Genomic DNA, 50,629 nt, shown 5'->3' on the forward strand with positions numbered 1-50,629 from the left:
CAGCACTTTCAGGTTTTAACCGAGCATAGTGTCTATATGTTCCTCTTCTGATTCTACACGAGTATATCGACATGTGGCCACTTGTCCATCAATTGAACTAGACTGTATATATCTGGACTGTGTAAGTTAGGTGTAAACAGAGTGCTCTATAGCACCCACAACGTCATGCCTTGTCAAAAGTGCAAAAGATTCTAATCCTTCATCGACAATGAAGCCCATCTTTGCATGGTGCACGGCTTGGATTACTAAACATCACCCACCACGGTGCAACTCGCTATACCTCTAGCAGACCTCCTCTTCTACACGACTGCATCAAGCCGTGAACCAATGGCCAAGACTCACCCACATTAGATGGGCCGCACACTCGGCTATGGAACGAATATGAAATCAGTACCCTACCATCATCCTGCAAGGGTTACACGCCTAATGAACATGTCGCGAGCGCGGCACGTGCACACGTAAGCCACAAATCCCGTATCCAGAGTCCAACATCGGCAATTATTTTTACGATTGACCCTAGCGTCTCTAGCAGGAGACGGCCAGGGACGGTATTGATGTCATGACAAAGAGGAGAATAAGGGAGAAGAAAGGAGAAAGGGATGCGAAGGAAAATGGAGTGTGCGGCGAGCTCAAAGCATCTGTGCGGGTTCCCCAGAAAGCTGGTATTCATGGCAGCAGGAGCATTCGCCAAGGCCATCACCTGTCACCTCAACTCCACTTCCGTTCACAACCCCGAAACCCTAATCCGTCTCGTCCGATGCCGTCCCCCTTCGACTCCCCTCATCACCGTCAGCAATCACATGTCCACGTCTGTTCTTTTTCTTTTTCTTATTTCTTATTATTATTTTTCGATCATGTTTATCATTTTTCCTTTGAAACTCTCTCAATAATATAATTAATGACGGAAACTTTGATATTCTGCCAGAGTGTGATCGATGATACGCGGGCACTTAGAAATCACTGCATACCTTTTCTTTTCTTTCAAAAGCAACAAAATCATTTCCATCTGATATTGCCCACCTCCAATCTATCCACAAATAGACAGCCCCCTGACTTCCTTTGGCTGATTCTCAATTCTCTAAAGGGGAGGGAACTTTTTGGAAGCAGACAGAAACTATAACAGTTCATCCAATTTCCAACTGAATATGATCTGCTATATGCTGACATTTTTGGACATTGCCTATCCAATTCTGCATCCAAAAGCCCAAAAGCGATTTCGAATTTTTGAACAAGAAGTGGGAGTTTACGGTTGATAACAAAGATCCATTGGTAGGCATTCTGCCTGCAGTCATAAACGATCTAGCTACGTACGTCACATTTATAAACCTGGCCCACAACATTATTATTATTATTATTTACACACACACACACACACACACACACATTCACACCGTTGTGGGATTTCACCACCAATGGGTACCCAAACCCTTGACCTGGTGTTGAAACTCTTGTGAGACTACCACTGGGGCAAGAGTAAGGACCCACTACCGCATGTGGGGTCTGTGGTAAAAAAAAAAAAGTGGCCACCACATTTTCATTCAGAAGCTCCTCATCACATCTGCCATCCTAAACTCTTACGCTACCTCCTGCTCGAGAGAAAAAAAAAATCTGCTTCCAGCTAACCCAATGAAATCTGGTTTTGCACTCAAATTCTCCCCAAAACAACTTCGATGAGATAACATTTCTATACTTTGCCGGATACCCGTTGTTGAGAATAGACGAACCGGAATGCCATCCAGGAAATGTTTCAGCAGAATCAGCCTCCCTGCTGGAGACGAGCCAAGTCTTCCTACCTGCAATTTTGTTTGCAATGCGCTGGAACCAAATAGTGTCTGGATGCTTATCGGATAGGGGAACTCCCAAGTATGATAGAGGAAGCTTAGCTTCTCTTTCTTTAATACCATAATTCTTTGGATCACTTTAGCCATGAAGCTGCACTCCATTGTGTTACCTATTGACCTCAACCCGTCCGTAGTCCTGCAGAAAATCTTTACCTACTGACCTCAGCCTGTCTGTAGTCCTGCAGAAAATCTTTCTTTGACTGAGAGGCACTAATTCTGCGATGCTTGTTTTTCCAACTAGGAAGCATGGCTAAGCAATTCTGATCACATTTGATGCAGGTGCACGACGCACCTAGGCCCATCTAGGGCCACTGTATGGCCCAACAAAACGTAGGCTTGTAGCCCACCGTAGGGCCAACATGTGCTGATTTCCAGATTTGAGGGCCTAAATCAAGGATTACCATATGGTATTTTTGGAAGATGGAGAGTTGATTTGAAGATGTAATCGATATGATTAAAGATATGAGCTAGATTTAGAGATTTGATCGCTTTCCATGTTTTCTTTTCATTAGACTTTTCCCACATGAAGAAAAATTAGATTCGGGTGCAATAAATTGTGAGTAATTCTCTTAATTGTAAGGATTTCAATTAAGGATTCTTTTAGGATCTTATAAAAGAGGTAGTGGTGTAGGAGTTGGTAGATTCGAATATTTTGTAAGTGTGGTTTTTCTTTACTTTTGTAAGAAGAAAGGTTGATATCAATAAAAGCTCTTTCCCTCTCCACTCCATTATTCTTGTGAGTCTTCTTATTTGAATTTCTTTGCAATTTGGATATCGAGATCTCATTGACTCGATAACCGAGTTGCACCATTTTGGTCTTAGAGCGGGTCATCTTTGGAAAATTTCAACTCTACGTCATTTCCTAATGCCATCGGAAGAGGTAATACAGGAAGATTTCACACAACTAGCTCAATTGATTTGCACACTCGCAAAACGGGTAGATCAACTCACGCACGAGATAGGCAATCTCACTAATCGAGTGGGAGAACTTTGGCGTAGAGGGAATCCAGAGACCGAAGTTGGAGCATGTGGACACGTAGGGGAAGTTCCCCACCAAGGTCCTAACCAGCAACGAGCGAACCTGGCTTAGACGACACCAATGATTGAATCCTTCGATTGTTAGAATGTGACAAAGAACCCAAAATTAAAGTAGAAATTTCAGATACAGTGAAGCAATCCATAGAGTCAAAGGAAAAGTTGACATTTGAAGTGCTTGATGCATTAACGTTAACCTATGCTTGAATTCATCAATGGATCAATTGATGGATCCAATGATGGTGACAATCACAAACATGCAAGTAGGTCTCAATACTCAAATTGAAACATCTTTGCAAAAGATAACCATGGCAAAAAAACAGGGCAAATGTTTTAGGATCCGCAAAGAACTTTAAATTTACAACTAACAAGTTGACACTCACAAAAGTGCAGGTGAAAAAGACATCACATACAGTGGACTCCAACAAAGGTCATGCCAAGTTGGTGCTTAGGGTTGCATCATCAACTTCCACCAAAGAAGAACATGATTTGTTGTAGTACAAAGGTTGAGATTGGTTTCCAACTCGAGGATGAGTTCTTTCAAGCCAAGAAGAATTGAGGCAGGCGCACGATGCACCTAGGCCCATCTAGGGCCACTGTATGGCCCAACAAAATGTAGGCCCAACATGTGCTAATTATTTATAGATTTGAGGGTCTAAATCAAGGATTACAATATACTATTTTTGGAAGATGGAGAGCTGATTTGAAGAAGTAATTGATATGATTAAAGATATGAGCTGGATTTAGAGATTTGATTGCTTTCCATGTTTTCTTTTCATTAGACTTTTGCAATATGAAGAAAAATTAGATTAGGGTGCAATAGATTGTAATTGATTCTCTTAGTTGGAGAGATTTCAATTAAGGATTCCTTTACAATCTATAAAAGGGGGTAGTGGTGTAGGAGTTTGGTAGATTTGAATATTTTCTAAGTGTGATTTAAATTTAAAAAAAACTTGTGTAAGAAGAAAGGTTGATATCAATAAAAGTTCTCTCCCTCTCTACCCCATTATTCTTGTGAGTCTTCTTATTTGAATTTCTTCGCAATTTGGGTATTGAGATCTCATTGACTCGATAATTGGGTTGCACCAACATTGAAGCCAAGCCTCATGTCGTTCGCTAGTTTATTTGTTACTTTAGATTTATATACAAAGCAAAGAAAGGACATAGTAGGAAAGAAGGCCAGCAGGGGCAGCTCCTTCTGCTATCGCTATTTACCCTTCATCTATAAGATCCAACTTCTAATTATTAGAAGTTTATATTATTAGGAATTGCTTTCTTTTTATTTCAAATTTTCTTTTGAATTAAAAATGCAAAATGACACATATGAAATAACTGTAATTGATTTACATATCTACATTAGTTATAACAGATTATATTAATTATATTAGAGATTTATATTGCCCATTGAATCTGTCAAAATAACATATATTATCTACAGCATCAGCTGGATGGGATACCCAAGCACTCACCCTTTATGACACCCAGCCACAGACTAAAATTAAAGTCCACTCTATGTTGTTCCCGATTATCCTGTCTTTATCTCATTCATAGAGAATGTATCAAATCCTGAATCCATTTGCAGTTACAATAATCGTGGAACATTTGGTTCTTAGGTTAGAATCTTGACAGTTGCAGCAAGTAAACTGGACAGGCATGGCATAGTATTTATTTATGTTTTCTCTGGGCCATGGTGTACATGATTACATTCAAGTTGAGCTTTTAGGTATATGAAATAGGGTGAGTATTAGAGAAAGTTCCCTGTGCAACCCTCGAGATCAAAGGATGACTTTGTAACCATGCAAAGTGGATTTGAATGGGAGTGTCTTTCTTAGTTGGGAAGAGTTTGTATATTCATCAAATCAAATTTAAACTTGTGCAGTTTGGCATCATGGCATTATTCAAATGATTCAGAATTATATGTCTAATGTAGAGATCTTCACATATGTAATCCATGCAAGATATGTTAGTAAGTTTGTTCTTGTCATAAAAGGGAATTGAGTTGATTGCATGCATGCCAATCTAGTTATGTGTCATAGAAGAGTTTTTTGAACATGAGAACAACTTCTTCTAAGCTGGCCTTGTTAACATGGAGGCTTATGAGTAGCCCATTTAGATATCCATGTATCCCAGGGTCACTTTTTGAAATTATGTGACTATTCTAAACTCGTGCAAACCCCAACCCTTTTGAAAATCAGTAGTTTTTTTTTCTTTTTTCTTTTTGCGAGTGCTCTTGCTGAAAGAAGGATACTTGTAACAGGTTGGATGATCCACTCATGTGGGGATTCAGGGGTTTCCCATCAGCAGATGCAAGACTAGCACGGTGGGTTCTAGCAGCAGATGACATATGCTTCAAAAATACAGTTTTGTCATACTTCTTTCGACTCGGTAAGAACATATCTGCTCCTTATTACGTCTTTCTCAATGAACTTGTATTTTCATCACGAGTATGTGTTTTGTGTCCTCTGAATATAGGTGTTAATGTCTTTATAATTTGATTCCTCACTTCATTTTGCTGGGAGCCTGGGATAAGGATATGATGATGATCTTGCTAATATGGTGTTCAGAGAAGTCTATCACTTAATGCTCAGTTTCTTTTGAGATTAGTTTTCATTTTCTTTATAGATTTATAGCTACTTGTTACCTTTATATGTTCAGTTAGACTTTTTGTACAAGTTGCCCTGAACTGCCATTGGTTTTCGAGAAACTAACATTTTTGCTATTTTTAGAAGTCGAATTTTAGATGTTCCGTAAGGGCCTTTTTGCATGGGCAACATTGTTTTGATTCCTATGAAAGACAGCTTCTGACAGAGGTGCCACATCAGCAGCTACCCCTAATTTTGTGGAAATGCTTCCACAGTGATGATAGGTTTTGTTCTTACTCCACAAAAACGAAACCCATCATCTTTGTTTTTATTGAAGGATAACGGAATTAGTTTTCATTTTCTTTATAGATTTATAGCTACTTGTTACCTTTATACGTTCAGTTAGACTTTTTGTACAAGTTGCCCTGAACTGCCATTGGTTTTCGAGAAACTAACATTTTTGCTATTTTTAGAAGTCGAATTTTAGATGTTCCGTAAGGGCCTTTTTGCATGGGCAACATTGTTTTGATTCCTATGAAAGACAGCATCTGACGGAGGCGCCACATCAGCAGCTACCCCTAATTTTGTGGAAATGCTCCCACAGTGATGATAGGTTTTGTTCTTACTACACAAAAACGAAGCCCATCATCTTTGTTTTTATTGAAGGATAACGGAATTTTTTTTTTTTTTAAAGCACTGAGATGGTGCAAAGGTTTCAAATTACATCAGAGTGAAAGAGGAAAAATTACAATCCTTAAGGGTGGAGATACATGAAGCTCCATCAACCATGAGAATAGAGACTGTAGAGGAGACAAAATCAGCCTTTGTGGAAATGTTCCGAAAAACATCTGCTGTTCCTTTCCACCCTAGATAGCCTATCGGATGGCAAGGAGAGGTAATCGCCAAAGGTTCCTTTTTTCCTTAACAAGGGAAGCCCCATGCCAAACAGAGAGAAGGGCACCCATTGAGGTCGGCATAGCCCAAGAGATGTCAAAGATCCTAAAAAGACGACACCATATCTGATTGGCAAAGGGACATTGGTTGAAGAGGTAATACATCCATCATCTTTTTGGGAAGATGTTTCCGAAAACTAATGGGGAGCCGATGATGTGGCTCTCTGTCAAATGTTGTTTCTCACAATCCACAAGGATGTTACCTTGAAATTGATGAGAAAATAGAGGCCCCAAACCATTTACGCTTGAGCTCATGGGGCTTGAGGTGGAGGGCTTCCCTCATATGGTTAAAAGACTGGTGACGCTCTTTTGCAGTAGAGGGGTTTGTGGAATTCAAATTGTGTAGGAAACTTAAAATGTTGAAAGATAAGATTAAAGCTTGGAAAAAAGAAGAGCTTGGTAAAAGGGAGGCCGGGATGACTTTCATTCTCGAAGAGATACAGGCTTTAGATGTTAAGGTCGAGGAAGGTGATCTTTCTCTCAAAGAAAAAGCCAAGAGAATCAAGTTGACCTAAGATTATTCTAATCGGGTTAAGGAAGATGAAATTAAATGGAGGCAATGGGCAAGAATTATATGGATTTAGGAAGGCGTCAAAAATACAAAGGTTTTTCATAGTATTTCTAGTACGCGCGCAAGTATCAACAAAATAAAATTACTAGCATTGTGGTTGATGGAATCCATATTGAAGATAAAGACTGCCTGATTGAAGAAGTGATCCAGTATTATAAGGAGTTGCTTTATGAGGAAGATTAGAGAAGACTAAGTTGGATAACTTGCATTTTAGTAGTCTTCCGGCCAAAGATGGTGACTCGCTCAAAAAAACATTTTCAGATGAGCTGAAGAAAGCTGTTGATTCGCTGGGAAGGGACAAAGCCTCGGTTTCGGATGGCTTTCCAATGGCCTTTTTTCCAAGTGTTTGGGAGGTGGTGAGGAAAAGATGTTATGGTTTTTATGGGTGAACTTTTTGATAGGGGTCAATCTTCAGTTGACCCTGGTGCATTTTTCGTAGCGATCATTCCTAAGGTTTTAGGTGTGGAAAGGTTCAGTGATTTCAGGCCGATTAGTCTGATTGGAGGACCTTACAAGATTCTGGCTAAAGTATTGGCCTTGAGGATTTGTGCAATGTTAAGAAGTGTCATATCTAAAAATCAAAGTGTGTTCGTTCCGAGTTGGCAAATTTTAGATAGCGCCTTAATAGCTCATGTATGCCTTGACTCGAGATACAAAGGATGAGCTAAGGGAGTTGTGTGTAAGTTGGACATAAAAAAGGCCTACGATCACATTGATTGGCGGTTTCTTGATTATATGTTGCAGCGGATTGGGTATGGGAAGAGATGGAGAAAATGGATTTGAGGATGTGTGGGGCCAGCGCACTTCTCGTTGTTGTTAAATGGTTCTCTCGAAGGTTTTTCCCAAGACTTCTAAGTGGTTCTGTTAGGGTGATGTCACCTTTTCTCTGTCATTGTGACCGAGGCTTTAGGAAAGATGATATCTAAAGGGCAAGTGGAGGGTCTTGTCTGCAAGTTCAAAGTTGAGTGGGATGCTTGCTCCTATATCTCATCTTCAGTTTACGGTGCAAAGTTGAGGCCATCATGGTAGACTAGTTGAGGATGATTACCAATGCTTCGAGGTGGTGTTAGGTTTAAAAGTCGAAGGAAGTGGAGCTTATGGCCGGTATCTTTGGGTGTGTGGCTGGTTCACTTCCGTCTATGTTTGTTGGTCTCTCTCTGTGTAGGAAAACTAGCTAAACACTTATGGGGGAGAGTGGTGGAAAGATTCGAGAGGAAGCGTGCTAGATGGAAAAGTCGTTACCATTGTGTGGGTGTATCGCCCTCATCAAAGTGGCTTTATCTAAAATTTTCTCTTTACTTTATGTTGCTTTTCAAATGCCTGGCTTCAGTGCTTTCCAGGCTTGAGTGGTTAAGGCAGACTTTCTATGGTGAGGGGCAGAGGAGAAGAAGTTCCACTTGATGTGGTGGAAAGAGGTGTGTAAGTCCTATGATGAGGGAGGAGTAGGTATAAGAGATCTTTAGTCCATGAATGTGGCCTTGCTTGGGAAGTGGCTTTGGAGATTGGGTGAGGAGGGCAACATGCTTTGGAAGGAGGATGCAGGACAATTAACCACTTGCTCTAAAAGCTTGAATTGATAGAGCATGGCGAATTAATCCCTTTATCTTATAGCTCAGGCCTCAAATCCATGGGTTAGGTCATCGGCCGAACCCTCCTCGTGAGACCCTAATCCATCGATTAGGTCCTTGGCCGAACCCTACTTGTGAACCCCAAATCCATGTGTTCCGCCTCCTCATGGGCCCCAAATCCATGGGTTCTGCAGGCCACCCACCCCGAGTGTGCCCCTGCATCCCACAGGCCACCCCACTCGAGCTCGGTGTGAAAATGCCCCCCTCCATTAATCACCCCTGGTAAGGAGTCTTAAACATGAGACCTCCCGCTCTGATACCAATTTGATGCAGGACAATTAACCACTTGCTCTAAAAGCTCAAATTGATAGAGCATGGCAAATTAATCCCTTTATCTCATAACCCAAGCCCCAAATCCAGGGGTTAGGTCCTCAGTCGAACCCTCCTCGTGAGCCCTAAATCCATAGGTTCCGCTCCTTCGTGGGCCCCAAATCCATGGGTTCCGCCTCATACGAGCCACCCGCCTCACACCAAGGTGTTCGGTATCGATATCGGTAGGTGTAACGGTGCCCACCGTTACCTATACAGATACGGCCTGTATCGGGCGATACGGGGGCGTAACGATGCAAAATTTTAATTTTAATTTTTAGCCAAAAAAATATAAAAAAATATGGATTAAATCTGGAGTATTCTAAGTATTCCAAATATGCATTCATTTATAATTTAGAACATGTTTATGGTGGTGAAATGGTCTACTCTTTGGTGAGAATGCTATGTCGGGCTATCTGATGGATTTATGAACCTGACAACCTGGAATTAACTGCAAACCTTTTATATTTAGTTTTCTAACCAACTAACTAACTAACTAACTAACTAACTATATATATATATATATTGAAATTTATTGTAATGAATGTAATACTAAAACATCTTATATTTTCAAGTTTTCCTTTTATTTATAATGCTAATGCATTGTATACTTCATGACTCACATACATTTCATTTCAATATATAGAGTTTAGGGACTTTTGTATCCTATTATGTAATTCAGATACCTAACAATTTGATATCATTTTCCCCCATAGATCTTTAAAAAAAATAAAAATAAATTGAGGTAAATAGTGTTGTCGATTCGGGGCTGATTTGGGGACCATTTGATGCCCCAAACTAGCCTCAAATTAATGCAATCTATTGGCATTTATCCCACTAATGGATTGGTGGACATTTATTGGAGAGGGAAAAATGAAAAATATCAAATGGTCCTATTTCAAAAAACAAGTGTCTGCAAATTAACAGTGAAAATTGTAGGAGTTATTTAATTTTGGGATTGTGACTTAGCAACAATGGTCCCAAAATTTAATTGGTTAATTTTGAGTTGATATATACCTCATGTATAAATTTTTAGGGCCATGTACTGGGGTCCACTCGATTATGAATTATATATCCATGTTATCCATCCGTTTTAGCAACTCATTCAAGGGCATTGGAAAAAAATAAGGTATATCCAAATATCAGGTGGACCACTAGTGGGCTAGGCGGGCCACCTCGATGTATTTGTATATCCATGCCATCAATCTGTTTTGCCAACTCATTTTAAAGCATGGTTCAAACATTCAGGTAAACCTAAATCTTCGGTGGACCACTAATGAGTATTCCTTTAAAAGTGGGGCCCACCTCAATGCATTTGTTGTATATCCATATGGTCCATCCTTTTTGCCAACTTATTTTAGGGCATAGTCCAAAAAATGAGGCTGATCCAAATCTTAGGTGGACCACAAAATAAGGATTTAATTTCCACAATTACAAATTTCATAATACTTTTTTTTTTTTTGTGATCAAGCTGTTATATGTATTCTCCGTGTAAGACCCGTATCCTAGTCTGTACCGTTTCGTAGGCTTCTGCGGTCCTCCCGGTCGAATTCCGGCAACCTTTGACCTGTATCCGACGTTTGCGTGCGATCCTAAGCTGAGTCCCGCATATCAGAGTCGACACGACTCGAAACTTGTACCCTAGCGATCGTGCCGTCGCCGTGGTTCCAACGCCGCGACTCGCGCACCGAACCGATACCCAGGCCAGGAGATGTGGGCCCGCGTTTATTTTGAAGAAACGCCGCGTGTTGCGAATTTCGAGAGAATCTCTACAACATGTCCCATCAATCAATCAATCAATCAATGTCAAGTACAAGCCATACCCCAAGTACAACACCCATCCCTCCTTTTCCATAAGTCAACTCTCTCTCCCCTAACCATCCCTCTTTTTACAAAAAAATCAAACTCACCCATACCTCCCATCACCTTTCCTTACAACAATCCCATCATCCCATCCCTTTTCACCCATCATTTCCCTCTCTCTCCTCTCTTCACTCCTAAGCAACCCAAAATTTCCATACGTCCAAGCTTTTCCAAACTATCCCAAAGCAACAAGTGTAGCCCACCCTCTCATCTCTTACCCCACCATCAAAACTCCATCAACCACCATCAAAAGTTAAGCATGGGTGCATACAAGCCCAAGGGAGCAAGAAGGAGGCCAATAGGTGGGTGATCCACCGTTAATTCTTATTTTAGGGCCCACTTGTTGGTGAGACCCATTTTGATGTATGTGATGTAACCGTGGGGGGCCCGATAGTGGCGGGGTCCCTCCGCTTCACATGTATTTCTCTCTCTCTCTCTCTCTCTCTCTCTCTCAGAATGAAGTGGGCCCCAACGATATGTTAAATCTACTCCATCCATCATATGGTGTGGCCCACCACATTTCAGGGAGATCCATACCGTCCACTCTAGGGATGGTGGGAAGTTCCACACACCGGACTAAATGATATATAATATATTATATTTATATGTTAATATATATATATATATATATATATATATGTATATATATATGTGTGTGTGTGTGTGTGTGTGTGGTGGGCCACGTACAGGAGGGACCCACCACGATGCTTGTGTTATATCCATGCCGTCCAGTGTCCCTGGACGCTGGACGTGATGGAGGCTAACATGGAGTGCGTGTACTGCCATGGGTGTGTACTAACAGTTAACAATATATATATATATATATATATATAAAATAAAATATATATTATATTTAAGCTTTTGGGTGGACCACTCATGTAGGCCCCACCTTGATGTATGTACTTAATCCAACCCGTCCATCTTTTCCTTAGATCATTTTAGGCGTTGAGCCGAAAAATGAACCCAATCTGATTTCCTGGCGGGCCATAACATAAAAAATATTGACTTTACTGTTAAAATTGACTAGGACCTACCTTGAGCCAAAACATACTGAATATTGGGCTTGTTTGGTCAGTCTTGACCCATGAAATGCAATGGCTGGAGTGGATTCACCTGATGCGGGCCCCACATGGGAAAAACTCCAAGATTTCTATTTTTTTTTTTATAAAAAAAACAACAACGTAGGCAGCAGCGCCTGCTGCTGCCGTTGACACCAGAGGACGCAACAACGTCCTGGGCGTTGGAGGCAAGGACCCACGGTCCCAGCTGTGATGTGTAGGACATTGTGCATTTTGTGGGCCCTTCTTCTAGCTGTGGGCCGTCATAAAAATCAGCTGTGTTATGTAACTCAGGTGGCCCACTTCACAGGAAACAATGGGATTGAACGTCTGCCATTGAAACCTTTTTAAGCGTCACAGAAGTTTTGGATCATTATGAAATTTGTTTTTCCTTTTCATCAGGGTCCGTGTGACCTTGTCAATGGCTTGGATGGTAGATAAACATTATGGTGGGCCCCATGTGGGACCCACTGATGTATGTATTGTATCCCATACCGTCCCAGGGTGGGACGACTGGTGTACCTCACTCCAGCTAAGTAGCTACTGGAGTGGCGTCACCAAGTTCTGTGGGTCCCGCCTGTGTCATCCACGCCGTCCATCTATGGGACCCACCATGATGCATGTGTTGCATCCAAGCCATCCAACCATTTTGAAAGCTTATTTTATGGCATGAGCTAAAGACTGAGACAGATCTAGGATCAAGCGGACCACCTAGCAAAAAGGCATTGGGGATTGAGCTTCTGCCATTGAAACTCCTTTGTTGTCACAAGAGTTTGGATCATTAAGAAATTTGTTTTCCTCTTAATCCAAGTCTGTGTGACCTCATGACCAGATTGAATAGAAAATAAATGTTATGGTTAGAGGCGGGCATCGAGCCGAGTCGAGTCGAGGTGGGCCAAGCTTGGCTTGGCTTGTCCATGATGTACTTGAGTTCGAGCTCGAGCTTGGCCTCGAGCTCAACATTGAAGCTTGGCTTGTTTGCCAAAGCTATCGAGTCGAGTTAGAGTCGAGTTGAGTTTACCTGGAGTTGAGCTCGAGCTTGTTAGGTGAGAGAGTAATGGATTCTGTTCTTGATCCTCCTCCATTGATGAAAATTTCAAAAATCTTAAGAGAATTAAAGCAAAACCCGATGAAAAAACCAAACAAAGCTTTGAATCGGATGAGGAAACCTGTAAGAACCGATCTGTTCTTGATCTTCTTCCCCAGCAGAAATCCAAGTACTAGAAAAGAAACAGAGCAGAACACAGATTAGAAATCCAAGTAAAGAGCTCTAGCCAATTAGATCATTGGATTTCCTTGAAGCTCTAACAAATCTGAGAAGAACCCATCTCGAATTTCTTGGGTTTCTCGCCTAAGAAGTAGATCTCAAGAGATTGAAATCATACTATTGTGGAGCTGAAATGAAAACTGGTGGTGGTGGTTGGGGCGGGCGTGCGGCTGGCAGTGGGCAGAGAAAGAGAAGAAAGGGAAAGGGAAGGGGGTGCGTGCGGTCAGGTAGAGACTCTAGGGTTTGTTTTTTATTTTTTTATTTTTAAGTTTAAACTTAAAACTTATATTAATATAATATATATATAATATATAATATTTAATATATTTATTAATCGAGCCGAGCAGAGTCGAGCTTGAGTTCGAGCTTTGAGTCGAGTCGAGTTGAAATGCCCCCTGGTCGAACTTGGCTTGAACTCAACTCGAGCTTCAAATAATTAGCTTGGCTCGGCTCGAATCGGCCATTCAAGCCGAGTCAATCCGAGTTGACTCGAGCCGAGTCGAGCGAGCTTTTCGAGCTAGCTTGACTCGTGAACAGCCCTAGTTATGGTGGGCCTTAAGAATTTTAATGGTGGAAATCATTGTCACCACTGTTATTTGGAGTGTGGTCCAGTTGATCTTTTGATATGATTCATATATATATATATACACACACACACACACATACAAGGCCCATGCGATTGGCCCATCTTGATGTATTTGTGGCCCGTTGTTGAGGCCCACTTTGATATATACGAGGCCCATGTGATTGGCCTATCTTGATGTGTTTGTGGCCCGTTGTTGGGGCCCACCTTGATATATATATATATATATATATATATACACACACACACACACACATATACACACACACGAGACCCATGTTATGAGGCCTATTTGATGTATTGAAGGCCTATGGGTCGAGGCTCAATGGGTTGTACATAAGGCCCATTGTAATGTGATTCCACCATGGTTTATGTGTTGACCTTTATAGCGGGCTATGCCTTGGGAGCAATGATGGTTTGACGCCCACATTGTAAGTACAATGTTGGTTAAATGTCCGCATTGTGACTCTCCCTGGGGCCCAATGACAGGCCCATACTTGTAGTGTGTAGGCCGTCTAGGCCCATCTTTGTTATGAATAGAGCCCATCACCACATAACATGTTTATTATAGATCCATGATTCATGATCATACGCATCATTTGTATGCCTGATACGAGGAGTGACTGATCATAGCATATGCCTTCGGGCAGATTGTTTATGGGCTCCCTGATAGGCAGAGTTGCCCTACATGAGCGCCCGGTACGTGCAAGATTGTTGCATGTCTAGTAGAGTGATTCATGCACTTGCATGTGTGTGATTATGATTATTGTATGCCCCAGCGACATCAGGGTCATAGCCTTTACGGACACATCGTGGATGGCTGTATTGGATACCGGAAATACTGTTTCTAGCATCGGGGCGCCATAGATGTCCCTGTGTGAAAATCGCTAAACGTCAAGACCGAGTAAATATATGAGCGCACGAGGGCCGAATACCAGGAGGCCGCGTCTCCCACTGTGTCGTGGTCGGTTGGAAAGGGGTGTGGCCTTACTCGCCCGAGGGTAGGGGGCATTACTAGGCTGAGTTTGACAGCTCGTAAATGGGTCCACTATCGACGTGCCAGATAGGTATTGGCAGATTATTGGCCAGGCGGATAGTGAGGTTTCTTACGCTCACTTGGACTGTGCGGTTGGGAGGGGCAGTGCCATTTGGAGTGTACTAAACTCCGGTGATTATTCAGAATGAGAACTGTATTGATATTGATGAGGATTGGTATACTTGAGCTGTGCATCATGCATCGCATGGTCTTGATATGGCCGATAACATTCATATCTTGCACCTCATAGCCTTGGTACCGCTGCTTGCATTCATGTACTCATTAGCATGATTCCGCATTACTCTGACTTTGCATTCTGACCACGCTCATATTCTGCACACACACCATCTTCTAAGCTTTCTATAAGCTTATGCACGATTGATGCGTGCAGGTGACACCAGGACGCAGCGATAGCCTCGTCGCAGTTGGAGTGTGCAGCTGAGTTTCTGGAGTTTCTGTTACTTTCATTATATTGTATTTCTCTTTCATACGCATTGTACTTAAAGTTTTTTATTATAGTGGATTTTGTTATGGTGTTCTTGTGGTTATTGTTCGTGGTTTATGCTTATGGTTATGCTTATACTGAATCAAAATCATGTTTGAAATCCACCTTGTAGGATCCCAGGATCGGAACCTAGTGTATAGGTGCCGGGAGCCGAGAATGGGGTACTACGGAGGCTGTCAGCGCCGGATTCGGCGATTGAGAATTTTGTGAGCCCGGTTTCCGAGTTTGGGGTGTGACACTCTCTTCATCAAGATCTGACCTTATCAACAGGTTCGATGGAAAATAAACATTATAGTGGGCCTTAGGAAGATTTTAACAATGGGCATTCAATCCCAACTGTGTGGTCCAATTGAGATTTGGATCCCTTTGCTCAAAAGATCTGCCCTAAAATAAACTTGAAAAATAGATGGACGACATGGATATACTACACATAAATCAAAGTGGGCCCCATGTAACAAAACAGTGCTGCGTGCACCACATAGCATTTAAAGTGCACGCAGTCCATTTAGTTTTCCAATGCACGCAGTCCGTTTGTTTTTCCAAGACAAATTGAAAAGGAGAGAGGGAAACCGAAAAGAGGAAGGAAAGAAGAGAGGGAACTAGAGAGAGAGAGAGAGAGGAACGCAGAAAAAGAAGAAGAAGAAGGGCTGTTGCCGTGGTCGCAGTAGCCCAGCACCAAGAAGAAGAATAAGAAGAAAATAAAGAAAAAAGCTATGTTTTTTTTTTTTTTTTTTTTCATTTTTTACTATTTTCTTTAGGGTTATGGCCCATAACGGCCGTTACAAACCCAAAAATGGAGGTGCCCCATTTTGGGGCCGTATCGCGTAACGGTATCAACCGTTACTGGTACGTATTGGCCGTAACGGCCGATACGTAACCGATTTTGAATACCTTGCCTCACACGGGCCCCAAATCCATGGGTTTTGTGGGCCACCCACCTCGAGTGTGGCCCTGCATCCCACAAGCCACCCCACTCGAGCCCGGTGTGAAAATGCGACCGCATTAAAGGAAGTCATAAGGAACAAATATGGGTGTTCGGATGGCGGATGGTGGATAAGGGAGTCTTCCGGTTACCGAGTGTCGGCTATGTGGAAAGGGTAATATTTTCTAAGCCTGTTTTATGAAGATGAGCTTCTCTTTGGGGAATGGAAGAGGATTCAGTTTTGGGAGGATTTTTGTGTGGGAGATTCTCCTTTGAAAAATATATTTCCAAGGATCTATCGGTTGGCCCTAAATCCTTCTATCTTGGTTGCCGATTACTTCTCAAATAATGGGGAGGAAGTAGTGTGGGAGCCCTTGTGTAGGAGGTTCCTTCGTGATGATGAGATTAAAGAATTTGTGTCGCTTCTAGATCGTATTCATCTATGCCATCCGACAAGATCCGACTTGAATAAGATGGTGTGGAGGATTGACAAAATGGGCTTTTTCTTGGTTCGATCTCTATACAATCTTTCTTGTGATAAATGATAATCGAACACTTGGGGAGTTGGGGCAAACTTAGTTTATGTGGCATTATGAAGAGAAGTGCTAACCATTGATAATCTCTAGAAACGATCAATGGTGCTTCCCAATATATGCCTTAGGTGTATGAAGAATGAGGAGGTAGTAGATCTATTTATGCATTGCCCCTTGGTGGGGACAGTTTGGGCTGATATCCTTATTCGTTTCAAGGTTGCTTGGTCTTTCTTGGCGTCGGTGCGTGACCTCTTGTTAGCTCAGCATTGTGTGGATTTAAGGAAAGATGAGAAGTCGATGTCGAGAATGGCCATGCTTGTTGTGTGGTGGGTTGTTTGGGAAGAAAGAGATGTGAGATGCTTCAAGAATGAAAATAAGGCGGTCGATGGTTTCCCAAGGGTTAGGTCATGTAGGACGGGGTCTATCCTAGAATGAAGCAATGAAATCATCAATGGATTAACTGGAACAATTTAAAGCACAGAATGATGCTAATTAATCACATGCTTAATGAATTCAAGTATGTAACCATGCTTAGATTCGATACTAAATCACAATCCGTCAGTTAGATCTTATAAAACATGATTAGATATGACCTATGGAAGGTAGGACTTCCATCTAGCATAAGAATTGATCTAATTCTAAAGGGAATCTTTTGGTTTGTTGAAGGGTTTAAGAACTAGAGTTTTGGGATTTGGGGATTTTGGATTTTGGATTTGGGAATTAGGTTTTGAGGTTTTAGTGATTTAGGGTTAGGATTTTAGGAAACTAGGTTTGGGATTTTGGGACCTGTGGAAGGTAGGACTTCATCTAGCATAGGAATTGATCTAATTCTAAAGGGAATCTCTTGGTTTGTTAAAGGGTTTAAGAACTAGGGTTTTGGGATTTGGAATTAGGGTTTGAGGTTTTAGGGATTTAGGGTTAGGATTTTAAGATTTGAGGTTTTAGGAAGATTTAGGGTTAGGGCTTAAGATTAGGGTTTTGGGAAATCTAGGTTCTCGGATTGGACTTGCGGGTTTTAGGCTTAGGATTACAAAATTTAGAGACGAATGAGCAAGGATTAAAGAAGGAAATAAGGAGGAGATGGGTTGGCCATACGGATGGTCATAGAGTCTTGTCTATACGGTCGTACGGTCAAGTGTGGAGGTCCGTACGGTAGTACAGTGTACGTAGGCCTAGGTTTAGATGGATTTTGGAGGAGATTGGGGATGAGTTTTAGGGAAAACAAAGAAAATAAAGGAGTAGAGAAGGATTGAGAGAGAGAGAGAGAGAGAGAGAGAGAGAGAGAGAGAGAGGAAAAGAAAAGTGTAGATATTACCTTGAAAGAAGTAGATAAGAGCGATAAAATGGAATCACTCCATGGCTTCACACCAGTCCAATCACAGGAAGTTTTACTTCATCACAAAGCAAAGAGAGTTTTTTCTTTTTCAGATGCAATAATGGGCTAGGGTGTGAATGTTCAAGATGTCCAATGATGATTATCCAATGGTCGGAATGGTCCAACTCCAACTAAGTAGCCTACATATCAGGTGGAAGTTCTACAACATACGCATTAGAGTCCAATTTTTTCGATATCTTATAAGGACCGGCACTACATGCTTATAATTTCGTAACAACCCCTCGAGGAAACCGTTCTAGTGTTATACGAACCATCACATAGTCACTTATGTGAAATTCTTTAAACTTGTGATGAGAGTCAACAAATATCTTGTACTTTTTCGTTTCTCATATTAATCTGTTTTCTAATCTCATTGTGCAAATCATGGATATGGTGTGTGAATGCATTTGCAGACCTTGAAGGTTTATGAATATGAATGTCCACGCACATGCGCCAAGTGCCATCTTTCTTAGGTGTGAGGAGGGTTGGTATGACACATGGGCTCAAACTTTTCTGAATGAAATATTTTCTAAGTAGTTCATCAACTTACCTCTTCAACTCTGCATGCTTCGTGGGGTTCATTTGATAGTGAGGAAGTTTTGGTAGAGTCGACTCAATAACAAAATAATGGTATGCTAAATGTCCCGCATGGGTGGAAACTCATCCAGTGGGTCCTCATGGAAAACATTTCTAAACTCCTCCAACACCAGACTCACTTCAAGTGGCAACTCTACGCTAACCTCGGGTGTGACCTCTCTTGCCATGAGGTCAGACACCATCAAATCAGCTTTAGTCTCCCTTTCAAACTCTTTGGCGTTTATTATGTGGAGAGGCTTAGGCTAGGACTTCCTCATGTCTTTAGGATCACCTTTCTTGAGGTCATCTTTCTTCTCCGGGATGCTTTTGGGCGAAAGAGGTTTTAACTTTATCCTCTTACCTTTATTCATAAATGAACACGTATTCGAGCAGCCGAACAGTGCCGTATTACGATTGTACAACTAAGATCTGCCCAAAATGATATGGCCTACATCCATAGGCAAGACAACACACCAAAACTTGTCTTTGTAGAAAGAAAACTATACGGGAATGAGACACCGCTGAGAAATCGGTATTGAGGATGCATCAATCCAAGAAACTTGAGAGGGTTGAGGGTGAGGGACGGGTTTTAAACCCAAATGAGATATAGTGCTAATGGAGACCACGTTGGTGCAACATATACTATCAATTATCACCTTACAGTTTTTCGTCACCACACTTGATGTAAGTATGGAAAATTGAATACCTGCACTAATTATCACTCTCTTTGACATGAGCTAAGGTGCATCTGACAATTGCGAGTGGCACAGTCTCAATTCCTTCAACTTTTTCATCACTAGCACCAATTTCAGGCCAATATTCCTCATCTTCGCAATCGCCTTGATCATTCGCATTCTCATTAAGCTCACCAATTATGAGGGCCTTACCTCGCTCTTTTGTAGGGCATTGGTGTGCTAAATGACCATATCCTTAGCAATTGTAACACCACGTATGCTCACCTCCCCTCGAACTAGTACTAGCCATGCCTTTGTCCCTCACATCCCTATTGTTGGGTTGAGTACCAGTTGGGACTTTGGATGGACTCCCATGACTAGGCTTAGCTCCCCGGGGAGTGGCCATGACGTTGGATTCACGAGAGTCGAATCACCTCATGAATTGCGGTTTTAGATACCGTTAAAGTTCTTGCACCACTTGATAGGCATGCTCTAGGGTGTTGACGTCATGAGGAATGAGCTCACGTTGAAGCTTGAGTCAGACGTCCATCCTGAAATGGGAAATTGTCATTAACGGGTCCTCCTCTGTGTTACAATGCATCATGTATTCATCAAACTTGGTAATCTAATCAGCCACGGGCATTGATCCTTGACGAAAGGATTATCATTGATCCAAAACCTTCTGGCGATAAGAGAGAGGAATGTACTTTTCCTTTAAATCTCTTTCATCTCAGCCCACAGTGAGACCGAGTGATCTCCATACACCTCCATCTTCCGCTCGACATTTGTCTAAAACTTGGCTCGGCTTACCAACTTCATCTGGGTGAATCTTACTCAATGACGATTGGACATATTGTACCACTCGAAATAATAATCAATGTTCGCAAGCCAATCGAGAAAGGCCTTGGGGTCCAAGCAACCATCATAATTCAGGGCCTCAATTGATGGGGACATCACGCGCACGCACGCCGCCCCTCTACGCACGTACGCACGAAGGAGGGCCCCACCGTCGATCTGGATCGATGACGACGTCCAGGGAGGGCCTCCTAGTTAGAAGACGGAGTTTTAGTTCAAGAGAGTGGGCTTGATGGCCAAGAAAAGCCCATCTTGAGATCTCATGATCATGGTCCAGTAGTCGGATTGATTTCATATTTTAGGTTTTGCTTATTTATATTATTTAAAGCATCATGAACGCTTTAGATTTCTTTGATTGATTTTTATTTTAGTTTACTTCATTGCTAAGTAATAGGTTGCGCGCATGGTGCGAGTTCTGGGGTATAGGGTTTTCCCTATAAATAGGCACCCCTTGTAGTTCTTTTGATTCATTGAAGTTGAATAAACATTCCTGCGTGTTTTTCTGCTCTCTGAGTTTCTGAGTTGTGGAAAAATTCAAGTGGGTGCGAAGCCTTCCCTTTTCGAATGGCTAAATTCAAGTGGGTGCGAAGCCCTCCATTTTCGAAGGGCTAACTACTATGGTGCGAAGCTACATTTATCTCAATCCGCCCCTCCATCTTAGTTCATCCATCCCACGATCATCTTCGCTTCAAATCCGCTTGTTTTGCAGCCATTCATCTCTCTATAGCCAGTTTCTAAAATCTGGCCCTGTAGGAGGGTCGAAACTTCGACGGAGCACTGCGCTTTGACCGTATGTCGGATCACCCCCAAACTTGGAGGTTTTGGAGACCTCCCTTGGACGACCAAGGCCAAGGAGTCCGTTTTGGGATTCAGGCCCCCACCACACGTGCGGCCGGCCTCCTGCGCACGTGTGCCCAACTCAGGCCCGTTGTCCGCACACGGGAGTTGTTCCAGGTTCAGGTTTTCTTCCTTTTTTTCTTTTTTTCTTACCTATTTTCATAACCCTAGTCCTAGATTGCATTATTCCTAATTTATTTGCTCCCTTTTTCGCCCTAGGGTTCCCTGAATTGAAATTAGGGAATCCCTCAGATTAAGGGTTGATTGCTATGCATGTGTGGATGATTACTATTTCCCTTTGAGCATCGTTTGGTCCTTAATTTTACTGATCCAGTCCTAGCCTGTGTAGGCCTGGACCCGTGCAGATTCCCCTTTACTTGAATGCTTGACTTTGTGTGGGATGTGGAATTATTATGTGATTGTTCTGCATTAGTATAATCTAAGCCTGAATTCTTGCACATCATACTTGAATTTCATGTCCTGCATCATCAATCTTCACACTCTTCACTACTCGATCATCAGGATCACGGTGGTCTAGATACTCTCCACGAGGTGGCTAGGTACGCACCTTAGCACGGCCAACACTTCTGCCACGGCCTCTTCACGTCCTCCAACTTGGTTTCCTCCAACTTCACTTCCCGCTTGATATTGGTCATCTTCCCCATCGTCGAGGTTTTCCTAGAGGGAAACTTCCAAGTAGGTCATGCGGATATGGGTCTCATTCCGGAGGGCTACCAATTGGTGACTGGTGGTTCTACTTTGGGCCTCAATAGCTGCGAGATGGTTATTATTGGCATTGATAACCTCAGCAAGCTGTTTCAAATTCATTGTGGGGTGTAGACCAAAACCACGCCTAGTACGAGTAGGGATAAACTGGGCACCTAAAGCAGAACCTAGAAAATAAAGACGCCAAATGCAATGAGATGAGAATGTGAAAGACTACTAACCCTAGACACGGCAATATAAAAACCTAACCTAGATGCAACTTGAGAGTCATATGCCAAACCTAGGCTCTGATACCAGAATTTAATGTTGGACAGATGGCCTAGCCTAGAATGATGCAATGAGATCATCAATGGATTAACTAGAACAATTTAAAGCACAAATTAATGCTAATCAATCAGAAGTTTAATAAATTCAAGTATGTAACTATGCTCAAATTCAAGACTAAATCACAACTCGTCAGTTAGATCTTATAAAACATGATTAGATAGGACCCCCCAGAAGGTAGGACTTCCATCTAGCATATGAATTGATCTAATATAAAGGGAATCTTTTTGTTTATTAAAGGGTTTAAGAACTAAGGTTTTGGGATTTGGGGATTTTGGATTTGAGGTTTTAGGATGATTTAGGGTTAGGGCTTAAGATTAAGGTTTTTGCAAAATCTAGGTTCTAGGATTGGACTTGAGAGGGTTCTAGGCTTAGGATTATGGATTTTAGAGAAAGGAGCAAGGATCAAAGAGGAAAATAGGGAGGAGATGGGTTGGCCATACAAACAGTCATACAACCTTGTCCGTACGGTCACATGTGGAGGTCCGTATGGTGATACGGTGTAAAAGGCCTAGGTTTAGATGGGTTTTGGAGGAGATTGGTGATGGGTTTTAGGGAAAACAAAGAAAATAAAGGAGTAGGGAAGGTTTGAGAGAGATTGAGGAAACTAGGGAGAGAAAAGAAAAGTTAAGTATATATATTACCTTGAAAGGAGAAGATAAAGGAGATAGATAAGATGGAATCACTCCATGGCTTCACACCGCTCCAATCACATGAGATTTTAGTTCATCCTGAAGCGAAGGGAAAGAGTTTTTTTTTCATATGCAATAATGGGCTAGGGTTTGGGCGTCCAAGCCTTATATAGTCTTAGAAAAGACTTTTTACAAAAAGACGCTCTCAGATAAAAAAAATTCACATATAAACAATATAAGCTAAAAAAATAAAAAATAACAAACATATAAACAATTAAGTAAACTGAACTATTTCGTGGCCCACAATCAATATTCCAATGATGATGATCCAATGGTTGGAATTGTCCCACCAAGTAGCCCACATGCATCTTCCCAGTGCGGGTCATTCAAAGATGCATCATCATGCATGCGGGGTCTTCAACGGGCTAAGCACTCAAATTGGGCCCACGAGGCCCCATGTATGCATCCACCTAGCCATAAAGAAATGGGAGCTCTCCTCTTGTATGCTTGACTGGTGCTCTGATGTCCTCATCATCAGGTTGCTGGTTGTTGAATGGGCATCTTGTTCCTCTAAGCCTTTAGATTGTAATTTGATTTTCTCAGGATGTAATCGGGGCGCTATCTTGGCGCCTTTTTGTTGCTTTTTTCATTTTCTTTAATAAAATTTCCATTCTCTCTCTCTAAAAAAACAGTGCATTTAATATGCCTTGAATTGTTTAAGTAGATTTGCAAACCAAACAAAATAAACGAAAAAAAAAATCTTGTCTAAGCCTCATCCAGCTGATTGGGGTTGACTACACAAATCCTATTACGCCATTCAACTCTATCAAGGATCGTATCCTCTGTTAAACCATGTCATAAAACCTTTCTTTTTAACTTGTGTTGGCCCTTCTAGGGTCTTGAGCTCGAATTTAAAAAAAAAAGAAAAACTTTTGTTGACTTCTTTTTTAAAGGCTACACACTTTTATCACAGGATCACAGGAGCAAGTTGATGACTGGAAATCTATGCTTGAGATGACCAAAATCAAAAATCAAAAATCAAAAGATGCAAAAGAAATTCCTGAAAATTGCTGAAGAACAGATGCCTATGCAGTCACATCCAGCTTGGCCTTCCTAAAAACCTCGTTTGGAATCTGGTGATGATTGCAAAAGCATCATTCATTATGCTCGTTCCGAATTGACCAAAGATCCGCATACAAGAAATGTCACCACGATGCTTTCCTTTTACTCTCCAACAATGTCTTGATTATTTGTCAATACTTTCCAATTTTGTTGACTTTTTGATACTGCTTGCTTTGTGTTATACTTTCCTCAATTTTTTAGTTTCAATTGAATTTTGTTCCTTGCATGCAATTGGAATGAGATATATGTTTTCTGAGAGACTGATCCACACAGGAAAATGCATACCGATTACAAGGGGTGGGGGGATTTATCAGGAACATATGAATGAAGCTCTTGACCGCTTGAGTGAAGGTGGTTGGGTACTCTCTTATAATCTTGCAATTCTCACACTTTTTTAGTTGTATGAATTATTTTCATTCTATTTATATCTTAACTTTACTTTTCTTAAGCTATTTATTATCTTCCGAGGAGCAGCTGCATACATTTCCAGAAGGAAAAGTATCCCAAGAGAATGAGCCTATTAGACGGTTAAAATGGGGAACTGCCAGTCTTATTGAACGAGCACCAGTAACTCCAGTAGTTTTGCCTATCGTTCATTGTGGTTTTGAAAAGGTAATTCTCGAAGATATGATTAACTTCCCATTTTGCTATGTTTTACATATATGTCATGTATTGAATCACTCTTGTTCATTTTCATTGCTTCCTGAAGGCATGCAAATTTGCTGCAATAGAAACAGGCTATTGTTTGGTACACATTGCTAAGCAAAAACAAGAGTTACAATAATCATAGCTTATTTGAAATGCAGCTGAACCACTATAAAGTTCTGTTTAAAATTGGATTCACCAGAAAATGTTGAGTGGTTAGGAATTAATCGAATAGTTTCTGATCATGTTTTCCACCCCATGTCCCTGACTAGTGATGAAACCGAAGATGTACTTGGCCTTGTTCTTTTAGAAGAAACCAATGTATGGACTCGTCTTGGACACTTCCAGTAGGTCTGATGCTATAAATTCTCCAAAGACACTTTCCATCAATTTGCCAATAAAAAGTGTTTGTTATTCCTTTTGGTTGAAGTAGATGACCTTGTTTGGGAGAGCGCTATGGAAGCTACCTTTTCTTGCAGGGCAGAGTGCATGTGCTTTAATAACCATCATAGATTCCCCAACGAGGTGTTTAGGAGGGAGAAGTTGGACGTAATAGCGTGGGCTTTGTCAATCAAGTCAGCTGCTAATTGTCCTTTTGAATTTGGGTCATTGGTCCAACTTGTAAGTTTGGGACATAGGGTTTTGTTCTATGCCCATGTTCTCTTTTCGGCTGTTTATCCCGTTTTCCTTCATGTTTGCATCTTCCGTTTCAGTTCAGTTCGGCGATGAAAATGAAGCATTGATGTTTTGCATGAAATTATTGTAGTGGATAATATAGTTTTTGTGAAAAGTCTTTCTGGAATGAAGGAAACTATTTAATGATTTGCTTTTTTATAGTACTGGACTGAGATTTAGAAGTCCTTAATAAGCCTGATCATGAATCTGAGGAAGGGAGGAGCTATATGACATACATTTATTTTTTGAGTTATTTAGTACCCAGCTGAGATTTAGAAGTCCTTAATAAGCTTTACCATGAATCTGACAAGGTTTCCAGTACTTGACACGACTTGATCAAGCAGGTAACTTGGTGATTTTTTATTTTTTTTTAATTTTTTCACGTGCTCTATTGAATATCAACGAAAAAAAGGTCCTGTTTTAAACTTCTGACCAATGATTTAAAGTGCAAGTCTCAGCTTAAGACGTAGTCAGCTTAAAAATCAGTCTGGTAGTCAGTTCTTGTGTGCATGCGTGCATGCTTAAAAGTGAAGCCTGGTAGTCAGTTTTTTGTGTGTGCACGCGTGCCTGTGTGTGTGTGCACGTGTGCCTCTGTGTGTATGGTCAGTTTTAGTCAGCTTAAAAATCAGTTTGCTAGTAAGTTTTTGTGTGCGTGCTTGTGTTTGTTCCTAGTCTTGATGTAGCTGAGTCGGCTGGCTGAGCTTTTTGGGTGCTCAATCAGGTTCCCAGACGTTGGTTTGAGCATGTTTCTGAGTTCCATCAGTCTCATCGCATCATGATTGCTATCCTTTTATGACCAAGTTGAAACTTCTACCCTTTGATAACCTGGAAAAAAAAAAAAGAGCGAAGATGTCAGATCAAAATTGCCAATTAGGAAAATATCAAAGGCATATATTACACTCGATGGTGCTGAACTCATGAAAAACTAATCAGAATGCTTCCTTGGTAGGTTCTTGATTCAGTTTCCTTTATTTCCTGTTCCCCTTCTATTTACTTTCTCAGGTGATGCCTGAGAAATCTTTCTTTGGCAGAAGGCCGCCACTCCCTCTTTGCAAGAAGGATATCAGAATTATCATCGGAGAGCCAATAGAATTTGACCTTCCAAGATTAAGGCAGGCAGCAAAATCCCTGTCTCGAGAAATGTCTTACCCAAGTGTTGGATGGCCCACCAATTCCCATGGACTCGATGAGGCAGCACAGAGGTGGCTATACACCAACATCTCGGATCAGATCGGAACTGTCATGGAGAGCTTGCGTATCACCCTTAAGAAATTCAAGGTATGAACTGATGGACCATTGAGGGAATATATGATGCAGCCATTATGAAGATAAAATGGAACTTTGGTGTTAAACAATTTTGACTCATGCTTAGTGAGTCTAAAGTATTGATTCAGCAGCGACTGCAACTTTAGCTTGTATCCAGATAAGGATGCGCTGGTATCATTTCTTCAGGAATTATTTTAAACCTGAGGAGGTATGCAAGTTCTATGATTTAACATATTTTAGTTTCATTATTGTTTTCTTTAACAAAATAGAGAGAAATTTTCTTTAAATTTATGGAAGTCATTGCATTGATTTTAGTTTCAGTCATGAGGAATTCATTTTCTTGGATGATGAATGAATATTTTATCTTGAACCAGCAAACCCAAATGGATGGGACAAGGCTATGATGATGATCTGAGTATTTTATCAGCAGCGTCAAGCATCGTGTTGTGCCTTGTCCCAACTACTGAAGGCATTTACTTGCACAGTAAAGATGCTGTCCTGGTCTTTATCTCTTGTAAACATTGTAACTTGATTAGAAACAGGCATGTGTTGGCATTGGGCATTGTGATCCTGGAAAGATAGATGATTATGTAGAAAACCTCCAGATGATTACATGTTAACAAGGATGTATTACTGCAGTGGGCCTTTTTTGTGGCCTCATTTAGTAGCCACCCCCAAATGGGTGGGAGAGGGGCTTAGATGCTAATGGTGATTCAGCAGCCTGTGCTTGAGTTTCTTGTCATGTATTCGTTATTAGTACTCATGAGAGTTTTTTTTTTTCTTTTCATTCCTTCCAAGAAAGATCCTTCTCCAAATAGAAGCAATAGACTTGCATATGAGAGGAATCGTTTAACTGGTGGTGTGCTGGAGCCATTGCCCCTGCAATGCAGGACATAGGCACAGATAATGTACTGCCTGACTAAGTCAATCAGTGGCAATGGGTTGACATGTTCTGAGGGTTGCATCCTTTTCTCTATGTTAGAATTGTAAAATAGGGTCAACCAGTTCATGGATTTCACCCACTATGCTAAAGTGCTGATGGATGGAGATCTGCTGCTGGCCCCCTTTTCATTTTAGTCATCCTTTCTATGCCAACAAATAGGACACTTGGGATTGTTGAATCAGTGTGTTTTTGTTTGTTCTCTGATCAAGAAATGGGTCCCACAATTTGGACACCTTTAACCCTAAGAAAACCATTTTCACACTAAAAGGAAAATGGATTTCTCAAGGGTTAAGCCCAAATGTGCCACCATCTATCTTCAATTGGCTCACATGTGCCACATGTTTTAATGTGTCAAAATAAGCAAGTACATACAAGTGCCTCTATGCCACATGTGCCAATGTGCCACGGTCCAGCCTCTCCTGTGCCTCGTGTGTAAGGCATCACATGCGCTAATGCGCCACATGTGATACCATCTTTTGCACCTTGCATGTGTAAAGCGTCCCACATGCACTAATGTGCCACATGACTGCCATTTAACTTCTCCTTCACTGCACATATGCAAGGAACTCCACATGTACCGCCTGTGCCATCTTTCATCTCAATTGATCCAAATATGCCACATGTGCCATATTTCATCTTCAATTGCTCCAAATATGCCATTTGTGCCATCTTTCATCTCAATTGTTCCAAATATACAGCATGTGCCATCTTTCATCTTCAATTGCTCCAAATATGCCCCGTGCCAATGTGTACTAGTGTCACTATCTAGCTTCAATTGCCTGCATGTTAAGTGTGCCAATGTGCCTTGTACCATGCATCATCATACAACTTCAAGCATCTCACATGTATCACATGTCCTATCCATCTTCAGGCATCCCACGTGCTCTATGCTTATCAAACACATGCTAGTGGCCACCTATAAAAAAGAAAATTTCCTTTTGCCAAACAACAAATTGAAATTAGATCCTAAATTTAAAAAATCTTATTAAAAAATAAACAAAGAAAACAATATTTTCTTTCACATGATTACTCGAGAAACACCATTTCTTTTCTCATGCTTTCTATTTCTTTTCTTATGCTTTCTATGAATCCAAAGAAACTCCTAATTATTATTATTATTTTAAAGTCAACCCTTTCCGCAACAACATTTACCTACTGATCATGCACAATCCTATATTCTAAACTGCATATGTTTTATATTCATATCATTTTAAGCATCTAGCAGTAGTGTAGTGAAATTCTTAGTTTAGTTATTCAATGTCAAATCTAATAAACTCGACCCAGCTGGATATGAGTCCGGTTTATTTCTTCCATTTTTATAGTATGGTTTTGACAGGGTAGGATTGTATCATAAGGGAGTGGTTTTCACCCAGAATTGCATTGATGTTCTAAACTGATTTCATTACTATTTACAAAAGCCATGACTTTAAAATCATGCTTCATTGATGATCCTAAGACTCCTGGATTTGAACATGAGTTGTTTAAACTTTACTTTTAAATCTTCCAAATTCATTTTCATCCACAGCCATCATTTCGACAAATGATTTTAAGATCAAAAATCCCCTAGCTATAGTACAGTTAAGAAATATACCATCTTCTCAGCCACATGCACAATAATATCAAAATCGAAATAAAGTGGGAAGAAAAAAAAAAACACGAAAGAAGATAGAAAGATACAAACCAAAAGATACAAACCACACTAGAGATTTACATGGTTCCCTTTCAGTAGTGTATGGATTCACACTAATCCACTATGCTTGAAAGGCAAAAAAAAAAAAGGTAAAAAATGAAGAAAAGGTTATCCTATACATTGAAAAGTAGGGACATTGGTAAAATTTAGGCACACATCATGATGGGGCACACAATTAATGGGCAGGATGTTTGAACTACATTTAAATGGGCCCTATGAATAATCGGGAAGATTGCAATGGGTGGGCATTCACTCTCAACTGTCATACGTGGTGTAGCCCACCTGAGTCATGGAGGCTGATTTTAAGGCCCATTCGCCCACCATGAAAGGGTGCATCTGATTGATGGGTGGCTGTTTGAAAGGGGAAAGAAAACATTTATCCCTTTTATATATATATATATATATATATATATTGTGCATGCTGAATTTTACCCATCTGCTATATTTCAACTGTTGAATTTTCTTATGGAAGTGCGTCCCTGTCTGATAAATTTATGGATGATGAAGGTTTCAGAGTTGGGCCCTCGAAATGAATGGGTCGCATCTGGCGCACTTAACACGGTTCCAAGTCTCATATAGTCAAGTCTACTATCTAAATGGAAACTGACATCAGACCCATGACATGTTTTAACGCGCAATTTCTATTCACGGTACTACCACCGTATATGCCGTCTGAAGTTGAACCAACCTACCCCTTATAACTGCAGCACTTTCTCCGAAGGGAGTCCAATTTCAAAATATGCTTCCTGGGCGCCACCATGGTGTCTGCCGTCAAAGACACTGATAAGGTAAGGCCCTCACCGATGGCCCATACATCGATGTATTCATGCCAGTCATCCACTTTGCCAAATCATTTTAGGATGTGGTCCCATAAATGAGGCAGATCCAAATCTCAGGTGGACCACACAGTAGGGATTGAATTCCCACCATTAAAAACTTATAGGACACAAAAGTTTTGGATCAAGCTGCTATTCGAGTTTTCCCTTCATCCAGGTCTATTAGACCCAACCTTATCAACGGGTTAGATGGAAACTAAACATTATACCGGGCCCTAGAAGTTTTTAATGGTGAGCATTCAATCACCACTATCTTCTTGTGGTGAGGTCTACCTGGGATTTGGATCTGCCTCATTTTTGGGACATGTCCTAAAATGATATGGAAAAAAGGATTGACAGCATGGATATACAACAAATATATCGAGGTGGGCCCCATGGTCAGTACCTCACCCATTCCGCTGTTTCCATGGCCTCACCTAATCCGCAGCCCTGTGTGACATCTAGGGGTATCGTGGGCCGGGCTCGGGTCTGAAAAATCAGAATTTTGATACCACCGGCCCTAAATAGTTCAGAACCGGGCCGAAACCTATCCCAGGCCCGGCCCGTTGAGAACCCTTGACAGTTGACATTCACCCTATCCGTAAGTTGTATGTTATTGTTATTATTATTGTTGCATGATAAAAGGGTAATAATGGGCCACGTTACCTACCGGCCTGACGAACCACCGGCTTTGAGTTGGGCTTGGACCTACTTATATGAGCCTGTGGAACAGGCTTGGGCCTTGCATGACCATTCAATTTTATGGTGGGCTCGGGTTCAAGTCATTTTATAGAATGACCTAAGCCGACCTCAGTGTTGAAATGCACTCTAATCTGTCTACCACCGAGCCATGGGTTAGAACCCTAACCAGGCAACTTTTAAAAAAATTTAAAAATTTAAAAAAATAAAAATAAAAATAAAATCGGATTCATGCCAGCTGCCACGCTAGGTCCATGGTGAGTTCGATGCCCCAATCAAAATTGTTTAGATTGGGTTGGGCCTGTCATGCTAAGTCCATGCCGGGTTCAGGTTGAGCCTGAGCCTTGGGTCTTAAGTAACATATTGGAAGGCGAGAGTTAAGGTCCCCCACCGTGCATCACGCAGGCCCAAGTGAATCCCAAGTAAATCCCAACACCTGACGGTCAAGCTTTTTCCTCGAAACTGATCTGTGAAATAGCTCAAATATTTGCCCACGGTCGTCTTGTTCACATTGTCTGCTGCGTGTAATCCAGATCATGCACAGGTGGGAATTTATCCCTCATGCGACCAATGAAAAAAAATGCAGGCTGGCTGTGAAAAGTAAAGATCCCTCCGAGTGAAAATGACGACTTTGCCCCTACCTTTTCACTAATTTCTGGTAATCGTCGTGTTCAACTTTATATTGTAGCCCTCCCATCAAACAAATGCATTTCATCGTAGCTAATTTCCATCTCATCAAAACTCATCCTGCGGACCACCTTTTTTAAAAAAAAAAAAAAAAAAAAACGGGGCATATGTGTATATGTTAGAGAAATTTTTTGTTTTCGGCCAAAGTCACGTCAAAGAAAATTCTTGTTGACCTGAATACGTGCAATATGCGTCATGCAACAATCTGCATCCCTTACCATGGATGGATGGATAATCGTGAGTTTTTTTGAAATAAAATAGAGGTTTAAGAGGAGAAAGTGAAGACAATCTTTCAGTCTGTTAGGTATTCTGGGAACTGTGAATGCTCCATGGGGGAAAGCTCATGCAAATTCCTTAGCCAAAGAACGCGTTTGGAAGAAAGGCTTCAGTTTGACCAGTTGGCTGTTCCAAACACGGCATTGAAAATGTCTGAAAATGGATCCTTCCTTTTTCTTTTTTTTCCCCCGCCTACCCTCCTCCGTCCTCGTGAGCCGTACCCTGACCATTGGACCCTCTTTCATTTTTCTTTAGAATTTACGAAAATGTTCCGCAGCTTCCCTTGTCACAAGTAATTCCTTAATTAGCTGATTTCTTCTCCAAAATCATCACTTCAAACAAGGCAGATGTAAGCTTCCTGCAGAGCCCTCCTCCCCTTTCCACATTTTACAAAACCCAACTCTTTCCTTTCTCATTCTACTATCTATATACATAGACAGACAGATAAGGCTTATATTTTCCAAAGTCCTCAAGTGATCTCTTGTGCCCATGAAGAAGGATGCATTTTCATCAACTCCACCAGTGCTTGAGAAACCTAAATCTGCTTTAGAGAGACTATGGAAGAAAAACTCCCCTGCTGAGGCAGAGAAACCTGCCTTGCCGGTCTCTCCTGACATCCCCAGGAGCAGAAAATTCGAACGGATCTTCAGATACTTGGATGAGAATGGAGATGGGAATATTTCTCCCACCGAGCTACTTTCTTCTATGAAGATGGTTGGCGTCGAGTTGTCTGTAGAGGAGGCTGAGGCTGTGGTCCAGTTAACAGACTCCGATGGAGACGGGCTGTTGGGTTTTGAGGACTTTGTTAAACTAATTGAAGTGGATGGAGAAGAGGAGAAGAGGACAGACCTCAGGGAGGCCTTTGGGATGTATGAGATGGAAGGGTCTGGTTGTATTACACCCAAGAGCCTGAAGAGGATGCTTAGTCGCTTGGGTGAGTCGAAGACAATGGAGGAATGCACGGCTATGATTCGTCAGTTTGATCTCAATGGCGATGGTGTGCTTACCTTTGATGAATTCACGGTGATGATGCTATGATAGCCTGTATATATAAATTTTCATCGTTGAACACCATCGGACTACTAGGATTTAAACCATTCATTTATTCAATATTGCTTTCTTCATCCTTGTATTCTATAGCTTGATTATTCATCATTTTTCTTCATCTTTGTTTTCGATTGCTACATTTTCATCATTTTTCTTCTTTGACTTTGGTCTGAGTATTTATATTACCAAGGAATTAAGGCTATTCTCATCATCTTCTTTTTTTTGAAAAATGTTCTCCCTGTCTGGATGGAATGATATAATTCAAAGGGATTTTGACTGTAATCGTTGTATGCGTTAAATTCTGGAAATATTCCTAGGTTAGCCTTCTCACGGTTATTGAGAAGTTTTTTTTATAGATCAAATTGCCCTTGTCCAATTGGTGTACGTTGTTCTGAGCCAATAAGTGGGCGTAGCAAGGCCCGACTCTCTTGGGGCCCATATTAATGTATGTGTATAATCCACGCCGTTCATCCTTTTTGCCATGTCATTGGAGGATTAGAGCCCAATTATCGGCCTATCTAGAGCTCATGTGGGCTACACTATGATGTTGAAACTTTTCAGGCTCACTGTGATGTTTGTTAGAAGTGGACACTGCTCAAGTCAGGACTTTTTGAGTCCACGGCAAGATGGCCGATAAGGTAGACGGAACAGATCACCCCATCATAGGCCTCAACTCCTATTATTTAAAAATAATCAAGTTATTAATTACATCGAACAAAGACTGGATTGTTTAAAAAAAAAAAAAACACAACCATTAGATGATCTCAGCTGGTTAATTGGTGAAGATCAAATGAACAGAAGGAATGGAAAGCATTCCATGGTCTAAATTCAGCAAATAAATGCTCACCACTGATGGATAAACATTTGGCACTCAAATTTGAATTGAATTTCCTGTATGAAAGAAAGTGTTCATTTCAGGCATTTGAGAAAATCAGACAATCATTGATTTTAGCATTTATTGATTTTAAGATGTCCAACTTTTTAACGCCAGGCTTCTCCTTAACTGGAAGCCCTCATTATCCCATTAGGAGACCATTAATTGTATCGTTTTAATTAATTTACAATTATTGAATGCATGTGTATAAAACTGTGCTATAGGAAAATAGGCCATTAAAAATAATAATATATAATTTTTTTTAAAAAAAATGGTCGAGCGTTTCCAATACATGATCCATGCCTAGTTCATTTGATAGGTAAGAACCCTGACTTTCGTACGTGGCAAAGATCAATCGCGCGTGCAATGAGAAAAGAGTCAGCGCTGACGTACATATGAGGGAAGGGAAAGCGTGCAACACACATTCCCATCTTTTGGGAGTACAGTCGTCAAAAGTCTTGTAGGCGGCTCCTCACAACGGTGAAAAACGAGGAGAGGACACCAACCACGGATTTGTGTATGGGCCCATTATGATGTTTATATTCCATCAAAGGGTTTATCAGCTGCGCTGCGCCTCATCAAGATGGATAGACAAAACAATAAAATAAAATCATCCCAATCCAACACATGATATTGGAGGGTTTCAGACCTTATTTTACATTGTTCCACGTCTTTTGGCCCACCTGAGTTTTGGATCGATCTATTTTTAGTCCGTGCGGTGAACATGAGATTTAATACTAAAAAAAAGAAGAAGAAGAATAGAATAGAATTCACAAGAACAACATGGTGTGCCCCACAGAGATATCGGGCCTACCTGAGTTTTAGATCAGGTTGATTTTTGGATGGAAAGACTAGAATTTCACAAGAAAAACATGATGGACCCCACAAAGATGGGATGCATGGTGCCTAAACAACAATTGTGGGAGTGGAGCACCTTCCTTTTTATTTCTGGGGCTTCATAGGTTGGAAAATTGATGGGCAACACCACCACAATACACAATCTTTTGAGGAAAAAAAAAAAAAAAGAGCCCGAAATCGTCTTCTCAAGCTCTGAGGGGCCACCACGTGTATATGACGTCAAATTTAGTCCGTTCATTGGGTTGTATCGTCGATTCTAGGCTCTCTGGAGATAAAATTCAGCCAGATCCATTACTCAGGTGTGCCACACCATAGGGAACAATGGGAATGGGAACGATGGATATTTCACGTGTGCCATGCGGGCATATGTGATGGCGGGTGGGTGCATTAGCTGACGTGAACACTGCGTGTGGACCCGACTGGGCAAAGCTGCTGATAGAAACAAAAACTCATGCCTGACTTTGGTACGGACAGGTGCTTTAGCTTAGCTACCCTGTACGAATTACTTTCTAGATGAGATCCATCAGGTGAGTTACCCTTTATTTGGAGACCATGGAAAAATCAGGGTGATCCAATGCTGAGATAGGCGGAAACAGTTGAAATGGGAATCCCAACATCTTAACCATCCAATTGCATGGGTACACCAGATGAATGGAATTCCCAAAAAATATATAAGGACACTCCAAGATTCATGTGGCCATGACGTGGTATGGTTCACCTAAATCTTGGATTTGCTGACTTTTATCTTCCACGGTGAAACTTGATGTCGCACCTGATATATTGGGTGGCTTGGATGTATGTTCGTGCCACACAGCGATCGGTTGGCACAAACCAATCAGGGACAGCACATTCCAATGCAAATGCTTCAAGACACCTACATCTAAGCTTTCCATCCGATAGGCTAATAATAGACGCATCAGGCTACTTCACACATCGGGTAGGTCACAACAAACAAAATCAAATGGATCGCCAGGAATTTGTGCGTGGTTTCTCTGTCATAGGGACGTTACCAACATCCTAAATGGCACACAGGGGCGCCACCGATTGTCAATCCAAACCATTCATCCATCCATACAACTAAGATAAGGTATGCTGCAATAAATCACGCAAAATTGACAGCCAAGATTAATTAGAAAAACAAAAAAAGCCAAATCATCATCTTAAAACATTTAATAGATAGATCTCACTTTGTATTTCTTATGATTTTAAAGAATAATTTGATTTGATTTTGTGGCTTGTTGTTATAATGGACAACCGTAACAATTTGTCCCATTCAAAAAGTTAGGATCATCCAATTGGCATAATCATGTATCACAACTTACTCCTAGTTATAGGAAGGAATGACTTGTTGACATTGAATTAAGATTGGTCACTCTGTGCCATTTAAAAGGTTTGGAGACTTGGGAAGATGGGGAAGTTAGCGGAACCCATATATACATAGGTACTAAATACATATATACATACATAGACATGGATACATATACACATGCCATTTGAATCCATCAAGGGCACATGCTTTCAATTAGATCACATCATCATATCTTTACTTACTCCTTTTCTTATTCTTTTGGGCTTTTTCTGTTGCTTTTTTAGAGCCTTTAACTTGCACTAATTTACTCTTTTTAACTGGTAAAGTACTTGGTCACCACATGGTCAAATTATTTAAGGCTACTTTCCCTTATCTTATTATCTATTGGTACTGTTATGGGTTAATATGATCCGACTATAATTAAGGTCATCTCGGCCAAGCTACGTTCATAGACGATTTAACCAAACTTCCTTCAAGGTCAGCTTAACCAGACAAGCGGCCATTTTGGAGATACTTCATCGAAAGGGATCAACGAGCAAGATAGGTCCGAGCCATGACATGAAAAGATACGAGCTTAGATGAGTCAGACCAAACCGTTCTCGAGTAAGTTATCAAGTCATGCCTTGACGACCCCAGCCTTGAGCCACCCACAGCTAACTCAGCCTAGCCCGAGCTCGGTTGAAGCAAGCTTTGCTCAGCTCATCTGTTCGGCTTGACTTCAGTCAACCAGCCTAGTTTAGACGACTGAGCCGAACCCAGTCTAGTAATGCACGATAATATTAACTGCTCAACCACAATCATGAGATAACTGGCAACATCATCACACGCGTTGTTCTCGCCAAATGGCTGAGATCGTGCCAAGATTAACGGACGCCCACTCCAACCAAATAGTATAAATAGGGTTCTCGTCGAACGTAACAGGTTGGCAAAATCTCTCACCCAAAACCCAATCCACAACTTAGACTCAGATTCCAGACCTGACTCCTTATTTCAATTATACCCATTCTGAAAACATGTTATTATTCAACGACCGCATATTTTATCTAATAAAGCATGACTTGTCTTATAGTTATGGTATGCATCTTCTGATTCAATTTGAGCGGTACGAGACTCATGTAAAACTCTAGAGGCACATCTCCATGTCTTCCACTCTACTTGAATTTTATGGAAAAATCCTTTCTATGCCCTCTACTTTTATGAATTATTGACTCAATATCGAAACTAGTTATTTTAGGATATTTTTTTTAAAAAAAAAAGTAATCTTAACGAATTCTTGATTTTATTATTATTAAATTTGCACTTCATATATTCTGATTTAGTTCAAGTAATTTTAAATTGTTTAGATTCTAAAGCATTCATCCAAAAACCTATCTTTGCATTTATACGCTCCCTCATCTGCTATATTATTTGCAAACAACATACATCATGTTAAGTCTTCCTGTAAATATTTAGTTAACATGCCCAAAGCAAAAAAGGAATAGGCTTAATACCCTGACACCCCCAAGCGTAAGCCTACGATAGTTAAGAACTCACTTGTCATTCTATTAGTGATCCTAACATATATAGCCTGCTGATTAGTAATCATTGGAGGGTCCAACCAATACATTTTAAGTTTTTTAGTTTTTACTTCTAGGCTCCCAACAAGAGGTCTATCTCTTGATTGGTTCTAATTGCCTTGGATGAGCTCGTGGATTTTGTGTCGTGGAGATTCTTTCATATTCAACTTGTAATTGCAACCTGAAACCTGTACGTCGTGACATTAACCTCAAAGGAAACTGTCACTTGGCCAGTTTTCACTTCCACTGATGAATTTCAATTCCATTCAATGGTACATCCAAATGCAGCCATAATGTGAAGAATAATGATATATATGAAAAAAGATGCTACCAGGTCGACCTCATGGGAAGAGCCCTGTAGGCCCCACTACGATGTATAGGGCATCCAAACCCCTCTAGGTTATAAGATGTCCCAAAAAATCAGTTATATCCGGAACTCAGGTGGTCCGTATCATTTCAAAACATGCAAAATCATGCCTAAAATATCCAAGAGCACTTTGTGGGGCCACCTTAGTTTTGGAATGGCCTAAAATTTGATATAACCCTTGTCTAAGTGGAACACACATTGGAAGGAGTAGATTCGGTCAGACCAAGGTAACACCGAGTTCGGTCAGGCCATGATAGTGGAGCTCACCTTGATGTATGTATTGTATATCCATGCGGTTCCTCTAGTTTGACAGTTAATTTTAGGGGATGGACCCAAAAATGAAGCAGATCCAAATCTCAGGTGAACCATACCACAAGAAATAGTGGTGATTGAACACCCACCATTAAAAAATTCCTAGGCCCTACCATAATGTTTATTTGTTGTGCAAACTGTTGATGAGGTCACACAGACCTGGATGAAGGGAAAACACAAATATCAGCTTGATCCAAAAATTCCGTGGCCCACCGGAAGTTTTTGGTGGTGGGCACTCAATCACTAGTACTTCCTATGGTGTGGTCCACCTGAGATTCTGATCTGCTTCATGTTTTTGTCATGCCCTAAAATGAGCTGTCAAAATGGATGGATGGTGTAGATATACAACACATATATCAAAGTGGGCCCACAGTCACAGTGTTACCACGGCCTAACCAAATCGACTCCCCGCAATGGATGGGTTGGTGTCTGAACCACATCCCATCAGGACCTATAAACAATCAGGAACGTTTCAATGGGTGGGCATCTACTCTTAACTGTTGTCTAGGGTGTGGCCCAAATTGCCCTGATTTTTAGGCCCATGGCCCACCACGAAAGGGTCCGTCTAATTGATGGTGTGGATATGTACGGTGGTGCCCACGGAGCTTGACCTCATGGTGTGTGCACGGGCGTGTGTGTAATGTTACAATAAATATTTTTGAATATTTTTATTTTAAGCAAGATTTTCCCAATATCATCCTGCGAAAAACCTCAAAATTTGAATGAGATTTGTCAGTATGCTGGGAGAAAAGAGTGCCTAACACTCCCATCGCACTCAGAAATGCTGGCATCCATACGGATAATATTGCTCGTTTGGAAACAAATAGGGAAAGAGTAGAATACGTTGCCAAGGGGTTCTCTGGACGACCAGCACCGCCATTTTCATAAATAATAACACTTTTCCACAAGGGTTCTCTGGATGTAAGAAACTCTCCACTCAACTTACTTCCTTTGAAAGAGAATTCCAAGCAATTCATCTCCCCTTTATTGACCCTGTTTGGAACGTGGGATTAGGTGGCATGGAGTTCTTAAGCTCCTGTTTGGAACGTGGGATTAGGTGGTATGGAGTTCTTAACCTCCTGTTTGGAACATGGGTTTAGATGGGATTAGGCAGCATGGAATTGCTCGTGGTACAATGTAAGTTTCACAAATGACCAGCAGGATTAGATTAATCCAGGTATCATATCATCCAATCCCGCAAAAAAATACAGCAGAATTTCTCGTGGATTTTAAAATCCACTACATCTGGGCCCTATGTTGATGCATGTGTTTCATCCACACCGTCCATACATATTCACCCTTAATGCATGACATGAGTTGCATATGCAGGGACAGGACTGGTCTACTAAACTGGACCATTGATTACAATTCCATGGTCTACTAAACATGGGTTTCTCTTACTGCAGTGATTTTACAAAGGAAGAATTTGAACCCAAACACTGGATTGGATGGCCAAATACCACAGCATTTCCTGACATATAATCATTGTATGATAATGGTGTCAATTCCACCAAATGCAATTCAATAGCATTTAATTCCACATTCCAAACAGACCCAAGTGAAGAGTGAAGCCAGGCATCCAAACACACTAACCAACTCAAAACTTCTCGAGTGCCATCCAAACAAACCACAAATGAACTCCCGCATTTTTAAAGCATACACATAACTGCCGAGACCCCACTGCAAGTTAGTAAATTTACCATGCCACTTGTTGCATAAAATTCTCATCAACTAAATTTTTTTAATACCTATGAGAATTGAAAGGCCAGAGGCCACACAAGTAGGTGGCTACACGGCGCGTATATTGGAATCTTTGTGTTCAAATATCTCAGGACAAAAGCTTTCACAACCTACTTAACTCATTACTATTTACACTCCATTAAGAGTAACCACAATTTTGCGAGGAGTAGCATAATCCCGGTGCTCGCACAGCCATATTCCCTGAAAAAATAATAATAATAATAATAAATAAATTCTTCAAACAAATGAAAAATAATGTTAGTTTTCCAGAAGTAAAACGAGATTATAGTTCTCTCAGGTTGAAAAGTCAAACTACTTCAGCAAAGAAAAAGTCAAAATGCCCGTGTTTATACAAAAAGTGTCAAACACAGACCAATGTCACCATTGCTGGTGGAGGGAGGGAGGGAGTAATATAAACAATAGTAACAGCATATAATATACAAAAGGGTATCTAAATAAACATAAATACATTGAAAATGTCAATATTACATAATACACGTACAGAAGGAGGCTAGTAGAGCAATGTAACTTAGAGACATTAAAGACTCAGACGTGCATTAAGTATCAAATATCACAACATGCTGGAACATAGGTGATTCTATGATAATTTTGTGAGAGATTATCATATAACTATTACCTCCCACACGTTAGATGAGCTGGTAGAGACAGTGTAGTGTGTGTGAGTGATCCAGGGTTGGCAGTGTTACCTTTCATATATATATATATATATATGGGAAATAGTACTATGAGTTCGACCTCATGGGAAGCTTCCCATGAGGTCGAGTTGTGGTCCTGTGCATCGGACATCCACCCCAACAGTCAGATGCACCCTTCTGTGGTGGGCCACAGGCCTTAAAATCAGGCCAATCCATGACTAGGTGGGCCACAGGAAAGAGAACACTTGAGAGTGGATACCAACCCATTGGAACCTTCATGATCATTTATAGGGCCTACTGAGATGTGGTTCACACATCCCACCCATCCATTGTGTGTGTCCCACTTGGATGAGGGACCACACCAAGTTTCGGCTGTATCCAAAACTTAGGTGGGCCCCACAAGTACTTTTAGATGTTTTAGACATGCTTTCACACAGTTTCAGATGGTATGGCCCACTTGAGTTCCAGATAAGGCGGGTTTTTGGGATATCCTATAACATGGAGGGGACCCACCGAATTCATGCTGTGTATGTCAGATGCAGATCAGTGGGGCCCACACAGCTCAACCTCATAGTACCATTACCATATATATATATAGGCATAAGATACAAAAACATGTAGCTGGACGAAAACCCATTACAAAAACACACAAGTTCAAAAGCAAGAAAAAAGGAATGGTGGCATCTTTTTCCTATTAGCCACACCAGCAGCGTGTCTACACAGTGATGAGAAGCCACCCATGGGCTACATCTATGTGATGGAGAGGACTAGAAACAAAATTATGGACATTTTCAACAGGCCTATCTTATATATTATAAATAAGAGATGGGAATTCTTTGCGTCTAGCGATTGATCTTGTTATGATCTACGGAGCTTGACTGTTAAAAGTGTACTGTTCATCCAGCCAACACTTTCACAGGTCGAGCTCCACGTTGAGCTCGCCCGGGTTGTAGGGGGGTAGCACCCCATTGCTTGGGGGTATGGGAGCGTGCCCCTGGTCCAGAGGACAATTTCATAATTTCACATTGAGTTTTACGTAAGCCTTAATTCGTGTGGGGTAATATATATTATGTCATGAGAGAGAGAGAGAGAGAGAGAGAGAGAGAGAGAGAGTTGCCATTGTACTGAGAGCTTCTTCTTCATTTTTTTGCCTTTGAGCATAGCGAGTTGGTGTGAATCCGTGGACATACCGAAAGGGAACCACGTAAATCTCTGTGTTGTGGTTTGCATCCTTTTTCTTTTTCTACTTTCTTTTTATTTCAATATTTTTGTGCGTGTGGTCGAGAAGAGATCTTTCTCCCAACATGTTTGTGGCATCATCGACACATATGATTGACTTTCTTAATGTTTTGGAGAGAATGATTCCAGATAAAGAAGAGTAGGATAAGATTTTTCAAGAGTCGAACATCTACATGAAAAGTTCGGGAATTTTATCAAGAGGCAGCCATCAGGCATAGGAGTATGAACGTTAACGTTAGCGAGTTGGTCTAACTTAAAAATAATTTCTTACAATGTAAAAAGTCTAACTTAAACTATTATTTCAACCGGCTGGTAGTCAATGTATGGAGTTGACCCAAACAGGAAGGATCTGGCACTACAGAAGTTGGCCATGAAAATTCTTGGCCTTGCATGTTGTGCTAGAGGTTGCAAGTGCAACTAAAGTATATTCGAGTCAGTAAGTTTTACAATTCACTTTCAGCTCACTAATCGTAAAAGTAAACGATGATCATCGGCTCATCACTAATTCACTTTCAATAGAAAATTTAGAATGATATATAAATCCACGCCAAAAAAGGGAATCATCTTGAACAAAAGAAGTTCAATAATTTTGTCTTCAAACAGTACAGCCAAAAGCTACGAGAATGATTTCAAGGTAGGCGAGAAAAACCTAGTGTTTATGATCTTATCTGTCTAAATGATTTGGAGGCAGATAATGAGTGGCTTATAGGGACATGAGATCCAGTTTTTGCAAGTGAGAACCTAACATGGGCCCAAGTCGAAGATGTTGCTTTTGGATTGACACCTGGATAAGGTTCTTCAACTCAACAACGAATAAGAGGGACGAGCAATTGCACAAGGCCTAGTACCGGTTAAAGCCAAAAAAATGAGAATGAGATTGAAGAGGTACAAGAAGAAGATGGCGACTATTAGATGTGGATGAGCAACTTGTGTGAACCAAGGATAAAGAAACAAAAAGAGATGAAGTATACATTGAAGAATGAGATAACTTCAACGATGAAAAACTTAGTTTCTATGATCATATCTGTCTAAATGATTTGAAGGCAGATAATGAGTGGCTTGTATATAATTGAGATCTGGTCTTTGTAGGTGAGAACTTGACATGGGCCCAGGTCGAAGATGTCACTTTGGATCAGCACCTGGAGAAGGTTCTTCAACTCAACAGTGAAGAATAGAGGCGAGTAATAGCACAAGGACTAATAGCAGTCAAGGCCAAGAAAATAAGAATGAGGTTGCAGAGGTATAAGAAGAAGTTGATCGACCATTAGATTTGGATGAGCAACTTGTGCAAACCGATGATAAAGAAATAGGAGAAGATGAAGTATACGTCGAAGAATGAGAACTTTGACGACGATGGTGGTGGTGATGTGCCAAGATGGAAGAGGGGTCAATGTATATATTAGCATAAGTTGTTAGGTATGTAACTTGTAATTTTTAAATTTGTAACTTGTAAGTTGTAACGAGTTTTTTTTCCCACTATTTTTTTTTTAACTTAGTTTGTTCTTTGTACTTTGTATGGTATTGGTAGTTCAGTACCATTTATCATATCAAGTGAAGAGTATGAAGTAACTCATTAGTCATCAAGATATCATTTCTCAATAAAAATTTTAAATTTTTAGTAGGTTATTGACTATTGTTATTTATTACTTGTTAATGAATTAGAACTTACAAGATTTCTTTGAGAGAGAACAGAATAATTTATTAAGAAGCCCACCAACGGCGAGAAAAGAATACAGCTTTACACTAAAACATAGAAGCAAACAAGGGAATAGCTGCCTTAGTTGCTTTTACAAAGGGAGCCCAAGAGAGAATGAGACCATTGATGATTCCCACCACCCCCTCAACCAAAGAGTTGTCATTCCTGAAACACTGCACATTTCGTTTTTTTCCAAATTGCCCAAAAGATAGGCATGATGAAAAGCCTTTGAATCGCTTTAGCATCTTTCCCCCCACCCTTACTGTGCCAAGCCCATAAGAGAGCCTCAACAGATTCCGGTATCACCCAAGGCATATTAGCCGCCTTAAGGAAATAGCCTCACACCTTACGAGCAAAGGCGCAATGAATAAATAAGTGATCGATCGTTTCCGCACTCTCCATGCACATAAGACGTTCAGAAGTATGAGAGACCTACACTGTAGGTTATCAATTGTCAACACTCTCTTTCTAGCCAACAACCAGACAAACACGGCCAGCCATGAAGAAGCACCATAAAACCATTGGTGAAACAGGTGAGAAGGCGAGGGACTACAAAGACCTGCTAAAAAAGAGCGCACAGAGAATCTACCAGATTGGTGGCCTGACCAAATCATAGTCTTCTTCTTGAATCGAGGGGGATATCTTCTTGAGAAGATCCAATACGCCAACTAAATCAACAATCTCGTCCTCCATATTCCTTTGGAAAGTAGGGCTCCACACAACTAAGTTTCCACACATAGAGAAGCATCGCTAAACTAGGACGAAACAATCCGGGGCCAACACAGCAATCCTAGGAAACAAATCTTGAAGCGGCTTGTCACCACACCATACATCAACCTAGAAACGTATGCACTTTCCATTCCCAAGATCGAATGCAACAACTCAACGAAAAAGACATTCGGTCACCGCTATCGCCTTCCATACAGCAGAAGCCCGATACAAAGAAGAGGACTTGACCATCCGACCTCGCTCCTACAAGCCATACTTGCTCACAAATCACAATAATGTCTTTCCAAAGCTTGCTTGAGGTGGTTCTCAATTTCCAAAGCCACTTACTGAGAAGTGCAATATTTAGAACTTAAAAGATGACTTGGTGTTAATGTGACTTACTGATTCTTATACATTAATTATGTCTGTCAGAAGTAGCTTCTGGTGGTGTTACCAAACCCAGCCTTAATATCCAGAAAAAGCTGGGAGCATTGGTTATATTTTAGTAGAAAAATAGACATTAATCCAAATAATATAATTCCTGATTACCTGCCAAGTTCCCATGTTGAGACGTCCATCAGTTATTGGGATCCTGTAAAAAAAAAAAGTTCAGTAGTAATAAAACATGTAACAAAATGGGAATTTAAACTGGGATGTGGTCTGAGTAAATTCATACGTGAGGGAGCAACCAAACATTGATGATTTGATATGCGCTGGCATGTCATCAGGGCCTGCAAGAATGACATCCACCAAATTTGCAATCACCACCGGACGAAATGACAACATAATCAATAACAAGCAAGCTATTTTCCTGGATGCTCTGCAACTGTGAACTCCCTAATTGCTAGAAACCAAGGCAATATTTAGTGCACCCATAAACACTTTATGCTTTTTAACAATGAAACTTCCAGGTCAATGATTGACTATTCCTATTCAATCACACTGAGGATCGGCTCCAAGGAATAGAAACCCAAAGGTGGATACATATCCCATGTTACGACTTGCAGAAAATGCCGGAGTTGTGACACTGCAGAAATACATCATATTGGTCTCAAGTTGGTAGCATAACACACTAGCATTATTATCTTTTGAAGTAAGCAGACTATGGTTAGGAACATTCAAATTTAGACCCTGACAGTCAAGATACTTGAAGACAAAACCGCATTGCTGCACAGCAATGCTGTTTTTTTGTTTTGTTTTGTTTTTTTTTTTTGAAAGATGGCACTGCAGTGCTGTTAAAAATAACATCCGTGATTTGGTTGCCAAATACTATAGACTGTTCCGTATACAATCAGAATCCAGAAGAGTAACAGGTTCAGCCAGGATCCAACCACTTAGTCCCAAAGGGCTGGCACATCTATGATTTCACTATGGACTAAGCTTATCCTTTATAAAATCTTATGAATCAATGATTCTGCAACAGGCAGTTTTCAATGTAGGCGACGATTCCAAAATTAAGTTCTGGGAACGCACCTCATGAGGTAAGTGGTAACCATCCACTATAGGAGGACTTCTCCAGATTCTATAATCTCCTCTGATTGACAGGCTATTAATGCTCAAGTATGGTCGGAGATTTAGCGATTTTGTCTGATGAGAGCTTCTGCAGGAATCTCAGGGATGACAAAGTTAGGGATTTCACCTTCCTGCAAAATCATATTAGGGATGTTTGCCCATCCCCATCCCCATGCCTCAGAGACAGATGGTAAAGGAAGTTCAATCCTATGGGGAGGTTTATGGTGAAATCATTCCACTGGTTTCTTCTCAGTGGAGACGCAAGTACCATTGCGCCGTTGGCCACTATTTGGCCTTATCTAGTTTCCCCAAGGGTGATCAAATTTCAGTGCTCAGTGGCCAAAATCAAAATCCTAACCATTGATCAGCCTTAAAAAAAGAAAAAAAAAAAAAAGAAGCAACAGCAACTTTCATTAAAAGAGGGGAAGAGAAAAGAAAAAGAGAAAAAAGAAAAAACAGGGAAAAGGTAACCAATGGTTGTCTCTAGAGCTGGGCACGAACCGACTCGGCTCGCCTAACTCGACTTGTCCGACTCGTTCGGAACTAACTCGACCCAAACCGAATGGGTGGATCGGTCCGAACTGAGTAGCCTTCGCCAAATCCGAACTCAAACCGAGTCGAGTTCGAGTTACTCAGTAATTCGACCCGACTCGACCCAAAACTCGATTCAGCCAGACTCAACTCGATCTGAAACCGACTCGACTCGAATTCGGGTATATATATAATTTTTTTTTAAAAAAAAAAAACCCTAAATTTTAAATATCTCTAACCCTATACGCCGGACCCGACCCACCCAGACCCGATCCCAAACTCTCTCTTCCTCCCTCATCCTCCTCTTCCAAGTCCGGCAACCACCCACCACCATCACCACCCTCTCTCTCTCTCTCTCTCTCTCTCTCTTCCAAGCCCGACAATTTCACGGCAGACGCCCACCACCATCATCACCAGATTCATCACTGTCGTCCTCTCTCTCCCCTCCACTCTCTCCCTCCCTCATCTCTTGATCTGAATCGGTGCTAACTAGAACCAACTCGGTACTTTTTACTAGGTCGGACTCAGTTCGGATTAGTTCCAGCCAAACCCGGATTCGGATATGTTCAGGCATGCTGGACTCGGTACCGAGTCGAGTCGAGTTCGGGTCAGGCTTATTTCAAAAATAGATCGAGTCGGGTCAGCCTTAACTCAGCCCGACTCGACTCGATGCCCAGCTCTAGTTGTATCATGTCTCAAAAATGCAGAATCAATTCATCACCTTTTCATACAATGCAGTGATTTACCACCTCCCTTGCACACGAGTGAATGCATGCCCATGCAGGACTGTCCATAGGATGGGTCATTATGAGAGAGGGCCTCCAATGAAGAATCAGGCCAGTTTGTGTATGTTTGAGTGGTACGGAAGTGATTTACCAACTAGTGCACATGTGTGAATGTGTGCCGCTTGCAGGACCGTCCATACAATGCGCCATCACAATAAAGGGCCTCCTGTGAAAAATCAGGTCTGTTGATAAATGGTGGGCTACAGTAGTGAACACAATGTTAGCTGTTGGTACAATTTCTGATAGCAACTGATAGAACCTGTAACAATTGTTGGAGAAAAAAATTCATCAAACCCATGGGTGGCACACAAAGATGCCACGCAATGTTGTAAAATTAGTTTAAACATCCAAATGGGTCCTACTTGACTTGTTATGCACAGTGAGACGAGTTGTTAAATATGTTTCGGATAAGGAACACCACAATAGTCTCTACCTGAACCCATATGAATAAATTTAAAACTATGACAATCCATATTATGCACAGTGAGAGGAGTTGTTACATATGTTTCGGATAAGGAACACCGCAATAGTCTCTACCAGAACCCATACGAACAAATTTAAAAGTATGACAATCCATCACTCAATGAAAAGAGCACAAATACCTTTTCATGATTCAAAGAAGGGAACTCGAAGGTTTTCCTTACCTTCCATTGTATGCTTCCAAGGTGCAGATGGCCCCTAAAACACACATACCCAAACAGCACATCACAACTTCATTCCATCAATATAGTGCCAATATACTGAATGAAGAATTAGGAAACATATTAACCTCTGGAACTATCCTATTGAGGAATGTTTCAGTGTCGGCCCGGACGTCTGAATCATAGTTCTCATTTATAGTTAGGGAAGCGCTCGTGTGTTGAACTGGAAAAAAAAAAACCAAAAAAAAAAAACAGTTTTAGGAGATAATGACAAACATGCTTAAGAACATGCGCAGAATCAAATTGGGCCACTCACTGAATAAATGTGCAAGACCGCATTTGAAGCCTGATAAATCTTGTTCAACTTCCTTCAATATCTGATAACCAAGACCATCAGAAAACAGAGCAGAAAGAGTTTCAGAAAATGAAACTAGATCAGAATGACACATTACAATAATGGTCACAAACTCATAAACAACTTGGAACTCAATCAAGATCTCATTTTTGAGTTCATGTACAGTGCAAACTTTGTAATATATTTAAATCAGCAGATTACTTTATGAAACCATGGTTCCAAATATCTGTCTCGTATCTGCCAAAACAGGCGTGTTGGGTTTGTATTGGTCGATAGGCCTGATAGAGGCATACAGCATCCATTTCAGCAGATTCCAATATCTGAAACAGGAGTGAAGCGGTCGGTCGATAGGCCCGATAGAGGCATACAGTATCCATTTCAGCAAGATGCAAATACCTGAAATAGGAGTGAAGCGGTCCAAACCAAAAATTGTTAGCCATATTGGCCAGCATCAATAAGGACCATTTTTTTCAGATACACTCACCCTGTATCAGTCGTAAAGGACCATTTTTCATTTCCCTCCCTCCCAACCTTAGAGGAAGCTCATCTTGAAAAATGATCGATCAAGTGGCAATGTGTATGGAAACCTTGCTGCACATCACTTGTCTTCTCCATCCGTCCCAACCTTAGAGGAAGCTCAGCCTGAGAAATGATCGAACAAGTGTGCTGTGTATGGAAACCTTGCTTCACATCACTTGTCTGTTCCATCCATTACATCTAGTCCAATCTTCTTTCATCATAGTGCAAAAACTACATCAATCAGATAGTCCTAAACATCTGTGACTCAAACCACCTTTATGAGCAATCTTGTCTATCAATTTCAGCAAGCCCCTGAGTGGACAGTTTGGATCATCCAATCATAATGGTTTTTCCAGGGCTGCCTATGAAGAGCGGGGTGGACCTAATGGGACTGGATAGGTGATGTGGATGCCAATGACTACAAACGCAACAATGTGTATGTTACGGTTCCGATGAACTCACCCCACTGTATCATAACCCAACTTCGAAACTTAGTTTAGTCAAGATCTAGGTCTATGTTGAAGATAAAAACACAAAACTTGAGCAATATTCGGTGGATCGAAGTGAAGATGACCATTTTGAGGAAAATTCGAGAAGGGGTTGTACATTTGAGTGAGAAGGAAGAAAAGAAGAAGAATGAAAGAAAGAAGAGTGTTAGGGTTTGGACATCCCCCACTTTCTCGTGTTTTATTCGAAGAGACTTTTCAATATTTACAATAATGCCATTAGTAACAAAAGCAAGAACACCCAACATGTCCTACAACTAAACTTACGTAAAATCAGCGAAATACAGGGAGCTAAACACAGAAATGGGCTGAGTGATGGTCTGTAAGTAGCGTAAACCATCACCCTTTTAATTTCTTAACTTTTTGTATTTCAAATCTTCATCATTTTTCTTTCTTTCTTTTTTCTTTTTTCGTTTTTTTGAGAGAGAACAAAAGATTCATTGAAAAAGGTGCTGAGATAGCTCCCAAAGCAACACAACAAAGCAAAAAAAAAAAGGAGTATTGAAAGAAGAAAGATTACAACATAACCACCCAACCCTTCCCCATTCCCCACTCCGCAACTAGAAGCATCACGTTGCGAATGATCCACTCGGCAAATATACTTTCATTGTGGAATTATCTTCCATTCCTTTCTCCCCACATCGACCACAACCCAACAAGAAGATAAAGCCTCCAAACAGCTTTAATGCTCTTGTGAAAGGATACCCCATGCCAAGCTATAAATAAATCTCCGACATTGAAAGGAATAGCCTAGGCCATGTCGAAGCTTGACATAATAGAAGCCCAAACTCAACTTGTGAAGGGACAATGGATGAATAAATGGTTCACCGACTTGGCATTGGACATGCACATTAGACAAACATTCAAGGTAACCATAAGAGTGCTTCTAAAGGCTATCTATCGTTAAGACTATTTTCCTCCCTACCAACCATCCAAAAGCTCCAATCTTTGGGGGAGCTTCATAATGTCACACGTGACTCGTTTTGCCAAGCTTATTCCCGCTGTTTTTTTATTTTTTTATTTTTTATTTTTTATTTTTTATTTTTTTTGAAAGGTAATATTTTATTGCAAAGAAACAAGGACTCCAAACCACTAAGACGAAAAAACTAAAAACAAAGCAACAGGGGAATGAGAAAAACATGGAAAAAGGAAAAAGAAATAACACCTAGACAGAGTAAGAAGTACAAAGAAGTAGAAAGATTTAACCAAGAAGCATTCTGACTTCTCTTTAGTCCACACCCAGCTGTCACTTTCGCAAACCATTGGTCTACAAGAATGCAAGCAATCTACAAGAGCCATTAACTCGGCTAGCTCATCGTCCCAAAGGTATCAGCGGCACAACAGGGCCCACACAAAGATATTGCTATTGTAAGTTTATGAAAGAACTAAGGGTGAGAGAATAACAACTTGTGGTAAAAGAATCATCATCATAATTACCGCCATCTTAGCCATTGTTCTATGTGTCAACAATATCAGTCGAAATATTGGCCAACCTCTCTATTTTCCACATGCAATACGATATCTTCCTGGAATACACTTCTCACAAGATAACATTTATTTGGCTTATATATCATGATATTAGCGATATTCCTGATATTTCCTATGGTATCTGTGATATTTTCCATGATATATGGATATTTCACACAATACTTGTGATATTTCCCGTGACCATGCCACCCCGGAGTCCAATCCTTCATTCTATAGAAGGGTTTTCTTTCTTTTGTTTCTGGCTGAATAAACTAGAAGACTGCTGGGAATTAATTTCAATCCCCTCTTTAACAAATGTGTTGGCGATTAAATTTTCCTTCCTCTCAACATGGCCAAATGAAACATTTGTCCTTGAAATAATCTTGTATGCTACAACAGACAATCTCCACAGCTCGGTAACTCCATGCGGATTTGAGACCAGTGTGTA

General features: G+C 40.9%; 3 protein-coding genes across 5 annotated transcripts in view; 2 read left to right on the forward strand and 1 right to left on the reverse strand.

Annotated features, from left to right (window-relative positions):
* Positions 1-404: 404 nt before the first annotated feature.
* On the forward strand, positions 405-26,955 carry LOC131222289 (N-acylphosphatidylethanolamine synthase). Of its 3 annotated transcripts, XR_009159984.1 has the most exons (6): positions 405-808; positions 5,134-5,261; positions 24,081-24,166; positions 24,279-24,419; positions 26,130-26,601; positions 26,768-26,955. XR_009159984.1 is itself a non-coding variant. In XM_058217302.1 (5 exons), the coding sequence occupies exons 1-5, from the start codon at positions 600-602 to the stop codon at positions 26,409-26,411; spliced, it is 846 nt and encodes a 281-aa protein (XP_058073285.1). In that variant the 5' UTR covers positions 405-599; the 3' UTR covers positions 26,412-26,713. The 3 variants fall into 3 exon arrangements, 2 of the variants coding, with proteins under 2 accessions (XP_058073285.1, XP_058073286.1); XM_058217302.1 differs by lacking the exon at positions 26,768-26,955 and having other exon boundaries at positions 26,130-26,713; XM_058217303.1 differs by lacking the exon at positions 26,768-26,955 and having other exon boundaries at positions 24,282-24,419; positions 26,130-26,713.
* Positions 26,956-31,341: 4,386 nt separating this feature from the next.
* On the forward strand, positions 31,342-32,668 carry LOC131222290 (putative calcium-binding protein CML23). The gene has a single exon (XM_058217304.1). The coding sequence runs from the start codon at positions 31,993-31,995 to the stop codon at positions 32,539-32,541; it is 549 nt and encodes a 182-aa protein (XP_058073287.1). The 5' UTR covers positions 31,342-31,992; the 3' UTR covers positions 32,542-32,668.
* Positions 32,669-39,513: 6,845 nt separating this feature from the next.
* LOC131222291 (uncharacterized) overlaps positions 39,514-50,629 on the reverse strand; it is a 13,181-nt gene continuing 2,065 nt past the window's right edge. The window contains exons 2-7 of the mRNA XM_058217305.1: positions 47,651-47,711; positions 47,463-47,557; positions 47,338-47,371; positions 44,542-44,596; positions 44,415-44,457; positions 39,514-39,767 (exon numbers count right to left, since the gene is read on the reverse strand). Of these exons, the coding sequence (XP_058073288.1) occupies positions 39,696-39,767; positions 44,415-44,457; positions 44,542-44,596; positions 47,338-47,371; positions 47,463-47,557; positions 47,651-47,711 (360 nt within the window). The 3' untranslated portion in view covers positions 39,514-39,695. The remainder of the gene's footprint in view (positions 39,768-44,414; positions 44,458-44,541; positions 44,597-47,337; positions 47,372-47,462; positions 47,558-47,650; positions 47,712-50,629) is intronic.

This window comes from Magnolia sinica, chromosome 13 (genome assembly GCF_029962835.1).
Source record: "Magnolia sinica isolate HGM2019 chromosome 13, MsV1, whole genome shotgun sequence".
Taxonomy (NCBI): Eukaryota; Viridiplantae; Streptophyta; class Magnoliopsida; order Magnoliales; family Magnoliaceae; genus Magnolia; species Magnolia sinica.

Excerpts from the sequence above, each read along its gene's own strand:
- LOC131222289 (XM_058217302.1), top strand. The coding sequence starts at position 600 with ATGCGAAGGAAAATGGAGTGTGCGGCGAGCTCAAAGCATCTGTGCGGG. Across the intron at positions 809-5,133 it reads GTCAGCAATCACATGTCCAC|GTTGGATGATCCACTCATGT; the intron begins GTCTGTTCTTTT and ends TACTTGTAACAG. Across the intron at positions 5,262-24,080 it reads GTCATACTTCTTTCGACTCG|GAAAATGCATACCGATTACA; the intron begins GTAAGAACATAT and ends TGATCCACACAG.
- LOC131222290 (XM_058217304.1), top strand. The coding sequence starts at position 31,993 with ATGAAGAAGGATGCATTTTCATCAACTCCACCAGTGCTTGAGAAACCT.